The sequence below is a fragment of the Tachypleus tridentatus genome, chromosome 2 (assembly GCF_004210375.1).
Source record: "Tachypleus tridentatus isolate NWPU-2018 chromosome 2, ASM421037v1, whole genome shotgun sequence".
NCBI classification, from domain to species: Eukaryota; Metazoa; Arthropoda; class Merostomata; order Xiphosura; family Limulidae; genus Tachypleus; species Tachypleus tridentatus.
Genome location: NC_134826.1, coordinates 24,586,598 through 24,658,686, shown reverse-complemented (window position 1 = coordinate 24,658,686; position 72,089 = coordinate 24,586,598). Strand labels below are relative to the sequence as shown.

General features: G+C 32.8%; 1 protein-coding gene across 1 annotated transcript; it reads left to right on the top strand.

The window, feature by feature from the left end:
* Positions 1–32,910: 32,910 nt before the first annotated feature.
* On the top strand, positions 32,911–66,225 carry LOC143239664 (glycosylated lysosomal membrane protein B-like). The gene is made up of 7 exons (XM_076481000.1): positions 32,911–33,023; positions 33,236–33,290; positions 42,553–42,828; positions 53,147–53,347; positions 59,188–59,421; positions 59,886–60,154; positions 64,425–66,225. Exons 3-7 carry the CDS (start codon positions 42,559–42,561, stop codon positions 64,597–64,599), a joined length of 1,149 nt encoding a protein of 382 aa, XP_076337115.1. The 5' UTR covers positions 32,911–33,023; positions 33,236–33,290; positions 42,553–42,558; the 3' UTR covers positions 64,600–66,225.
* Positions 66,226–72,089: the final 5,864 nt, after the last annotated feature.

The window sequence follows — 72,089 nt, the reverse complement described above, 5'->3', positions numbered from 1 at the left end:
TCCTCTATAATACTTTACATACCTCTAGAACATTTCCCATGGCCCTTCTAAACCAATAAAATGATATATTCCAGTAGGTGTTTTGTTTTAACTAACAGTAAGAATACCCCATATAATAATTAACGTACCTCTAGACCTTTTCCTATGACCCTTATAAACCCATAAATTGAAAAATTAAAAAAATGTTTTTTTCCTTTAATTAACAGTACAAATATCATGTATAATATTTTACATACCACTACAACGTTTCCCATGGTCTTTATAAACCTATAAAATCATATATTTTCCTTTTTTTTTTTCTTTTTGTTAGCAGTTAAAATATCCGATATAATACTTTACACACCTCTAGAACTTTTCCCATGGTCCTTATAAACCTACAAAAAGATATATTCCAAAATGTTTTTTTTCTTTTGGTTAGCAGTAAAAATATCCGATATAATACTTTACATACCTATAGAACATTTCCCACGGCCGTTATAAACCTATAAAATGAAAAATTTCAAAATGTTTTTTCTTTTAGTTTACAGTATGAATAATCTATGCAATACCTTACATACCTCTAGAACTTTTTTGATGGCCCTATAAAATCATATATTTTCCTTTTTTTTTTCTTTTTGTTCGCAGTAAAAATATCCTATATAATACTTTACACACCTCTAGAACTTTTCCCATGGTCCTTATAAACCTACAAAAAGATATTTTCCAAAATGTTTTTTTTTCTTTTGGTTAGCAGTAAAAATATTCGATATAATACTTTACATACCTATAGAACATTTCCCACGGCCGTTATAAACCTATAAAATGAAAAATTTCAAAATGTTTTTTCTTTTAGTTCACAGTATGAATAATCTATGCAATACCTTACATACCTCTAGAACTTTTTGATGGCCCTTATAAACCAATAAAATGATATATTCCTCCGTGATTTTCTTTTAGTTAATAGCAGGAATATCCTATATAATACTTTACATACCTATAAAACTTCTCCCGTGGCCCTAATAAACCTAGAAAATAATATATTCCAACATGATTTTCTTTTAGTTAACAGTAACAATATCCTATATAATAATTTACATACCTCTAGAACTTTTCTTATGGCACTCATAAACCAATAAAATGATATATTCCAATATGTTTTTTCTTTTAGTTAACAGTAAATAAATGCTATTTGATACTTTCATACCTCTAGCACTTTTCCTATGGTCCTTATAAACCGATAAAAGGACATATTCCAAAATGTTTTTTTTACTTAAAAGTAAGAAGATCCTATATTATAATTTACATACCTCTAGAACTTTTCCAATTGCAGTTATAAACCTATAAAATGATATATTCCAAAAAATGTTTTTCTAGATAATAGTAAGAATATCCCATATAATACATATATATGGCCCTTATAAACCTATAAAATGACATATTCCAACATGATTTTTTTCTTTTAGATAACAGTAAAATAATGCTATATGATACTTTACATACCTCTAGAACTTTTCTTATGGACTTTATAAACCAATAAAGTGATATATTCCAATATCTTTTTTCTTTTAGTTAACAGTAAGAAAATGCTATATGATACTTTACATATCTCTAGAATTTCTCCAATGGCTCTTATAAACCTCTGAAATGATATATTCCAACATGTTTCCCCTTTTAGCTAACAGTAAGAATATCCTATGTAATACTTTACACACCTCTCAAACTTTCCCATGAACCTTATAAACCTATAAAATTATATATTCCAACTTGTTTTTCTCTTTTAGTTAACAGTAAGAATGTTCTATATAATACTTTACATACATCTAGAACATTTCCCATGACCCTTGTAAACCCATAAATAGAAAAATTAAAAAATGTTTTTTTCGTTTAATTAACAGTACGAATATCATGTATAATACTTTACATACCTCTAGAACGTTTCCCATGTTCTTCATAAACCTATAAAATCATATATATTCCACAATGTTTTTTTCTATTTGTCGGCAGTAAAAATATCCGATATAATACTTTACATACCTCTAGCACTTTTCCCATGACCCGCATAAACCCATAAAATGATATATTCCAAAATGTTTTTTTCTTTAATTAAAAGTAGGAATATCCTATATATTACTTTACATACCTGTAAATCTTTCCCAATGGCTCTTATAAACCTATAAAATCATATATTCCAATATGTTTTTTCTTTTAGTAAACAGTAAGAATATCCTATACAATACATATATATGGCCCTTATAAACCTATAAAATGATATATTCCACCATGTTTTTTTTCTTTCAGTTAACAGTAAAAAAAATGCTATATGATACTTTACATACCTCTAGAACTTTTCAAATGGCCCTTATAAACCTCTGAAATGATATATTCCAACATGTTTTCTCTTTTAGCTAACAGTAAGAATATCCTATGTAATACTTTACATACCTCTCAAACTTTCCCATGAACCTTATAAACCTATAAAATTATATATTCCAACTTGTTTTTCTCTTTTAGTTAACAGTAAGAATGTTCTATATAATACTTTACATACATCTAGAACCTTTCACATGACCCTTGTAAACCCATAAATAGAAAAATTAAAAAATGTTTTTTTCGTTTAATTAACAGTAATAATATCATGTATAATACTTTACATATCTCTAGAACGTTTCCCATGTTCTTCATAAACCTATAAAATCATATATATTCCACAATGTTTTTTTTCTTTTTGATAGCAGTAAAAATATCCGATATAATACTTTACATACCTCTAGCACTTTTCCCATGACCCGTATAAACCCATAAAATGATACATTCCAAAACGTTTTTTCTTTAATTAACAGTAAGAATATCCTATATATTACTTTACATACCTGTAAATCTTTCCCAATGGCTCTTATAAACCTATAAAATCATATATTCCAATATGTTTTTTCTTTTAGTAAACAGTGAGAATACCCTATATAATACTTAACATACCTGTAGAACTTTTCTAATGACACTTATAAAAGTATAAAATGAAATATTCAAATGGTTTTTTTTTCTTTTAGCTAACAGTATGAATATCCTAAATAATACTTTTTATACCTCTAGCACTTTTCCCATGGCCCTTATAAACCTATAAAATGATATAATTCAACATATTTTCTTTTAGTTAACAGTAAGAATATCCTATATAATAATTTACATACCTCAAGCACTTTTCCCATTGCCTTTATAAAGCTGTAAAATGATATATTCCACATGATTTTTTTTCTTTTAGTTAACAGTAAGAATATCCTCTATATCTCTATACATTGCTCTAGAATTTTTCCGATAGCCCTTATAAACCTATAAAATGATATATTCCAACATGTTTTTTCTTTTAATTAACAGTAAGAATATTCCATAAAATACTTTAGATACCTCTAGCACTTTTCCTAAGGTCCTTATTAACCGATAAAATGATATATTCCAAAATGTTTTTTTTTATTTAACAGTAAGAAGATCCTATATAATAATTTACATACCTCTAGAACTTTTCCCATTGCAGTTATAAACCTATAAAATGATATATTCCAAAAAATGTTTTTCTAGATAATAGTAAGAATATCCTATATAATACTTTACATACTTCTAGAACCTTTCCCATGGTCCTTATAAACCTATAAATGATATATTCCAACATGTTTTTCTTTTAGTTAACAGTAAGAATATAGTATATAATACTTTTATACCTCTAGAACTTTTCCCACTGCGCTTATAAACCTATAAAATGATATATTCCAAAATGTTATTTCTCTATATTTAAGAGTAAGAATATCCTATATAACTCTATACATACCTCTAGATTTTTTCCGATAGCCCATATAAACCAATGAAATGATATATTCCAACATGTTTTTCTTTTAGTAAACAGTAAGAATATCCTATATAATACTTTTCATACCTCTGGGACTTTTTTGATGACCCTTATAAACCAATAAAATGATATATTCCAAAATGTTTTTTTTCTTTTGGTTAGCAGTAAAAATATCCGATATAATACTTTACATACCTATAGAATATTTCCCACGGCCGTTATAAACCTATAAAATGAAAAATTTCAAAATGTTTTTTCTTTTAGTTTACAGTATGAATAATCTATGCAATACCTTACATACCTCTAGAACTTTTTCGAGGGCTCTTATAAACAAATAAAATGATATATTCCTCCGTGTTTTTCTTTTAGTTAACAGCAGGAATATCCTATGTAATAATTTACATATCTATAGAACATTTCCCATGGCACTTATAAAACTATAAAATGATATATTCCAACATGTTTTTTTCTTTTAATTAACAGTAAGAATATCCAACAAAGTATATTTTATACATCTTGCACTTTTCTCATGGCCCTTATAAACCTGTAAAATGACATATTCCAACATGTTGTTGTTTTAGTTAACAATAAGAATATCCTATATAATACTTTACATACCTATAAAACTTCTCCCATGGCCCTAATAAACCTAGAAAATAATATATTCCAACATGATTTTCTTTTAGTTAACAGTAAGAATATCCTATATAATAATTTACATACCTCTAGAACTTTTCTTATGGCCCTCATAAACCAATAAAACGATATATTCCAATATGTTTTTTTCTTTTAGTTAACAGTAAATAAATGCTATTTGATACTTTACATACCTCTAGCACTTTTCTATGGTCCTTATAAACCGATAAAATGATATATTTCAAAATGTTTTTTTTTCTTAACAGTAAGAATATCCTATATAATACTTTACACACCTCTAGAACCTTTCCCATGGTCCTTATAAACCTATAAATGATATATTCCAACATGTTTTTCTTTTAGTTAACAGAAAGAATATCCTATATAATACTTTACACACCTCTAGAACGTTTCCCGTGGTCCTTATAAACCTACAAAATGATATATTCCAACATGTTTTTCTTTTAGTTAATAGTAAGAATATCCTATATAATAATTTACATACCTCAAGAACTTTTCCCATTGCCTTTATAAAGCTGTAAAATGATATATTCCACATGTTTATTTTTCTTTTAGTTAAGAGTAAGAATATCCTATATAACTCTATAAATACCTCTAGAACTTTTCCGATATCCCTTATAAACCAATAAAATGATATATTCCAACATGTTTTTTTTATCTAAGAGTAAGAATATCTCATATAATAATTAACGTACCTCTAGAACTTTTCCCATGGACCTTATAAACCCATAAATTGATATATTAAAAATGTTTTTGTTCCTTTAATTAACAGTACGAACATCATGTATAATACGTTACATACCTATAGAACTTTTCCCATGGCCCTTATAAACCAATAAAATGATATATTCCAACATGTTTCTTCTTTTATTTGACAGTAAGAATATTCTATATAATACTTTACATAACTCTAGAACTTTTCCAATGGCCCTTATAAACCTATAAAATGATATATTCCAACATGTTTTTTCTTTTAGTTAACAGTAAGAATATCCTATACAATACATATATATGGCCCTTATAAACCTGTAAAATGATATATTACACATTTTTTTCTTTTAATTAACAGTAAGAATATTCCATAAAATACTTTAGATATCTCTTGCACTTTTCCTATGGTCCTTATAAATCGGTAAAATGATATATTCCAAAATGTTTTTTTTACTTAACAGTAAGAAGATCCTATATAATAATTTACATACCTCTAGAACTTTTCCCATTGCAGTTATAAACCTATAAAATGATATATTCCAAAAAATTTTTTTTCTAGATAATAGTAAGAATATCCTATATAATACTTTACACACCTCTAGAACCTTTCCCATGGTCCTTATAAACCTATAAATGATATATTCCAACATGTTTTTCTTTTAGTTAACAGTAAGAATATACTATATAATACTTTCATACCTCTAGAACTTTTCCCATTGCACTTATAAACCTATAAAATGATATATTCCAAAATGTTATTTCTCTATATTTAAGAGTAAGAATATTCTATATAACTCTATACATACCTCTAGAACTTTTCCGATAGCCCTTATAAACCAATAAAATGATATATTCCAACATGTTTTTTCTTTTAATTGACAGTAAGAATATTCTATATGATACTTTACATAGCTCTAGAACTTTTCCAATGGCCCTTGTAAACCTGTAAAATGATATATTCCAACATGTTTTTCTTTTAGTTAACAGTAAGAATATCCTATATAATAATTTACATACATCTAGAACTTTTCCAATTGTACTTATAAACCTATAAAATGATATATTCCAAAATGTTTTTTGTTTTATTTAACATTAAGAATATCCTATGTAATAATATACATACCTCAAGATCTTTTCCAATTGCCTTTATAAAGCTGTAAAATGATATATTCCAACATGATTTTCTTTTGGTCAACAGTAAGAATATCCTATATAATAATTTACATTCCTCTAGAACTTTTCTTATGGCCCTCATAAACAAATAAAATGATATATTCCAATATGTTTTTTCTTTTAGTTAACAGTAAAAAAATGCTATTTGATACTTTACACACCTCTAGAACTTTTCCAATGGCCCTTATAAACCTGTAAAATGATATATTCGAACATGTTTTCTCTTTTAGCTAACAGTAAGAATATCCTATATAATACTTTACACACCTCTAGAACTTTTCCCATGGTCCTTATAAACCTACAAAAAGATATTTTCCAAAATGTTTTTTTTCTTTTAGTTAACAGTAAGAATATCCTCTGTATCTCTATACATTGCTCTAGAATTTTTCCGATAGCCCTTATAAACCTATAAAATGATATATTCCAACATGCTTTTTTTTTAGTTAACAGTAAGAAGTTCCTATATAATACTTTACATACCTCTAGAACATTTCCCATGGCCGTTATAAACTTATAAAATGATATATTCCAAAATTTTTTTTAAATCTAACAGTAAGAATATCCCATATAATAATTAACGTACCTCTAGAACTTTTCCCATGACCCTTATAAACCCACAAATAGGAAAATTAAAAAATGTTTTTTCCTTTAATTAAGAGTACGAATATCATGTATAATACTTTACATACCTCTAGAACGTTTCCCATGGTCCTCATAAACCTATAAAATCATATATATTCCAAAATGTTTTTTTTTTCTTTTTGTTAGCAGTAAAAATATCCGATATAATACTTTACACACCTATAGAACTTTTCCCACGGCCGTTATAAACCTATAAAATGAAAAATTTCAAAATGTTTTTTCCTTTAGTTAACAGTATGAATAACCTATGTAATACCTTACATACCTCTAGAACCTTTTTGATGGCCCTTATAAACCAATAAAATGATATATTCCTCCGTGTTTTTCTTTTAGTTAATAGCAGGAATATCCTATGTAATAATTTACATACCTATAGAACTTTTCCCATGGCACTTATAAAACTATAATATGATATATTCCAACATGTTGTTTTTTTTAATTAAGAGTAGGAATATCCAACAAAGTATATTTTATACATCTAGCACCTTTCTCATGGCCCTTTTAAACCTATAAAATGATATATTCCAAAATGTTTTTTCTTTAATTAACAGTAAGAATATCCTATACTGTATAATACTTTACATACCTCTAGATCTTTTCCCATGGCCCTTAAAAACCTATAAAATGATATATTAAAAAATGTTTATCCTTTAATTAACAGTAAGAATATCTTATATAATACTTTACATACTTATAGAACTTTTCTTTCGGCCCTTATAAACCCATAAAATGAAAAATTTCAAAATGTTTTTTCCTTTAGTTAACAGTATGAATAACCTATATAATACTTTTCATAACTCTATAACTTTTTGATGGTCCTTATAAACCTGTAAAATGATATATTCCAACATGTTTTTTTTCTTTAATTAACAGTAAGTATATCCTATATAATACTTTTCATACCTCTAGAACTTTTGGCCCTTATTAACCTTTTCCAATGATGTTAAGAACATCTCACATGTTAGGCTTGTCAAACTAAACAACTGCATGAGTGCCATTATCATTTTATTATATTGCCCGTATAAATTTATCAATATATGTTTTCCTACACGCTCTTTGAATTACCTAACAATAAAAATTGTTTACGAATGTTTGTATATCTTCAGCAATTTATGCAGTGATCCTTATTAATCCTACCATATCCTTTGGATATCCTTTCAGCACTTTATGTAATGGTCTTCAGAAATGTTCAAAATTATAGTCAGGTTCGTACTCTTTCAATTACCTGAAGTGAGTTAATCATTTAACACTTTGTACGTGCCTTAGGCATTTTATACAATGGTTCAGACACTTCTATCAATTTATATTAGGCTGCGTTTTACATGAGTTACCTGAGATTAGAAATATCCTTTATGAATATTTGTGATCCTTCAGCGTTTGATGATATAGTCCTCCTAAACCTCTTCACTTATATCTTTCTACATGCTCTTTGTGTTACATAACAGTGGGAACATTTTTATGAATATTTATGTGCCTTCACATGTTTATACTATAACACTTAAAAATCTATAAAGTGATGAATTCCTAGATGTTATTTTGTCACTTTACAGTGTGAATATTTTTTTACAAATATTTATGTTCCTCCAGTTTATTCACTGTTGTTTTGAACAGTGCTAAATTGTATTTCAAGTATTGTTAGAGTTTAATACATTGCTTTTTATTTGAAACCCGGTTGTAGCAACGTGCCATTTTAAACCGTTTTCTGCTTACAGTTCTTTATCTTATGGCCCTTATAAACTTATAGAATGATATCTTCCTTCAGGTTCTTTCTGTTACCTAACGGTGGGAATATCCTGTACGAATGTTTGAGTGTTATATCTAAGCAAACTATCTGTAAAATGTACTGGATATAACAACATATAAGTGGACAGAACAGGCACTCTGTTCCAATAGATACAACAGTTGAAAAAGTAAACATTAGTTTAAGTTTTACACATACAACTGTACACGTTTAACTTTTCGCATCACAAGAGTTTGTATGTTGATACGCAATAGTTTCGTAATATGAGGGTCGCGGGTTCGCATCCCCGTCGCGCCAAACATGCTCGCCCTTTCAGCCGTGGGGGCGTTATAATGTACGGTCAATCCCATTAATCGTTGGTAAAAGAGTAGCCCAAGTACTCATTCCACATCTAGTTGCATATGAAGAAAGAGGAACTTTTGTTCGATACGCTAATTTGAATGTGAGGAAAGACCAGCTTCTACTGGAGGCACACTGTAACGTACTTACTGTTATTCATTTATTTTATCACCTACATTCGTTTCAGCTTCATGCATGTAGCTTGTATTGTTAAAAGTGCATTGTGCTAGTCCCGCCTGTTCTATAAATTTGTAAAGATTCTCGAGTGTAAGAATGAACAGTATGTTTTACTTTGTTGCAAAGTGCAATTTCGAGAATTTCGCCTAAAGGTTGTAAAATGTCGCTCTAAGTAAGACACAGTGACAGAATATTGTTTGGTCGTTACAGTCAGTATATTATAATCCTCGGAAGCTATAACTGTGATAAACGCTTGTTAACCGGAAAACTACGAATATTTAACTATAAATGTGTATATAGATTTCGAGCATTATGAACCGTTCATTTTCAAAAAATTAACTTCGGACGTTACTATTTCTTCAAAGCCATCGCGTAACTTCTGCAAGAAAACAACTAATGTGTGAAGAGTAGAGCTAGCTTCAAGTGAAGTGTACCTGGGTATCAACATAAAGTAATTTGTACCTCGTGGATCTGGCCCGTTGATAAAATATTCAGTTCCAGACCAAATAGAAGACTGAATATTGTTTCTAAATTTGTAAAAATTGTGTATATAAATAATTATTTGTAATAACTATTATAATAAACTGAATTGGTTATTTGTTGTTTTTCTATACCAAAATATATTTGTGTTAAGTTTGGTTTGAAAATAGCTACACGAGGGCTATCTGCGCTAGCCGTCTCTAAGTTAGCAATGTAAGACTAGAGGGAAGGCAGCTAGTCATCACCACCCACCAACAACTCTTGGGCTACTCTTTTACCAACGAATAGTGGGATTGAGCGTCACATTTTAACGCCCCTACGGTTGAAAGGGCGGGCATGTTCGGTGCGACCGGGATTCAAACCCGCGACCCGCTGATTACAAGTCGAACGCCTCAACACGCTTGGCCATGCCGGGCCGGGCGGTGAATGACCTCCCTCTGTCAGCAATTCTGGATGAGAATTGGCTATGTCTGAGCTTTCACACATTGTAGAAGTAATTCTTTGAAGACAAGTTGACTGTGGAACAGAAGCCCGTCAAGGATGGTGGTAGACGATCCAAAATACCACTAGAATTGGTAGAATCACGGGGTGGTTTGGAAGAAAGCCTAAATATTTAGAAGGATTAATATGGGAGATGGACTATACAATTTTCATAGAAAGTACTCCAACCTGAAAATTCCTACAAATGTGAAAACACAAAGCATTTTAATTTTGTTTGTTTCTGAATGAGTACAAAGCTACACAATTAGCTGTCCGTGCTCTGCTCACCAAGGGCATCGAAACTTGGTTTCTAGTGTAGTAAGTCTGCAGACATATTGATTTTCCACTTGGTGACGACATTTTAATAGTTTTCAAACATTATGATAAGGAAGGCTAACAATTCACAAAACAAAGACAATCCAGTGGAAATTTCATTGGCATAAACGAGTACATTATATCAATATAAAAGTGTTTGTTTTTGTTTGTTTGTTTCTTGAATTTCGCGCAAAGCTAGCCTAGGGCTATCTGCGCTGGCCGTCCTTAATTTAGCAGTGTAAGACTAAAGGGAAGGCAGCTAGTCATTACCACCCACTGGCAACTTTTGGGCTACTCTTTTACCAACGAATAGTTGGATTGACCGTCACATTATAACGCCCCATGGCTGAAAGGGCGAGCATGTTCGGTGCGACCGGGATTCGAACCCGCGACCCTCGGATTACGAGTCTAACGCCTTAACACACTTGGCCATGCCGAGCCCCAATATACCAGTGAACGTGAAACATATGTTGTAAGTTGCCGTTCAGATTAAAAATGATATTATATCCACTACTGTAAAAAAAAGAAGGAGAATCCTTAAATGACGGTAATCTGCCTTAAAGAAAGACACATACATTACAGATATGATGATGAAATGTATTTTAAAAACACTAGACGAGAAACAAGCCCTTATGATAAGAATATCTTCAAACTGTTTAATGATATGAAATAAAAATAGCCCATGGACTAATAGCTGAACTCCCCATCCCCTTTGGGGAATTTCCCATATTATGTTTTCTATATACTGCAGTATACGTCTAATAAAAATATAGCTGTCAGGAGTTTCATCCTGGGTTAACATAAAACATAGGAAGAGGTTAAATAAACTGAATTGGGTAGAGATTACTGAATGTTCCAAACTACAGTTATGGTAAACATATTTCGATCTACCAACTAAAAGTTCTTCTTAAAAACAGATGAGCATCTACGAAACATCTAATCGATGGAACTCTTACTGAAGTAAACACACACACAAAATGGAAATTCAAAAGGAGGTTTGTCAAGTCTTAGTATCAAAACTACCTCTTACTAAAATAAAAGCTGGAAAGGAGCTTTGTCGAACCTTGGTGACAGATCTGTCTCTTAATAAGGTAACAAAACTGGGAACTACACTGAAAAGGAACTTTGTCAGGTTTTACTAACAAAACTACTACTTATTACTAAGAACCCCTCACCCCCCCCACACACACCAAAAGAAATGGAAATGAGCATTCTCAAATTCTCTTACTAATATCACAAAAACATAACCCGCAAAGGAGCTCTGTTAAATCGTAGTACCAAGACTAACCCTTATTCAGGTCAGCCCCCCCCCAAAAAAAAAAAAACTGAAAGTGACTTTTATCAAGCCTTAATAACAAATTTGATTCCTTATACTCTCACGAAACAGCAAATAAGCTTTGTTAAGTCTTACTAATAAAACTCTCTCTTATTCATTCACACTGCATAAAAAATAAATGAAAGGAATTTTGAAATATCCTAGCAGCAAAACTACCTCCTACTAAAGTCCTCCAAATTAATGGGAAAAGATGTTTGTCAATCTTATTAGCAAAATTAACTCTTCCTAAAGTAAAAAAAAAAAAAAAAAAGTAGAAAGAAGCTTTGTCAAATCATAATAATAAACCTACCTCAAACTAAGGTATTCCCTAAAAAATCTGGAAAAGAGCGTTCACAAGTCATAGTGGCAAAACTGCCTCTTACTAAATCCTCCCCCTCCAAAAAAAACTGGAAAGGAGTTTTGTCAGGTCTTTGTCGGTGGGTGGTGATGACTAGCTGCCTTCCCTCTAGTCTTACACTGCTAAATTAGGGACGACTGGCGCAGATAGCCCTCGAGTAGCTTTGTGCGAAATTCAAAACAAACAAACCACCGGGGAAAATCGAACCCCTGATTTTAGCGTTGTAAATCCGAAGATCTACCACTGTCCCAGCGGGAGAAAAATCTTAAGAAAAAAAACTATTACTAAGGTTCCGAAAAAGAATGGAAAGGAGATTTGTGAAATCCTAGTAGCAAAACTAACTCGTAGTAAATACCCCCCAAAAATCTTGAAACTTATTAGAAAAACTCCTTCTTACTAATGCACGGAAATAAAAATTAAAAGGAGTTTTGTGAAATCTTAGCAAGAAAACTAACCCTTATTCAGGCTGCACTCAAAACACTGACAGGGAACTTTGTTAGCAATAGAATTTCCTTTTACATAGTTTGCACCATACCCAATAAAAATTAAAATGAGCGTTCTCAAATCCTAGTAGAAAAACTACCACTTACCCCAAAGGAAATGAAAAGGAATTTTGACGTTGGTAGTTTGATTTATTTGCTAGCGATGTTTCATGTCCTTTTTATCATCGTACATATTTTCTCCTCCATGTGAATCATTCTATCCTCAATAGCTAGGAGGGTTCCTCCATTTCACACATTTACCTTCCTTCAGTTTCTCCACTGTATCCTATATCTGATCTGTAAATATTTCTATGGTCCTGTATTGGCTCTTCAGTGTTACATCGTTCACATGTTGTCTATCTTTGGTGCTCGTTCCCGCCTCTGTTCTCCTCCCACTTTCACCGCTTTAGGTTTCTCTTTTGGTTTGATTGGCTTATTCCTCCCTTTCGTTGTCCTCCCATTCTTTGGTGTGGATGTCTCCTCTTTAAATTTGACACCTTATCTTTTCTCTGGTATCTCATATTTGTCATCTACTGAAAGAACTTCTTCAATCGAGCATGTGGACTGCTCCTAATACATTCATTTCTCATTAGTTGCATAGTATTGTCATTACTTCATCATTAGACTATCGTTTCCCATGTGTAGCAATTATTTAAATTTCCGTGTGGGTTTGACTAGGTAAATTATTTTTAATCCTCCTTAATTTTTTCAGGGGTCTGGTTTCCCTTTTCATGGCACTTTTTAAGTGAAAACTATGCTTCTGTTTAGTATGTGATTAGCAAAACATATGGGAGAAGATGCGTATATGTTCTAAATTGTATCGTGATACACAAATCTGTTTTTTCAAAAGCTGTGCTGTTCTCCAGCTAATAATGTAAGGAGGCTGCTCAGTTACCACGTTTATTGGTTAACTGTTTATATTGGCAAAGTTTGGAATGTTTCCTTACAACACAGCCTGTAACATCATTCAACGCCACATCAACAATAACAAACTGTAGTTATTAAATTAATCACCTTTATCTTCTCCCCAAATCTCGATAAATCTTTGCATCGACAAATTTAACAAAAGTGAAAATGTTCATTGTATTGTTTGGTGGCTTATTCAGGGAAAAAAGTGTTTCATCACTTCTGGATTTTAGATAAATTTATTTCCATATACAAATAACTGAAAGATCTCCAGACAGTTTTGAGAAATAACTTCAGTTCATTTAGAAAATCATTTAGAAATAAATGTAGAAAAAAAACTATAAAATCGAGGATATTAAAAACACGAAACTGCCATGGCAGTATTTATATAATATTTTAGTAATTTTAATATCTATAATTACAAGTAGATGAAGAGTTGGCGGTGGGTGGTGATGACTAGTTGCCTTCCCTCTAGTCTTACACTGCTAAATTAGAGACGGCTAGCGCAGATAGCCCTCGAGTAGCTTTGCGCGAAATTCAAAACAAACCTTTCGTATTTCAAGTGATTTTTTTTTCCTGATTCAATTATAGTTTTATTATATTTACACTAATGTGTAAATACACTGTACGAGTACTTTCCTCGTAAATAATACTACAATTTTGGAAAGACAGTATTGTTTTATTATAAATGTAATAACTTAAATGTAAACAACGAAAAGGTTTTGTTTGTCTGTTTGTGTATGTGCACATGCACTACACACAATTCAATATTGTGTTAATTTTGAAAAACTTGTAATGTATTTTTAAGCGTGAAGATAAACAATATCTTTGCTCTGTGCAGTACATTTTGAAAGCAAAATTAAAACTTTTTATAATTTGTAATTGTCAATTGAAACCCGTCTTCAAAGAAGTCGCGGACATTGTAAAATTGTGTCTAATAAAATTTAATTATAGAGAAAGCAAGAAAAACTTTTTATAAAAAAATTAAAAATTAAATAAAAATCATTGAAGATGGATGTAGATGATTAACAGAAAACACTATGTTTTAGATGCGCTATTACTGTTTAAAACTTTATCCCCCCCAGTGGCTCAGCGATATGTCTGCGGACTTACAACGCTAAAAACCGGGTTTCGATACCCGTGGTGGGCAGAGCACAGATAGCTCCTTGTGTAGCTTAATTCAAAACAACAACAACATTAAAACTTTCTTAAAATTGTCATACGAGCACTTATCACCATTTCAATGCAGATGAAAATAGCACTCCATTCAGGTTATTCAGTAATGGCAAATAATTATGAGAGTACGAAACGTAGATGTCACTACTAGTCCTGATTCACTTAAAATTCTTTGTATTCACAGTTCACACTATATCAGGGGTTCCTCAAGCTTTTTTAGACCTGCGGAGCTTCACATCAGAAAGAGAAAACATTCCGGAGCCTTAATAAAACAAATATACTAAAAATAGGAACAATCGGTCACTAGCACCAGATGAAGTTTACTTCAAGCTTTTAGAATATAAATTTATTAAAATTATCAATATTTAAAGAAAAAATTATACTTCTACTTACTTGTTACTTATTTCAGAGTATTCCATGGCCATTTGAATCCAAAATTGTGTAAAATTTTCCTGCTAAAATTTTGTTTTTAAGGTGTAATCAGTTGAAATTTCTATAAGTTGTTCTTTCTCTTTCAAAGGTAAACCGTTGGTATTTGCAAAATCAAAGGGATTTTTAATTCACAGTAATTTTTCTAATTGAGGAGAGAAGTACTCCCAAATAGTTGTACACAAATCAGATATGTATTGCAAGACTGAAACTTTTGCCTCTTCACTAAAGGAAATTTCATTCATAAGTAAAAAAAACACTGAGATTTTCGAAGCAATCAAGTTCTTCCATAAGTATACATTAATCCCAAAGTTTTAGTCTGTGCTTTGAAGTACGTTACCCTGGTACTCTGCGTTGTAGCATTCACTTCATTTTGATAGGCAAATACGTCCGAAAAATAAGCCACTTTCTGTATCAAGTATTTATCCCTTAATTTGAATGCAAGTTCAGAATGACATTCAGATAAAAAGAAACCTATCTCCTCATGCAGTTCGTAAAACCGAGCAAGCACTTGTCCCCGGGAATTAATGTTTTTAAGAAATTTATCTCAAATCATGCACTCTACCAAAACTTTTGTATATGGTTTTATCAAATCTGCTTCAATTGTACGAGCCTCACCTGCTTTTGCAATATGGTAACTAACACGGTATGAAGCAATAAGAGCACCTTTGTTATCCTAATGGACAAACAAACGGAAAGTAGCTTTTCTTATATTTAATTGCAAACATTTTCTTTTGAAATACTCGAAAGTTGAATTTTTTAATTCGGAGTGTTTGGTTTCTGGATGCCGTTTTAACTTTTATGGATGCAAATAATTGTTATTCATCACTGTTCCACATTCAACACACAACCCACTAAGTCCATCTTCATTACCTGTCCATGTAAAACAATATTAAATAAAATTTTCATCATATTTTCTTTTCTTTCTTGTTTCAGTACTTCTTGCACCATCTTGCGTTGAAATGTTTGCACTCGACGACAATGTCGGTAAATTTGTATTAGGCCTAGACCTAGGAAGATTTTTACTCGTGTCAGATTTATTACTGATATTCAGCCACTTATCCATTATAAGAGTGACAACTAATTATTGATTTGTCTAAAAACGTATTCTTATATCTTTGGCAATTCAAAAGTATTTTCACGGACACAAAATAGCTTCTTAATGAAAACTCGTTCAAGCACTTGAGTTTTATCATCATACAATGACATGCTGATCTAAGATCAGGATTTGTCAGAAATAAAGATTTGTGGAAAAAATGTTAGGCCGCTAAAATAATATATTTTCTGAAGGAAAGGAATAACCTATTATTTTTGCAAATTTTTAACAGAAATTTTTAAGCTAAATAACCAAATATTAAGCTAGATCTGAAACGCGTCTAAATCTCGAACGAAATGAAACATGGCGTCATAGAGCTCATTGGTACCAAATTTGTCTAATTAAAGTACAATGAATCTAACCTAGCCTAACAATTACCAGTTATAATTGTCATAAATATAATTTTACTTCATATAAATACACTTTGAAATTGAAACAATTGATACTGCATCTAACTGCTTCACAATGTTTCAAATTTGAACAAGTTTCGGCTATGACGTCACGTTTCATTTTGTTTCGTTTCGTTCGAGGTTTAGCCGTTAATCCAGATCTGGCTTTTGTTTGTTTGTTTGTTTTTGGAATTTCGCACAAAGCTACTCGAGGGCTATCTGTGCTAGCCGTCCCTAATTTAGCAGTGTAAGACTAGAGGGAAGGCAGCTAGTCATCACCACCCACCGCCAACTCTTGGGCTACTCTTTCACCAACGAATAGTGGGATTGACCGTCACATTATACACCCCCACGGCTGGGAGGGCGAGCATGTTTAGCGCGACGCGGGCGCGAACCCGCGACCCTCGGATTACGAGTCGCACGCCTTACGCGCTCGGCCATGCCTGGCCCGATCTGGCTTTTAAAAGACAGTTGGCATCACTACCCAGGGTTGACCGATGTTTCATAAAAAAATTACCAGGCTATCTTGCAACTCCAATGACGCATGCGATCTTGAGATGATCACATATCTACTAGCAACCACTGTGGAAGTTAATTGAGATTGTATTAACACTCTGCGAGAACTTCCCCTGAGCTAAATAAAATCGTCCGGTGTTACGCAGAATAAAATATTAAAAGACCCCATACGTGATAAACGTGTTGTATTAAAGATATATATTTTACTTTTTATACAGCGTGTCGTGATTCATTTTTATACTTTTAGGAAAAAATATTAACATTCTAAAAACCCTTCACTACATAACCTCTCTCTCTCTCTATATATATATATATATGTATTTATATGTATGTAAATATGAACCGAAAACAACACAATATAAATGAAGTTCTAGAACGTGTCTCCGCTACCCTTCCAATGGATGATGGTAAGACATGGTTGTAGAGGTATGTTTTTGAATTTCAATTATACTGTGCCGTTTTTAGTTTATATTTAATAAATTACTGTTTTTTAGAGTGCTGATTTTAATTGCTTATGAACTTTTAATGTATTGCATTATTTATGGCCACGGGAGTTAAGGCGTTCGACTTGTAATCTGCGGGTCGCGGGTTCGAATCCCCGTCGTACCAAACATGCTCGCTTTTTCAGTCGTGTGGGGCGTTATAATGTGACGATCAATCCCACTATTCTTTGGTTATAACTATATATATATAGCTTGTTATAACCCAAAACAAACCGAAACAAAAGTACAAAACGCTGCACCAACTTGAAGGATCTCAGCGTACAAGCTATAATATTGGGTACAGAATGTACCCTAGGTTTCGCCATATGTAAATCATAATTTCATTAAAATATTTAAATTTTGTTATAAATTCATTAATAGAACAGTTCTGTGATCTTTTCATAGAGCTGGAAGAAAGAAAATATAGCTCTAAGAATACCAAAGATATATTAAATTTTTGTATTTACAATAATTATATATTATTCAATAACCAGGTTCTTAAACAACTAATAGGAGTTTCAACAGGAGCTAACTATTCTACTTGTATACTAAATTTATATCTTTACTTTTATGAGGGCAGGTTTACTGAAAACTACTAAACTCAGATGTTTTTATTTTAACTTACAGATATATAGATGATATAATTAGTATAAAAATCCTGAAATAAATAATGTTACTAACACTATTTATCCAGTAGACTTAGAAAATGAAGATACTTCAATAGCTAATACAGAAGTACATTATTTAGATTTAGAAATTAAAATAATTGATAAGGACATCATTTATAAATATTTTTGATAAAAGAAGATATTTTGCCTTTCCAGTATATGATTTACTCTCTTTTTATTAGTAATGTACCATACCCTTCTGTATTATAGCTTCATAATTATTCAGATTTTGTAACATTTGTAATAAATTACATTATTTTTAACAGTAATGTTGATTGTTTGTTTGTTTGTTTTTTGGAATTTCGCACAAAGCTACTCGAGGGCTATCTGTGCTAGCCGTCCCTAATTTAGCAGTGTAAGACTAGAGGGAAGGCAACTAGTCATCATCACCCACCGCCAACTCTTGGGCTACTCTTTTACCAACGAATAGTGGGATTGACTGTCACATTATAACGCCCCCACGGCTGGGAGGGCGAGCGTGTTTGGCGCGACGCGGGCACGAACCCGCGACACTCGGATTACGAGTCGCACGCCTTACGCGCTAGGCCATGCCAGGCCAGTAATGTTGAAATAATGATACGAAAATTAATATTTTGTGAATTTAATAAAGAAACTTGAAATGAAATTATTAAAATATTCTGTAATAAAGATAAGAATGTGTTAAATAAATAAAAGAAATAAAAATTAAAGAAATGTAACTAAAAATTTCTGATAACTATTTTTATTTGTGAATAAGGTCATTTAACATCTTGGCACTACTTTATGCGGATGAAAACCTTATCGCACATAAAGACTTGTTTAGAGTATGAAAATTGATAGTTATAGTAGATTTAATGGATAGTGGTTTGGAGTTATACTACAGGGTGTTCGGAAAGTCACTGTGCACTTATATATTTATTAACAAACATGTTTCATTACAGAATACAGGAGGTAAATATGAATGACAGTTATAAACAATGTTGAAAGTGACCCCCATCGGCATCAATACAGGCCTGGATCCTTCTTATTTTGTTTCTAAACACCGCTATCAGTTGCTGGCTTGAAATAGACTGAATAAAATATTATTACAAAACTGCACAAAGACTTTCTGATCACCTTGTAGTTAGTTTAGATAACTGGTTGGGACCTTCCATACTAGTATAATTCGTTAATTGGCCAACAATTGACCTCTCTAACATAATGGGGCTGAAATACTAACTTCAAGAGGTAAGTTTATTTAATTTACTTATCCCCAGTCACCTTTCTACAACTGTCTTTAAGCACTGAAGGCTGATATAGATGTGGTACGTTGTGGGCTTGAGCACCCATATCTCGCTCTCTTATTTCTAATTTCTATTTCTACTATTTTAAGTTTAACTTTTTTTTATGTGAGACTGGCGAATGGAGGTTAAGACTAACAAACAGTGTATCCCCAACACAATGTGGGTCCTACTCCCGCAGTCACATCCAAAACCTAGGGTAGGTTCTACATCCCACATTACAGCCTGTACCCTGGGATCCTTTCAGGTGGTGCAACGGGTGTTCAAACTTGGCCCAGCATGGCCATTGGAGTTAAGGCTTTCGACTTGTAATCTGAGGGTCGCGGGTTCGAATCCCCATGGTACTAAACATGCTCGTTTTTTCAGTCATGGGGGCGTTATAATGTTACGATCAATCCCACTATTCTTTGGTAAAAGAGTTGGCGGTGGGTGGTGATGACTAGCTGTCTTCCCTCTGGTCTTACACTGCTAGATTAGGGACGGCTAACGCAGATAGCCCTTGTGTAGCTTTGCGTGAAATTCAGAAACAAACAAAAAAACTTGTTTATTTTCGTTTCGGCTAATTTTTGGTTATAACAAACTGGCAGTAGTCAGAGGTTTAGATTTGCTGTTTTAACTCATTCCTTCCTTTTGATTTAATTAACGTAAATCTTAATATTAACATTTTTTTTATACACACACTAAACTAAATAACACAGGCTATATCTAACAAATCCATCCATCAGCAACAATATATACAAAATATAAATCAAGTGTTCATTTCCAATAAAAACGAGTGAACAGACTACACGAACTAAAACTGATTTCAGAATACTTCATGTGTATTGCATTTCTGGTGACTTAAAAAAAACACACCAAACAGCATTTTATTGTTTACATACAAATTTGTTAAAACAATTACTTAAGATAAAAGATGAAAACATTCACAAGTTGGATTTTTTTTTTTTTTTTTGTTATCCCTAGTTTTGTGACATACATTTAGGCGGAGCTATTTTTGATAATGTGTGTGTTTTTCTTGTACCAAAGCCACATCGGGCTATCTGCTCAGCCCATCGAGGGGAATCGAACCGCTGATTTTAGTGTTGTAAATCCGGAGACATACCGCTGTACTAGCGGAGGGTACTTTTGGTAATATTTGTTTGTTTGTTTGTTTTTTAATTTCGCACAAAGCTACTCGAAGGCTATTTGTGCTAGCCGTCCCTAGTTTAGTTTATTAAATCGTTGTTCCAAAACCATATCGGTCTGAAATATTAAAGGTTGCCCATGAACTTTCCATAGGAAGCCATTAAGTTGTGAAAAAAACATACGATAAAATTACGAGACATTTCTTCAGTTAAAAATTAGGCATGATGTTTCTCAGTTTTATAAAGCTTGTTATACATGTCTGTTGGATGGAAAACATAATCAGAAAATCCCTGCTACTTCTTTGACACCTTTTTCAGCTTTCGAAGAATACCCCAGTAGTGTGATTATAATTATTGATTGAGTTGGCCTACAAAGATAACATCTGTGCTCAAGAATTTTCACGTGCTATGTATGTTTATGATCATTAAGTTATGTGTTTTGATTGTGTTATGTACTGTCACGATTTTTGAAAATTCTATAATTTTTTGTATCTAAATATTTAATATCTTAGTTAAAAATTGTCTAACGCCAATTTTTAATTCTCTAAGAGAGGTTTCACGGATTTACTGTTCGTTATACGTTTATTTTAATACCTACGTTTGTTTCAGTTTAGTTTCTTTTTTTGCATCTAACGAATATTGTTTAATGTCTATTACGCAAGTTGCGTCTGTTCTCTAAATTTGTAGAAGATTCTTGAGAGTGAGAATCAACAATATTTGTTTTACAAAAATGCTAGCTCGTTTTCGAGTATGTTGAAACTTCGAAAAACTCGCGTAATTCATATAAAAGCAGTTAGCCGAGAGATATAAAAATATTATTATTGTTCAAATACAGTCAATATGCCATAGACATCGGAAGATATAATTGTGATTGGCGCTTAGTAATTGGAAAACTACACAATTTGACTAGGAACGTTTATAGATTTCGAACATTACAAACCGTTCAACTTCAGTGAATTACTTTGGACGCTATTATTTGTACGAGGAAATTAAATGTCTTTCTTGGTAATAAGTGAACAAGCAACCGGCGTGAGGTTAGAAAAGACACCATTAGCTTAGGCGAGGTGTTACAATATCAACTCGGAATTAATTTGCTCGTCGTAGACTTGGATCATCGATAAAAATATTAATTTCCAGGCCTGGTACAAGACTTAGTATTGTTTGTAAGTTTGTAAAGTTCTTGTATATAAACCATCATTTGTAATAACTATTAATAACAACAGTTATTACAAATTGTATTCTTTTTTGTTTGTACATTAATATATACTTGCGTCAAAGAAGAACATTTGTGTATCAATCTTGTTAGCAAACATCATAAATTTGATACATATTAGCATTTAATTGAAATTAAAATTTTTGGCTATTTGAAAATTTAATACCTATAATACATAACATAATAAATCAGAGACTCGTACGGTATAAATTATAATATGTAACACCACAAACTGTGTACTTGTAAACGAAGCTCTGTAAGAAATCATAAAATGCCAACCAAAGTATGCACAAAAACAATGGACTGCCCAAGTGTATATGGACAATGACAATCACAAGACGCCTTATCAATATAAATATAATCTACGTGGACAGAGAAACGCCTGAAACACACAACTAACCGTCAAAAACTCGAGACCAATGTTGCTCAAACAGTTATCGCTTCATTCTGATTACAGTTTATAATCGTAGTATACTACAAGGTCAATGACATGTATGATTGTTTATATGGTGCGTGAAGACGTTAAGGGTACATTGTCAATAGTATTACTTCAGTTGCACCAAACAAAAGTGCAAGACGTGTTCACGTTATAATATTTAGTTGGTTCAATAAATTATTTTATTTAATGTCAATAAGTTTGTTTTGTTCTTCAATTCACCTTAACAAAACAGTCCTTTACAAGTAGAGACAGGACAGCGTTAAGCTTTCTTCTAACGTTAGGTAACTAAAATGTTCAACTTCATATCTTGTGTTTCCCGCTTTCATTTTGCCAACAGTAAAATACTGCACGTCCTTCCACCTTATTACAAGCCTTTCGATGTTGCGATGACCAAGTAACCATTCATTTTCACGATCTTGAAACTTTAAATACAGGAGTTAAATATTTTCTCAATCCCAAAATTTTCCTCAGGTTATACTCTTTTCAAAAAGTGAATATTTATGCGTTCATCACTGTGCGTTAAAATTATATTTTTACTTCTGTTGAACTTACACCTTATTTTATTTTATTTTATTTTATTTAAGTTTAACATAAACTTTCGTATTCTTATTAGTAGCCGGCTCGGCATGGCCAGGTGGGTTAAGGCGTTCGACTCGTAATCCGAGGGTCGCATGTTCGAATCCCGCGTGCACCAAACATGCTTGCCCTTTCAGCCGTGGGAGTGTTATAATGTTACGATCAATCCCACTATTCGCTGGTAAAAGAGTCGCCCAAGAGTTGGTGGTGGGTGATGATGACTAGCTGCCTTCCTTCTAGTCTTACACTGCTAAATTAGGGACGGCTAGCACAGATAGCTCTCGAGTAGCTTTGCGCGAAATTCAAAAGCAACAACAAAACAATAAAATTAAAAGAGTTATAATAACAAATGCAAGTTGTTTTATATTGTTGTACTTTCAATATTATTAGTTAATTGTCCGCTGAAGGGACCTCTAAATCGTGATGATGATGATGCTAGATCTAGATTTGTAGAAGTATTCCGAGAATACCTAGAAAGTTTATTATGATGTAATAATCTAACAATTTCATAGAAAATGGGGAAATTAGCGCACATTTTAAACATAAAAAGCAGTGAAACAATGAGTAAATTGACAAGAAAAAAGAGTTATTGTGCTGTGGTTTGTTTTGGATTTCGCGCAAAGCTACAAAAGGCTACCTGCGCTAGCCGCCCCTAATTTAGCAGTGTAAGACTAGAGAGAATGCAACTAGTCACCACCACCCACCGCCAACTCTTGGGCTACTTTTTTATCAATGAATAGTGGGATTGACCGTAACATTATAATACCTCAACGGCTGAAACGGTGAGAATGTTTGTTGTGATGGAGTTTCGAACCCGTGACACTTAGATTACGAGTCGAGTGCCTTAACCACCTGGCCATGCCGGGCCTATTTTGCTATGAGGTGCAGTTTATGATAGATTTCTCTTGTTAACATGTTTAATTTACTTACCACCTGTAAAAATATTGAAATCGGAAACTTCCTCTTTGTTAATGAACTCACCTCATGATGTAACATTCTTGAAAATTCCGATAAACAATAAATGGCCCGACATGGCCAGGTAGTTTGGGGCGCTTGACTTGTAATCTGAGAGCTGCGGGTTCGAATCCCTGTCACACCAAACATAATTGCCCTTTCAGCCGTTAGCGTGTTATAATGTACGATCAATCCCAATATTCGTTGGTAAAAGAGCAGCTCAAGAGTTGGCGATGGGTGAAAAATGACTAGCTGTCTTCCCTCTAGTCTTACACTGCTAAATAAGGAATGACTAACGCAGAAAGCCCTCGTGAAACTTAACGCGAAAATTTCAAAACTAACAGGTCTAAGATTCAATATAATATATTATCTATTGTGATTTATCCCGGAAAAGTCTACAATTTATTATTATATGTGTTACGATTTCAAATAGTCTGAAACCGAGTTATGTTGTCATTTGAACTTAGAAGCTAATTAAATGTCGACATATACCAAATTTATGATATTTCCTAACAACATTAATTCACACCATTCTCTTTCTTAAAATAGGTGTTGCGGATGGAATGATGAACTGTCAGTCTCTAAGATATTTCGATGCAAAACTACTTACTTACAAAAGCACTGTAGACCAGTATTTTGTTGTCGTCAAACGTTTGACTGTATCTTCTCTCATTGGATTATACTTCATTCAGCAAAACTAAGTAGTCCTTAATTTCTTACCAAATGACCAAATTAAATGTGCCATCTGTTACGCACGGTTTTAAGAATGCACTTCTTCAATCAACATCTTTTTCAATCTTTACCATTAAAGAGTAAATATGTAAACAGTTAAAGCAACTTGTGTTGAAATATGCCGATATTTTTTGACAATAGACCTGGTCTCTCAGATGGTTACTTTAACGTAACCATGACAGAAAAGTCACTGCTAAGCAAAGCTTATTATTATTCTCGCACTAAATTGTAAGTGCAACAGGATCAAGTGGATGAAATGCTTCCTGATGGGATAATCGAACCCTCAACCTCTTCTTCAACTACTCTAGAAGGTATTGTCTAAAAATAAAGCTCATGTTTTTAGGTTTTGTGTGACTGCAAGAAATTAAATGACTTTTCAGAATGTAAGTGATATTCATTGTCTCATATAAATTATATTTCGAATTTTTTTGTCAGAGTGCAACCTGTAATAATACATTATTTATCCAATGGATATTACCAAATACTTGTTAAGATGATGGATCAACATAAAACTACCATCATGATAAATAAATGGCTTTATCACCATCATGATAAATAACTGGCCTTATCAATTGGTGCCTTTTTCTCTTATAAATACACCTGCTACCTCCCAAAGACTTGTGGATGAGAGTTTACCAGGAGAAATTAAATGTTTTAAAGTTTATATGAATAATATCGGTGTTTTCACCCACATTTAAACACTACAGAATACAGAACAGTTATTTGCAAAACGCTGAGACTGACAATTTTACTTGAAATGCATTATCATCCTATGGCTGCTCATCTAGATGTCCAAAAAATACAGTATCCAGATGTGGTTATGGGCTTGGTATGAGAAAGGACATTAAACATTATATATTTCACGCCATGTTTGTCAAATTGCTAAAATAATGGAGCATGTAGAGATAGCAGGAATAGACATCACAGGACCTTATCCTAAGTCTAGCACAGGAAATAATTTATCTCTTGATGAGGAGAAACGCACTTGAAATAAAAATGTATCTCAGAACGGCTGGTATGGGTGCTAATGCTTTCACTAATAAAGAAGAGAACAAGGTTTTGATCTTCCTAGGTCATCTTCAGGTTAAGAAAGAGAGTATACAGACTGTGTATACATTAATAATGTATCAGTTAGTTGTAACAGATTATTTCAACAAATGGGTTGATTTATAACATTTCAGATAAATAACCACGAAGATGTTTGTCAGTAAAGTAATAAGTACTTTTGTAGATACGGTATTCGTAAGACTTGTGATAATGGTCCACAGTGGATGAAACACTCAGTGGATGAAACATTTAAAGATAATGCAATTAAACACATCTTTACAACTCCATGTACTTCTCAATATAACATAAATAGTAGGTAGAAATATTTGTAGAATATCTGGTTATATTTTAAATTATTTGACCTTGAGATAATCATTTATCTTAATTTTCGCTAGCCAATAAAACCTCTGTTCATGAGTCTACAGTTCACACACCCGCCAGACTTCACTTAGGGTATAAAACTTCCTTCCTTGGAATATACTGGTAAAATATCCAACAGTACCTCAAACCACTTGTGAACATACTATAACATGTCATATAAAATGTAAGATCCAACAATGTAAAAACTAGGACGTCGCAGCGATAAGCCTACAACTTTAACAAACTCCTAGACACCTATGAAGTAGGTGTTTTTAGTATTATTAAGTACACATATTTTATCTTCTACTGTAAATAATTTTACTGCAAAGTGTATTCTGAGGTGGAGTAGACCTTTAGAAATTACAAAATATATTGTTCGACTAGTGTATGAATTAAAAGATCCTAGATTAAGTGCACTTATAAAACGATAATTCTTTCAACAGTGAATAAGATGATAATTGCCCTAGGCAATTGAGCAAAACGACCTTGCAGTTGTTCCTCCACATGGCTTCTGGTCCATTCACTTCTTCTTCCTTATAGAATCCTACTGATAACTTACCTCTATCTCTTTCGTGAAGGACATTGTGACCACGTTGCAGAGTTAATTATCTTAGTTAACTTGTATGCAAACTGTTATATGTTTGGTAAGCTTAACCAGAAGCTAGAGAAGATCTAGCCAAAGATGAAACAAAATGTTAATATATTTATTGTATGGTTTCTTTACTTAAACTGTAAAGAATTCATGAAGTTGGTATAAAGAGAGGGTTAAATTTAAGGGTAGGAATAACGGCACATCTTATACGAAGTGGTTAATGTAACCACTAGATTTTAAACGCAAGACAGAGAATGAACTAGTAAATTCTATTTCTTTAGGGTTATGGTTGTGTTTATCGTTTGTTACTATTTCTTTCTATCATTTAGTTTCTCTTTGAATTTTTAGTTGCATTAAAATGCTAACTCGCCTTCTACGTATTCATTTGTATTTTTGAAATATACACGTTTGTGATGAAACTGAAACCAACTTTTCTAGCAACAAAATACAGATACTGTCTATTTACAGAGTATATCACAATAGTATAGCTCCTTGCGGCTTAGCCTGTGAAAAAATACCATACCAAAAGTTTGTCTGCGGGAGAGTCTTGAGATAATTAGTTATTCAATGGTGTAGTTATTGCTGTTTCTCATTGTGATATTGAAAGATATTGCTTGAATATTGTAATTGTTGTTTGTTTTTGGAATTAGGTTTATGATAATTATCAATATTAATGTGTCTCGACGAGGCATTTGTTTATTAACTGTGCTCAGTTTATTTCTAAGTGTTTGTTGTTGAATCTTGACTGTAATAATGTGTTCATTTTAGACTATTACAGAGTATTCAAAACTCTTTCCAATGCAAACAGTTTCTACACTCTCATGATAAAGCTGTGTCGAGGTTGCAGATTTAGAACTTCTGAAATGGGTATGACAAACTTGGGAAAAGTTAGAGGCTTTCGGCAATTTCAACTTTCTGCTTCAAAGTTAAAACTATTTTCACTTTAGGTATGTAATTTCTGTAAAGGATATTGACACAGTAGAAGTTAATTGACAAAATAGTTGTAGAATGAAACATACACCTTGTAGTCTGTGTGCAATGCATTTTCGCATTTTTTTGTCCATATTGGTATATACAACTGATGAAATGGGAAAGTGGGAGAAAATCGCGAAAGAAGGTTTTTTTTTTTTAATTTCGCGCAAAGCTACTCGAGGGTTATCTGCGCTAGCCGACCCTAATTATGTAGTGTAAGACTAGAGGGAAGGCAGCTAGTCACCACCACCCACCGCCAACTCTTGGGCTACTCTTTTACCAACGAATAGTGGGATTGACCGTAACATTATAACGCCCCCACAGCTGAAAGAGCGAGCATGTTTGGTGCGACGGGGACGCGAACCCGCGACCCTCGGATTACGAGTCTCACGCCTTAACCCAACTGGCCATGCCGGGCATCTAAAGAAGGAAGGGCAGATGAATTGTTCTGCTATAGTTAATTGATGCAAGTTCTAAAGGGGAAAACCATTAAAATGTTAATATTGAGAACGCTAGACATTTCTACAAGTATACACACACATCACCACCATAATTCATTTTGCTGGTCACTAGATTTCTGCTACATTAATACAAAAGTCGCTAGAAAAGTGGCTAGATCGATGTTTAAAACATGCTATTACTGTCATTATATCTCCATGTAAAAAACAAGGTACTAAATTTAAATTGCATTGAAAGAATTCTAGGCCTCGAACATGTAAATGCTTGACATGTGCGAAACATTTTCACAGATCAGAAACATCCGGTCCAATATCTAGCTTCAATTACCTTTGTGACTACAGTTTCCATGTTTTTCAGTACCATGGCTATTGTTACGTATTACAATTTTGAATAACCTAAAACTAAATCAAATCGTAATTTAGATTTAGGAATTAGTTAAATGTCAATATGCGTCAAATTTATAACACTTGCTAAAAATATTCATATACACAGTTTCTTTTTTAATCCAAGTATATTGGAATATACAAACGATAATACAATAATGGTTATTACATATAATGATTTATTTACATAAGTTTTACAAACCTACAAAGAGTATTGAGTCTTCTTTCTGGTCTGAAACTTTCTTGATATCTTATGTAGGGTTCACGATGAGCGAATTAATTTCGAGTTGGAATAGATACGATTCATTTAACAGATAACTAACTACCTCTGTATTATTCTTCGTTTTTTACAACCAAAGTTATATAATATTTTTTCAAAATACTAATGTTCGATGTAAATCCACTTAAGTTAATGTAATGTTTGAAATCCTTAAACGTTCCTGGTCAATATATATAAATTTCTGATCAATTAGCGTTAATCACAATTATAGTTTCCGAGATTTATAGTATACCAACTGTAACAAACCAATAATATACACTGTCTCTCAACGCCTCGCGTTGATTAATTTTTATAGACGTGATGCGAGTTTTTAGAAATTTCAGTCTGCACAACAATAATGACGTTTATTTCACAAATACATTGCTAATTCTTACTCTTTATATCCTTACATAACTTGTAACACATTTGCTGTTGCACATCTATTTTAATGCCTTCTTTTTTATAGGTTTTTTGCATGCGATGTATATTGTTAACTATGTATTTCGAAAATCCCGCCTGTTCTTGAAATGTTTAGAACATTGGTATGTGTAAAAATCAACAATGTGTATGTTATTCTAGCGACTGACAGTATTGTCGCGAGCTTTGATGAAGGTTCTAGAGTATCGCGTGATTTGTATAAAAACACCTATTATTGGACAGCTACAGTCAGTATACCTCTGATTGTTATATATAAAAATCCGTTATTATAGCCTAGAAAGTTATTATTGTGATTATCGTCTGTTAATTGTAAAACTACAGAATTTGACCAGAAACGTAACAGATTTCGAACATTACAAATCGTTCAGCTTCAGTGAATTACTTCGAACGTTATTGTTTCTACGAGGACATTAAATCTCTTCTTCTGATAAGAAATGAACTTCTACCTGGTGTGAGACTATCCAAGAAAGATGTTGTTAGCTCAAGTGCAACAATATCAACTAACAATGAATTTGCTTGGTGTGTACTTGGATCGTAAATAAAATATTTAGTTTTAGACCGAAAACTAGATTCAGCGTAGTTTGAAAAACTCTTGTATATAAACAACCATTTGTTACATCTATTAATAATAACCGTTATTATAAATTGTGTTCTTTTTTGTTTGTATATTAAATTATAGTTGTGTTATAAAAAATAAATTCCGCGTAACAATCTTGTTGGCAAATAACATAAAATGTTTAATAGATATATAAATATTTAATTAACTACCAAGCTCAAATTAATTGTTGGTTTCGGAATTTCTTGCAAATCTACACGAGGGCTATCTGCTCTAGCCGTCCCTAATTTAGCATTGTAAGACTAGAGGGAAGGCAACTAGTCATCACCACCCACCGCCCACTCTTGGGCTACTCTTTTACCAACGAATAGTGGGATTGATTGTAACATTATAATGCCCCCACGGCTGAAACGTCAAGCATGTTTGGTGTGATCGGGATTCAAACCCACGACCCTCAAATTACGAGTCGCACGCTTTAACCCACTTGGCCATGCCGGGCCAATGCCCTCAAATTTGTCTTTCCGGTTAATTGAAAGAGTCATACCTAACATACATAACGCAATAAATCGGAGACTCGTCCGAAATAAATAGAATATACTCTTGTTTAGTACTTCTATATTCAGAATATTCCTGATCTCCAAAAGCTGGAAAGCAATATTATCACGATCTTTTGTTTTGCTCTATGGATTTAACAACTATTAATTAATGTGAGATCTCTTAAAGAGATGTGAACCTTTTATATTCCCTCAATTTGTTAAAAAAATTGATCTTACTACACCTGTGATAGACATTATTGAAAACCGTATAAATTTACAATTTATATTTTATCAACCACATTTTTGGGGAAACATTAGTCACTTAACTCTACTGCTAATTATTGTTTCCCAATAGAATGAAGATTACACGTATCTCCGATTTCAGCAATTATCACTTTTTGTTCTAGTTGTACATTCTTACATATTTTCAAACTATGATGTGTATTTCAATTGCATATTAATAACAGTATGCCATATAGCTATATTTAAAAAAGTCCCCCTGAGGCACAGAGTTATGACTACGGACTTATACTGCTAGAAATCGGGTTTCGATACCCGAAATTTAAATACAATTTATGCTTCATGTGTAAAAAAGCCACTCCATCACCATAAGTACCTTATGAAATTATTCGTACGGAAGGTAACAAGGTATCATACATAAATTATTGGTAGTTTGTATCCCCATATAACTAAAAGTTCTAAGGGAGCTACATCTATATTGGTTATATTCATGGCGGGATTAAGGGTTTAATTGGCCCTAGGCTTTTCAACTTATAGAGGCCCTCTCGAGAAAGAACCTCTGTTCTCATAGCTTGAGGTCCCCGAATTAGTGTGAGGCCTTGGGCTTCAGCCCAGTAAGCTCATGCCTTAATCCAGGTTTGGTTGTATTACTGTTCAAGATACACCCATAGGGTGTATGCACAATAGTGTTAGCTATGGTGTTGTGAAAGAGAATCCATAAGTACAACATCAGTTTTCTGACTGATAGGATGTATCCGTTCTCAAATATAAAGTTAAAAATTCTACTTGAGAATCTCTAGGTTTTTTTGGGTTTTTTTGCCTGCTACAGATTTTGGTCTCCTGGCTATTGTTTATAATAAATCGTCATTTTTGGCCAAAAACTTGACTCAACTTGATGAAAATAAAATAGTATATGTATTAAAGTTTGGAGATGGATTAAACGAGAAAAGAAGAAACGTCTGTAATAAACGTGCGATGTTTAGAGAACATCATGTCATCATCAGGTATAAGTAGTTTACAGAGACACCTAAACATATATATAATATGGAACAAAGACGTCACATAACAGGAGATTGTTTTTAACAGTTTAGTAAGGTCACCTTGTTACCTCGGGCTGTTGGTTTAGAGTAGAGCTGTCTTGTTCAGTTAAGCTTCCTTTATTTTACGTTTGTTGGGGTTTGATTCTTTGATTAAAATTACAATGTTTTATAGAGATATACTGTTTTGTTGTTGTTGTTGTCGCAGTGGTGGTAAGCGTAGTTTCTAACTTTCTTTCGGTTTCTCCAATGTAAAATTCCCAACAGTTACTATACGTTATTTTGCAAATGGCATTGGTATTGCGTGTTTCTATGTCATTTAGATTTAGTACTTAGACATTAGCAAGCGGGCAATTAGCGTTAAGCAAGTTCTAGAAATATCTGGAACGAGTATAGATCAGAGACCCCCGCTAGTTGCTTGAAAGATTCGAAGTTCGGACCCATAGGCCCAGGAATGTTTGGTTTTAGTATGGTATCGAAAATTATTTTCAATTCTGATTTTTCAAGACACCAACTGGGAATTCGGGGCATTGTCAAATAGAAAAAGGGCACCTGCCTGTGTGCCGATACCTTTAGTAAAAGGTTATTAATGTGGCATTCCGTGAAGTGTTGAAAGATTAAGGAGAAAAAGTGGGTTGAATATAGTTAAGAGAGTTTTTTTTTCTGTTTATAGCTAAACACAAAGCTACACAATGAATCATCTGTACTCTTCCCCACCACAAGCATCAAAACTCGGTTTCTTACGTTGTAAGTCTATAGACATGCCGCTGTGCCACGGGTGGGAGTGGGATAAACGATAAAGTATTCAATATTAATTTTTTAATTGTAAAATTTGTGTCAAGAATAAAATGATAGATTTTATTATTATTCTTTCCCATCCGGATAAGAGACTTGTAGAAGACTTATTTCAAACTGGCCGAAATACCCGTCCCCTGGACGAAAGTTACATAAATTCGTAACTAGTGAAAAGTTATTTTAGAACAAGGAAAGTTGTTTCCTTGTATGCGCTTGTAAAAACGCCCATAAAAATTGCGAAACACGGAATGTGAAATCCATAATTTTGCATGTATTTCCGCATAGACCCAACAAACCTTCATGCCAAATGTGATGAAAATTCATCAAGAGGGGGCAAAGAAATAATAAAAAAGTAAAAATACCCATAAAAACTCTAGAAAAAACAAAACGTAAATCTGAAATTTTTTATATGTTTTCCCATGCACTCAAAGAACTTCTTTTACAATTTTGGTGAAGATCTATCCTTACCCTGCGAAGTAGTTACATGGACATACAACAGATGGTACTATCATATTTATACAGATCTCATAGGATTTGTGCTTTGGCATTCACAACCAGTATTCATGATAAATTAATAACGTAATCACTGACATAGATACAAGGAAATACACGTGATTGTTCTATTTGTACGCGTCGAGATAAGCAAACAGGAATGGTATTATGGACAGCATAGTAATAGTAACCGTGTTTTAACTCATGTGAAGTAGGAAGAAAACTTAATATTTTATATACAATCACACAAAGCTTAACCGAAGAATAACTAATTATTGTACTTCTTCTCTTGTAAAATATACTAAAGTTAATTTATTTGGCTGTGCTCAAATTTTTAATTAAATTCTATCATTAACAGGTTAGATCATATGTCATTAGAATGCTGTCTGTTTTTCTTTTATTGACTTTCATTTCTCAATATAGTCAAACTGCAGTAGGACTAGGACAAGTAGGAGATAAATCTGGTGTCAGTAGAGAGGTAAGGGTGTAGCTATAAGTGTAAGTATAATATACATACATTTCGATAAAGTAATACGTGCCAAGTATATAATTATTTTTACAAGTACGTAAAACAGTGCAAACGACAATTCATCTCAAGTGTCCTTTACAAAGTTGCATGTTACATCCCCTTGGTAAGTTAGTTAGTTATTAGTGTTTGACAGGGGGCGTGAAAAACAAAATACGAAAACATGGAAATTTCAAACTAGAAACGATCCGTGCATAATAAGTGAATGATTAGCAAAAGGGGAAGCAATTCCGTAATTTCTGCTTCGTTTTAGTGTAATATAACACAAAACATTCATAACTTTTTAAAACTGAATACATATGAAACAGTCAATTAATTTATTAATTTCAAATGCTTAAAGCTTGAATATATGTATATATATATATATATATATATATACAAACACACACACATATATATCTATATATATTCATGCATGTGCTCCCTAGTGGCGCACCGGTATGCCTGTGGACTTACAACGCTAGAAACCAGGTTTCGATACCCGTGGTGAGCAGAGAACATAGTCCTTTGTGTAGCTTTTCGTTTAACTGCAAACGAATACGCATATATGTATGTATGATCATTGTAAATTGCTTTTCCCAAATAAACTTATATTTGATTTTCAACTCAAAATTTTCTGATTTCTTGCACCTTTGATTAGGCCTCAGTTCATAACATGTAGTTGTGTAGATTTGCGTTTAACTACAAACAAATACGCATGTATGTTTGTATTATTAATGTATGCTGTTTTGCCAAAATAAAATTTTACTTGTATTTGATTTTCAACTCAAAATTTGCTGATTTCATGTACCTTTGATTAGGCCTCAGTTCACATGTCGTGCATAATCTTAAAATACATAGAGATGAAATTTATTTTATTATTGTTTTCTGGAGTTTACTAACAGACTTCAATTAATTAACAAACTCCACCATCCTTCTGTGTGAAAGGTTTTATACTGTGTTAAGTAGGCACAGTGATTTTAGAACTGGCACCGATGTATGTACTCATTTTCAAATTGTCATCTGGTAGTGGTGAATACAGTCAGTTCCACCGAAACGTGTGTGTGTGTGTGTTCTTGTAACAAAGCCACATCAGGTTATCTGCTGAGTCTACCTAAGCATAGCTGTCCATTGGGCTTCAATGGAAATATATATATATATCTATAATTTGTATTTATTTAAAATTCCATCTTAGAAGAATTATTCTTAAAAGTATTTTAAACTTGGTTATGTAAGGTAAATTATTAAGTTAAAAAAGGGTTATAAAGAAGTGTATTTAATTACTTTGGGAAGATAGAAAACTGATGAATGTTAGATGCTCATTTGTAATTTCATTCTTTTCGTCCTTAATCTTGCAGGCCCAGTATCAACATAGATAGCCAATATAAATGCAAAATACACTGGCCATGATTCTTATGATATTTGTTAAATACACAAGAGTACAATAAATAAAATGTGTTTTCAGTTATATCTATGAATGAATATCACATTGCTGTTCATGTTTAACTTTAATGTGACAATGATTCTAATACTCTGATAGTCCGATAACATAGCATATAGGAATAATGGATCATTTGTTCCTTCATGGTCTTAGGACAAGGTGGATCCTGGTACCTGCCAGTCAGAGTACAATGGCAACTGAGGAGGAAAAAAAAAATCCTTTATTTTTTTCTGGAAATCACCCATTTCATTCTTAATCTATTGTAAAGCACTTGCTTTCACAAGTGACAAGAGTAACTCTTTCAATAAGTCAACAACTCACTTAGAAAACTAACTGGATACCAGGTTATCTTCTTCAAATATTAAACTTGTGCCCTCTCATCCTATTATCTTAAGAATGTAGTACAATTAAACTAGGTGTCTTTATCCTGTTGATCATTCAGACAATTGTGTAAAATTCAGTAAGATAACCTCTTACCTTTCTTGGATAAATAAATCATTACTGTATATAGCATTCAAAATAAGGCTTCATAGTAATTGGTTTAGAAATATTTGACCTGTACTTGGTATACCTACAAATATATCTTAAAATTCTATTAGCTTTACTCTTTAGTACTAGTATCTGAGCACTGCTTGCATGACTTGAATAATTTATACAACACTTTGTCAAGAAACTTTCTTTCAATCATATTATTGCTTGGATTTATATCTATATTAAACTCACAAGGGTAACAAACTACCCACACATCTTAGCTGTATCACTCAATGATACTAGTAGTTAGTAAATGTGCAGGACTATTCCATACCTCCTGTAGTTTTCAAGGCACAACTATGCCAATGATGCTTTACACATATGTTGCTCTGGAAAAGAGTGTTAAAACATTTGCTTTGCTTGTAGTGTGTTGAGTGACTTGCCGTACATTACTGAGTGGCAAGATTGACAGCTCAGTAGGTATAAAAGGACCGAAAGCAAACATTAGACACTGCTGCTACAGCTCCAGAAAACTAACTTGACCCTAATCAGACATTAGTTACTGGTTTAGGAGGCCTCAATACATGGTGAAAGATTTAGTTGTTAACCCAGATATCTCATGATATATTAGGTCCTACAAGCAAAACTACTACTTAGCTAGTCAACATAAACTTTTCTCTGGAAAATGTAGAAGATTAGACCTGAATGAAGAGGGAAATACCCCACTATGATTAGGGAGAATTACTCACAGAATAAAGGTAGTCATTGCTAGCTTTGATTTTAGCTTTGGCATCTTTGGGATAAATACACTGCAGAAATTATTGGGTAGTTTTGCCTGTGCAACTGATGAAGTTGTTCCATAGCAGAGTTATACAATATTGGCTAGACTATGCCCAAGAATTATATGTCATGACAGTACGAAGGACAGGCAGTCACAGTACTCTCATGTATACAAAATGGTCTTCTGTGGTTTACTAAGGATGAAGTGCACAATAGATCCTATGCACAAAAGGTACTCTTTCCTGCCCAGAAAGCAGGCAACATTAATTTGGTCTGTTATCTGTTCGAAAAGGAAAGAAATCACAGGGTTGTTTTATATTCATAGATGAACAGTCATCCAGTTTACTTTTTGAACAGTCATTGGTATGGTAGATGAAGTGGAACTAAATGTGGTTAACAGTAACACTGGATTGCATCCATATTACATTAAAAAGTGAATATACATTTGCCAACAATTCTGGTGTCACTAACTGATAATTGGGCAAACAATTTGTACTCAACCCAGTAGAAGCATCTTGGATACTTGTTAGCTGACTATGCTTATATATTTGTGTAACCAGATAAACAGGTTGGTTGAGTACAGTAGCCCCAGATTACACTGATATTGGTGATACATGTTGTTTCCACTGGTGATTGGCAGAAAGAAGAAAGGTATGCTCAGTTTCTGTATTGATTTTAGACTGGTAAATGCAGTAACTCATGTTGACATCTCTTCTCTTCCATGAAAATATAAATATCTGGACATGTTGGAAGGTTCTTAATGGATCAACAGATTAGATCTAACATCTGGATACTGCCAACTTAAGCTGTATAACAAGAGAAGATTTAAAACTTATTTTAGGGTGAGAGATGTCTTATATAAGTTTCACATCATATCACTCAGCCTCTTTATAGAGTTATTAAAGCTTACACTAAAAAAATTGCAATAGGAAAAATGCCTGGTCTATTCTGACAATGCCTTAACATATAAACATATGTTTGACTCTATAGCTTAGAACCTGAAAATGGTATTCCAGTGGAAAGGTGAACTCATGCACATAGAAGTAGAATATCATGGGGGCTAATAGTGGCTCAGTGGCACACATACCAGACTGTGGATCTGAAATTTCATTTTCTATGCCCAATTACCGCTAAAAATTGCACTTCACACTTTGAGGTTGCATTACAAGAGTGATAATCAAATCATAAAATTTGATTAAAAAGGTCTCGGAGTTGGTAATGGGTAACGTTGACTAAATGCATTCCTTCTTCTTACCACTTTGAGATTATATACACTAGTGCAGATATTTCTTGAGTTGCTTTGCATGAAATTCAAGAAGTAACAAAAACATGTCGTGAACAGAGATTGAATCTCCATATACTTTGCTAAAACAGCAATGATGTAGGACTGATTTCATATTGTGACCAGATGAGAAGTCATATTACTGATGGTTTGTGACCAGCTTCACCAAGGTTGCTACAACATTATCAGTTCTCACTAAAGTTCAGATGAACTTCTGATAGAGTAAGGAGTGTGAGCAAGCATACTTTAACAGAAGCATGGGATATCCACACTAGGTCTATAAGTTCTTGATTTTTATTAATAGCAGGGATCATGGAATCAGATCAGTGTTATCCAACTTGGAACATGGAATGGAATACATAATTACTGGTGCTGGTTATAAGCTTCTGGTTTCTGAAAGCAGATGCTGTAGGAAGAACTGCTTACAGATGTAGTCTTCATGATACACACTATAAACATTGTTTACATGATAGAAAATTCACTTTTTGGGTAAACCATGCACTGATAAAACTTAGAACTACAGAAAGAATGATTTCATGTTTGACAACAACATTGTAGGAGTATGATCTACTCATAAAGCATCATTCTAGCCTACAACATAGGAACGTCAGTGGATTGTCTCACCACCATGAACACCACTTAAGAGTTGAAATCATTTTTTACAAAGTGATGAGAGACCATAGAGTAGTAGATATTCTACTGATGGATGATATGATTAACACTTTGGAATCTCCAGGAAGAGGACTGAAAAAGAGTTGAGATTGAGGAACAGAGCATTGCATGGATGCACCTAAACAATGGTTACAAGAGCAGAAAGCTGTTCTTTATCATCATTATCAACTGCTGAGCTCTGTTGCACAGTCTGTGTTGCAATTAGTGGTCCCTAGAACTGTGTTTTACAAAATTCTTAAGATTTTGTAAAACACAAAGCACTTTTGCTTACATTTGATAGTGATACCACTTGAATGTTTATGATTAGAGGTACATGACTGTACAGTGTACACCATCCAGAGAAAAAGCCAGTCAAATTAATTTAGGTTCCAGCAGAGGATTGCTGATTTTCTCATATAGAAAATAGCCCTAGATAGCCCTGGTCTATTGAAGACCTCATTATTTCATTATATAATTTCTTAAGTTTTCAGTTATTCAACTACATATTCAGTTTTCACATAACATACAATGAAGAAAGTTGTTAAATTACTTTTGCTCTAGCTACTTGTTCTAATATGTTCCACATAGATAATACTTGATATGCCCATGATGGAAATAGCTGTAAGTTGTATCTTGTATATATAATTGAACAGCAATTTTCTCCAGTAGTAGGTCAGATGATGTCTCAAAGCTACAACCTTCCTTTTTTAGAAATGAAAATGGCCAGTCAGATAAATAATGCTATTAGCCCTGGGAAGATATAACATTTTACATTTTAACTATAGAATGTTAAGCTTTCACAGACTGTAAATGCTAATATTTGTAGAAGGTATGTAGTCAAATGGCTTAAAGTTGTAGAACTAACAGATATACAATTCTACAGTAAAGGTGATTGTCCTTTGTACCAAAACAATACATATTATTTGTGTTTCATAAAGATTGTTTTTTGCATTTCTGTATATGTGTGTCCAGTCTTTTTGTTCATTATGAAATCAGACTCAGAGAATTCAGGATTAACCTGTAATAAATATCTTTTCATATCTCCATCTCCTTCTGTTCTATGGAATTACCTTATTACTTAAAGGAAACTAATTTGATGTGAAAATATCATAAAGTGGACAGGAAGGACAAGATGTTTTATCCAAGTTATTCTCTAACAATCTCAGTATTGCTAGAAAAACCGTATATTTAATGATCAGCAAACTTTAGTGATTTATTCGTCATGACATATTAATATAATTATTGCAAATAATGAAAAACGAAAGCCCAAGCACTAACCATTGAGGTATTTGACTGGACTCCATTAATAACAACCTTTAGCTTTCTTCTGCCATACCAACAGCATTCCAATTGACAAGTCCTTCTTCAATCCCTGCTGATATAATTTCCTTAATTAATATTTTGTGTGGCCCTTACAAAAGTGTTTTTCAAAAAGTAAGTACACCACGTTCATGCCTTTTTAGTCACCTAGATTTCAAGTAACATCCTAAAAAGTAACAGGCTAGTAAGACCAGATTTCTCTTTAGTAAATCCATGTTGCTTTTCATTTGTGATTCCATATTTCACTAACAAAATAAGCTTTTTTTTATCAGATTCTATTGGATTTCTCTCACTAAAGAAATAAGACTTACTAGCCTACAATTTCCATGGCAACTCATATCATCCTCTTTAAAAGTAAGAATAACTTAAGCAGTTCTCTACTACTTATACACTTTTCTACTGTATATCTCATTACCACAAATAAAAGAGGCTTGCATATTAAATATTTGGCCTCTTTTTACAACCTTGGAGAAAAATTATATGTGGCAATTTTGCTTCTGTCTATTTTTAATCTCTCATTCTTACTAATATCCACAAATTCAGATTAATTCCAGTATTTTCCACATTTGATGTGCATTTAGCTGGTATCTTCTAGAAATTCTTAGACATGGGGATATTCCCTCTAATTGGAAGGTCCAAAAAGTTCCTATTGATTTCTAGAAATCATTAGACATGGGGATATTCCCTCTAATTGGAAGGTCAAAAAGTTCCTATTGATTTCTAGAAATCATTAGACATGGGGATATTCCCTCTAATTGGAAGGTCAAAAGTTCTATTGATTTCTAGAAATCATTAGACATGGGGATATTCCCTCTAATTGGAAGGTCAAAAAGTTCCTATTGATTTCTAGAAATCATTAGACATGGGGATATTCCCTCTAATTGGAAGGTCCAAAAGTTCCTATTGATTTCTAGAAATCATTAGACATGGGGATATTCCCTCTAATTGGAAGGTCCAAAAGTTCCTATTGATTTCTAGAAATCATTAGACATGGGGATATTCCCTCTAATTGGAAGGTCAAAAGTTCCTATTGATTTCTAGAAATCATTAGACATGGGGATATTCCCTCTAATTGGAAGGTCAAAAGTTCCTATTGATTTCTAGAAATCATTAGACATGGGGATATTCCCTCTAATTGGAAGGTCAAAAAGTTCCTATTGATTTCTAGAAATCATTAGACATGGGGATATTCCCTCTAATTGGAAGGTCCAAAGTTCTATTGATTTCTAGAAATCATTAGACATGGGATATTCCCTCTAATTGGAAGGTCAAAGTTCTATTGATTTCTAGAAATCATTAGACATGGGGATATTCCTCTAATTGGAAGGTCAAAAAGTTCCTATTGATTTCTAGAAATCATTAGACATGGGGATATTCCCTCTAATTGGAAGGTCAAAAAGTTCCTATTGATTTCTAGAAATCCTTAGACATGGGGATATTCCCTCTAATTGGAAGGTCAAAAAGTTCCTATTGATTTCTAGAAATCCTTAGACATGGGGATATTCCCTCTAATTGGAAGGTCCGAAAAGTTCCTATTAATTGAAACGTAGCTAAAGTGGAATCATTTTCTTTTTTATTTTATTAAAAGTGGTCTAGGAAAGGCATAGTGAATTACTGGCCAAATAACATGACTTCTGTTGTTAAGAACCTATTAGACCATATTTAGGGATCACTTAGAAAAACACCTTGAAAGTTGGAATGTAATTAACAATTCTCAGAATGAAAAAGTTTTTTTACACTAATTTGTTAAACTTTTCAAGTGCTTTATTTGTATGGACTTGAAAATGTGATAATGAGATTCTTTAAAGATGTGTCTTGTGACAGTTTGTTGTTTATTATCTCTTCAGTGATGTGGAATGTGCATGGGTGAAGGGGGGATTGTGCCTCCTAAATTGTATACACATTTGTATATAACATATTTAAAAGGTATGAAAACAACCATGAAAATTCCCCATTTTATTGAATATTACATGCAACCAGAATCCCCAGTTTGGGTTTTTCATTCTTTTCTTTTTTTTTCCTCAAAAAGTTTCATTACTCATTCAGACATTTCTACGTATATTTCTACATAGATTACTATATATGTTGTAAAATTTTGTAACTTGCTTATATCTGTTTTATTAAACTGATGGGTAAAGCTTATGCAGAATAATTTAAATAGTTTTAATGAATAAGCTGTCTGTTGAAAAGGACTTTCAACACTGGAAAATGTAAAGTAATGTTAGCTATTAAACAAAATGTTTTTCTTGTTAGAATTGCTAACTTGTGTAATTGTTTGTCAGGTGATGTGTGCTGGTAGTTTTAACTCCAAGGTTTTGTTGAACCATGTTCTGAATTTCATAATCTAAAAAATATATATGTGGATTAGGATGGTTTTTGGTATGATAAATTTCTGTCATGTAGTCCTTTTTGATTTCTTATGTTCATTCACTGTGTCTAAAACATCTATCTGTTGTTTCTAGTAATATAAAGGTGTCATATATAAACACACACACACACACATATATATATATATATGCAATAAAAATAACATCAATTTTGTTTAAAAAATTATACATTTGTATTAGTTCGAGTACTTAAAAAAATATCTTACTAGCATGTGTTTCAGGGCTAGGCCTTTAACTCAGTTGTTAGAGCATATAATTGGACTTAGGATCAAATCCAAAATAAGAAAATATATATATTGAAAAAATTACCATACACACTGACTTCAGCTACAGATAAATTACTGGATATGAAAAGAAATAATATAGTAATTTAATATCGCTTGTCTCACATACTTACCTTGCTTATTAAAATGTTAATCAAAAGATGTTCATACCTTGAATGCCATAGAAATGATTGGTAGTCTGTCATTTTCATATTTTTATACAGATAAGTATTCATCTGGAGAAGTATCATCGAGTTAAATAGAAAACAAATGCATTTTTTAAAAATATATTTCAATATAATCTGTTTGATTAATGGTATTTATACTGTGGTCTGAAAAGATGTTGATTGATGATTTTTGTTTTGCAGTCTGTGATACAGCTGTTAAATATAAATGTGTGTAACACTAGAAGTTGTGGTAAGTATATGAAGATTTACTGAATGAGGCTCATTCTACGTTTAAAGTTTCTTCGTTGGTGTTCTTGTTTTTCCCAAATAGTTGGGATAATATAAAACTGTTCTGTCTGAAGCAGTATTTCTTTTTATAGAGATATTAAAATATAACAGTAATCTAAAATGCAGTCTAAGTGTATGAGTAAACAAACAGTGCAGAAAAAAAAGTCTTTTATCTTCATTTACAGCTGAATATGGCACTAAATCCTGATTGTGATTTGCCAGAATGCAAGGGAGAAGGTAGCCATTTTATTAACCTAGTTCACGTTTCAGCAAAAGGTGACTCAGATGTAATACATTACCTATGGAGCACTCTTGGGACACCATCTGTGTTAATTGTGCAGACATCTCTTAATGCTTCCTTACAAATAGATTGGGAGAACCTACTAAATAAATCTGTAGCTGAAGGAATTATTCAGTTCTCAGAAAAGCCATACTATTCTTTTGGCCTCATCCTATCACAAGTAAGTTGATTTTTTTTAGTTTTCATTAATAGTGATGTATTCAGGGTCCTCTATGCGAATTAGGTCAAGTGCTTAACACAAGTCCAAAAGGCCAGGAGCTTCAATTCAAGCCATCATCAGGGGTGTGATGTGTTGAATAAATAAATAAATTATGGTATATCAGTGATGCCTTGAATCTAAACCTCCTTCATTAAACAGAAGACTAATTATTAAATCACTATCTAATAATTATCAGTCCTTTTCTTAACTCCTGTAATGTTGCAGTCATCAGCAGTTTAAATGCATGTTATTCCACAGATTTACCACCTTATTGGAGAAATAAAACTTGTAAGCTGGAAATGTGTCTGTCGTTTTTAAATCTTCAGTGTAAAATCACTTGTCTTCTACCCTCATAATGTAACATAACATTGCAAAAAATATAAAACTTAAATCTCATGAATTTACTTAATAATTTTTAATACTTCAGTTATGTTGTCCCAGACTCTTCTTTCTTTAATTTATAGCAAATAACAATGTGGAAAAAAATGGGACCGTTTGTTCCTTCAAGGACATTCCTGTTCACATGTGGTATATCTAGATAAAACTGAATTAATGTTAGAGCTACTTGTATAGATTCATTAGATAATAGATTTTTTTTCAGGATATCAACTACAGAGTAATACTAAAACTTACATGATCAATGTTAAATGAATTAAAGAAACTAAACACAAATATAAAACAAAATGCACAGTTTTTATTATGGCAAAAAACACAAATAGTGTGTATATACTTAGTTATAATTACCTTGGATGACAACTGTTTTATACTGATTAGATGGAGGTGACATTTCAGGCTGACTGAAAAAAACACAAATAGTGTGTATATATACTTATAGTTATAATTACCTTGGATAACAACTGTTTTATACTAACTAGATGGAGGTGACATTTAAGGCTGACTGATAGAAGTGTGTCTTAGTTCTCAAGAAACCTTGCATTTACTGAGGGAGATGTGCTATTTCTGAGACTAATAATTCTCATACAACATAAAATAAATAAGCCCACAATCTCTATATATTATATGAACAACTATTAAAGGATACTGCTGTTGACACCATTACAATATCCATCTTTGAGAATAACAAAGGTACAAAGTTAAACTGAACAAGTTTCAGTCTAACAGCTTTTGCAACATCATATTATGTGAAACCTGTATGTATTCTGAACAAAGAATTAGTTTTTAATAAATATTATAATATCACAAGGAATTTATTGCTTAATATATTCACCTACTATTCATCCAATACCTGAGAAAAAGCAAAAATTTAAGTTTGTACTTTATTTGTCAGGAAACCATCTATTTAGGGTTAAACAATTGAAAAATGTAAGGTTCTGCCACTCCTGAGAGCACCTCTTTTTTTTTTTTAAAGTGAACCATTCCTTTAAGAAAATAAAACTGAACTGCAACTTTGCCTCTCTTTTCAAATATTTTAAATTCTGTTGTGTAATTGTTTGTGGGTTTTTTTTCTAAACCAGTTGCAATATAAAGAACTCTCCACTTTAAAACATTATTTGTTTTTATAAGCATATTACAATATAGCATTAATATAAAATGCAGCACAAGTATATTCAAAAGCAAATTATATCACATAAACAAAAATGTGAACATATTTCTTTCATCAGTATATTACTTTCCGTTATATGCTGATAGTTTTACTTTTTATGTCTTAATTAATATATTATTCTTGGAAAAAGTATTTGCATTGTCTTTAGCATATAGCAAAAAGAATCAGGTTTTTTTTATCCTATCATTCCCTTGTATAATTTTGTAAACAATTTTAAAATCACTTCTTGCCCATCTTTTCTCAGAAGAAATAAGTTATGAGATCTCAGTCTATCTTCATGTAACAACTCATTTATCCTTAAAATAATCCAACTAATCTTCTTATAAACCTTCTCCAATAACCAACTCAATGACCCTTTTAAAGTAATGAGACAAGAGGTGCTCAGGGTTAGTAGTGAAAGTAAAATTTTCAAATAGTTAAAGGTAGATAACTTTTAAGTCCAATTTTTTAAATTCAGTTCTCAAAAACACAGTTCCAAAACCTATGAAACAAACAAAACTAGAAACTCCAAAATTAGTACTTTGTTTCCTGTGTAAAATTATCAGGTACAAAAACAGTTATATAAATTGTATACAACTATTTTTATGACTAAATAAGGACATGAATAGAGTTACTATTAGGTTGTTTTGGTGACAACCATTCATTGTTATTTTTTAAATAATATGACTAAATGACTTATATTGGAATATTCCTCACAGGAGCCAGCTTTTGCCTAGTGGTAATGTTTAGACTACAGGTCAAAGATGCAGTGTTTGAGCTGTGATTTACCATTGAACCCACCACTCTTTCTGAGTTTTTCCTGGTAGGGCCAGTGTGTCCTTTGGGTAACAACTGAGTACAGTGTCTATACCATTGCTCTCTCTTTATATTAATGTGACCAGAAAAAAAAACAACTTCTGCACATTAGTGATAGATTGTGACACTCTGAGATGTCCCCTAGTTTTTGCTATAGAACTCCAGATACCACTAGATGCATCACAGGTTGGTTACCAATGTCTTGAAGATCTATACTCTGTACTTGTAAACAGACTGTATAAATTCAGGTCTTGCATACATTAGAAAAATAAATATAGTTTCACACTCTGATACTGCAGTAGTTTTAGTCAATGTATGGTGTCCAAAATATAAATACAATAAATAGACATGATCACATGGATTAATGAAATAAACTTTCAGTGTTTCATTCTACTGAACCAGTTAATGTTGTATGAAAAAAGTTATTTTGCAGCATGATCATCAAATTTGCATGGATATCTACTGAAGCTTATTAGTCATTTTACTGATGTATCAACAACTCAAATGATGAATTCCCTCCCTTATAAACAGTAATAGTAATTTTTAACAAATACTACAACTATAAGCAGTTATTTCTTCATTGTGTGGTATAAAATTGAGGAGCATTCATGATATGACTCGAATAAGCAGTCACATCCAACACGTTGTTCTGTATCTGTGACAAAACTGTAGCAATTGTGCAATCACTAAGATTTGTATTCAATATGAAGGCACAACCTTGAAGAGAATAAGCCAATATTGTGCTTCAACTAAATTACATTTCAAGGCCTGGATTACATTTTCACATACATATGATGTGTTTATTAACCTGCTAATGCAGACAGTGGAGCACTTAACTGTTGTGATCTCAAATTAAAAACTTACAATAATCTTTGTACTCCCTAAAAATAAGAAGTATATAAATACACTATGTTTCACCAGGTGGACATGTCATCTTCAATTGTTATCTCAAGTTACCTCACTATCTCAATCAACCTTATAACTAGGAACCTGCTCTTCTACAAGGATAAGTTTGCACTTTCCTGATTTTAATTTCAAGCCTGTATTCTTGTTGCATTTGAAAAAGTTTCTTGAGTTCTTAGCTGCAACTTGAAATGTGAAACCAAAGACAAGTATAACACCCTCATAAATGGGATGCCTCTCTCGTCCTTTCAGTACATGTTACTTCAACTATTTGTAATTTGTTTTGGGAGCATTATCCAGTGCCACAAACAGTAAATGATATTTGTGCATTTCTAGGGTTTGTAGGATTTTATACAAGGTAAATATATATATACACATATATCACATTTTGCATTATTAGTAAAACTTTTAACTGAGCTAAGAAAGAAACACAATTTATTTGGACAGGTAAAAGACAAGAAACATTGAAGAAATTAAGAAATACTTTATTAAATGCACCCATTCTAAGTTACCCAGACATTACTAAAGAGTTTATCCTAAGTACAGATGCCTCAGACTATACTATAGGTGCAGTATTATCACAATTAAATAAAAAACGGAAAAGAACACCTCATAGCTTATCACAGCAGACAGTTAGGAAAAGCTGAAGCAAACTATTAAGTCATAGAACAAGAATATTTAGCTGTATTGAATTAAAACTTTTTGTTGTTATCTGCATGGTAAGAAATTTACTCTCATTACAGATCGTGCACCACTAGGATGGTTAACTACATTAAAAGATCTCCTCCTCTAGGTTAGCCAGGTGGCCATTATTGCTCCAAAACTATGATTTTGAAGTAATACATAGACCAGGCAGAAAATATTCTAAAGTAGATGCTTTAAGCAGAATTAGAGTAGACAACACTGAAACTGTGGAAACTCAGGAAAAATGGGTTATCAATAAATCTGGGATTTAGATAATGTAATTAGTGAACAAAAGAAAGATGAATTAATAAGTAACTTATGAAATAAAGTATTACTAGGAATAGATACATAATACTCAATAGAATCAGATATCTAATGTAAAATAACTGATAATGACAAATCATTACAGATTGTTGTACCACAAAATTTAAAGATCAAAGTTATGAAAACTTATCATGACAAACCTTTTGCAGCATTTAGCTTTTGCAAAAACATATAGAAAAAAAATAAACGATTCTTTTGGATAAATATGTGCAACGATATTAAAGATTATTGTGATTCATGTATAGAATGTCAAAAACATAAGACAAGTCCACATTTTAAAAATATGCTCCCTTACAACGAATGCCAAGTTTAACCACACCATTTCAGTTAGTGGCTATGGATATTTTAGGTCTGTTACCCACTTCATATGGGAAACAAATATGTGTTAGTAGTTGCAGACTACTTAAATAGATATTCAGAAGCAATATGCTTGCCTGATCAAAAAGCAGAAATGGTAGCTAAAGGATTTGTAAATAGCATAGTAGGTAGACACGGTGTACCCCAATACATACTAATGGTTAGAGGTAGTAATTTTGCTTCTAAATTAATGAAAGACATTTTTAAATTGTTAAGTATCAAAAAAAAATTGAAACAACTGCTTTTCATCCAGCTGCTAACAGATTAGTAGAAAGATTTAATAGAACTTTGCTGGACGTGATCTCTCAATACTATGAGAAAGATTAGAAAACTTGGGATGAGCAAGTTCCTTTATTATTGTTAGCATATAGAAGTGCTGAAAATGAATCTACACAGGAAAATCCATTCTTTCTATTGCATGGTAGAGATGTAATACTACCTATGCAAGAGATAATGACCTCTTAAAGATTTAATCACACAGTAGATTATGATTACGAGGCAGAGCTATTACAGCGAATACAGTTAGTATTCAAGTTAGCTAATAAAGATATAACCAAAGCTACTGAACACAGAGAGAAACAAGGACATAAAAAGGCAAAAACTAACGATATAAAATTAGGTGATAAAGTGTTGTTATATACCCTAATTGTTAAGAAAGGAAATACTAAGGAAACTGGTAAAACTGTGGAAAGGTCCTTTCAGAGTCCTTAAACAAACAATTCCCTTTAATTTTGAGATTCAAGAAATTTATGGAAAAAAAATACAGTTAGTACATGTTAATAGGTTAAAGAAACTGAAGGAAAGTAAACTCTATCAGTACGACTATATGACTGATGAAAATCAGATGGCTGACAAAAAAGAAAATATTGAAGAGCAATCTAATGATTCAAATAAACTTGATTTACCTTATGATTATGAAGAGATAAGTGAAGCTGAGATGCAAAATTCAGAGTTAGAGAATGCTAATACCATATTAGATGATGAAAGAGTTGACACATGACTTTATGTGTTATTGATTTTTATTGAAGAAAGAAACTTTATATTATCTGGAAATAAATGGATAATTGTTGAAAATATACCATTTCCTTAGTGCATTTGGTTATTAGTTCGATTGCAAGAACATTTATAGTGTTCAAGAAGTCGTTTGATGTAAGTACTTGTGTTAGTTTGGATATTAGTGATATGGAAAATACAGCGTAATTTCATGTGACAAATCAAGAAACAGCTGTTATATGTTTAGTAAGAATTTTACAGGAAGGGTTAATTAAGAGCTATAAGACCTTAATGAAACAATATCTTGTTGAGGTAGAAGATTTGTTATTAGGATTAAAGGATATTAAAGATAACATTTCGATTTCGGACTGAACTCCATAAAAACGTGGTTTAATAGATGCAGGTGGAAATGTCTTAAAATTTTTGTTTGGAACTACAACCACAGATGACTTACATGAATTAAATAAGAAAGTAGAAGACCAGAGACAAGTATCTAAAGAAATGATTCATTTACTAGGTGAACAAGCAACAATAATGAATTCATTAAATCAAACACTTGAATTACATGACCAGGAAATTAGAAAAGTTTCTAAAGCACCAGTAAGTATTACCTTCATACCAGAGTAAGACAGACTGAGCTTCATAAGGTAGGAACTGAAACGTTAGTTTTTAATTCTAGAATTGAAAATAACGTACAACAATTATCATTTACAGTTGGAAACAGTAGGACTGTGTTAGCTAAGTTAGTACAAGTATTGTGTATAGTTGCAGACAGAAAATTAAGTCCATACTTTATACCTCCAAGTAAATTAGAAAACGTATTAGATGAAATTGAAAGGAAATTATCTCTGAAATTACAATTTTTAATTCCTACACATAGTAAAGAGATTTACACATATTATACATGGGCTGATGTAAAGACAGCTGCAGTAAAGAATGTTTATAGAAATACCTTTGAAAACAATAGATAAAATGTTGAAGTTATATAGGATTGCACCTTTAACATTAATGTTAAGCCATTCATTAGCTCTAACTATAGAAAATACTAATTCTCACATTGGTGTTTCAAGTGACCAGCATATTTACTTAGAAATTACTGAGGAAGATATGCTAAAATGTATAGATGGACCCATAAAAGTATGTGACCCTAATTCAGTAATTTATTCAGTACCTGTTATAACTTGTAGTTATGCAATATTTGCAGGAATTAAAGATAAGATAGTTGAACTATGTAAAAAGTTAATAATTATCCCTAAACCATTTTACTTTTATAAAACTAAGATCCCAGGAACTTGGTTATTCAATGTAAAAGATGAACTTACCTTATCAGTAGTATGTATATTACAGGAACTCCGAAATTTGCCCCACATGAGAACAGGGTTAAGTACCAAGAAATTTCAACAGAGTGTAGACCACTTGAGAGCTACAGCAGAAGAAATTAGGTTAGAAAAGTGGAAGTTGACTAATTCAGTAGTGATAACAATACCAATTTTACCAAAATTGTATTTTGGTAAATATTGCATGTTAATAGGTTAAAGAAACTAAAGGAAAGTAAACCCTATCGGTATGACTATATGGGTGATGAAAACCAGACCAAAAACAGGATTTGTTTAAAGATGTGTGTAACCTTTGAACACATGAAAAAGTTAATAAAATAAATTTTACTAAAATCTTCATTTTAAACTTCTTTATTTTAACTGTAAAACCTTGAGTTAATGTCCATCTGCTACATTCACCCACTGTATCCTCACCTGAATAAATGAATCTTGTAACAACAAGTAGTATCAGTCAAAGCTCCAACAGCTAAGCTGAACTAACCTCTCGGCCTACCTAAGCCACCCTTATATGGTTCCATTACAATTCTTTCTATATTAAGGGGGCCAAAAGTGTTCACAACAGACACCAGTTTTGTACAAGATTACATCACCCTTAAAAGGTTTTGTGCAAGTCTGAATAAAATTATTTTTTTTGTTTGAGGTGCTTTGCATTCAGATTGAATATTTAAAATTCTATATTGTTTAGAAAAACACCACCACCATAAATTTCAGAAACTATTTTGTCTGAATCTTTTCTTAGTAGTAAAGCATACTGTTCAAATGTTTATTACAGCACTACTATACACTTAGTTCTTGAAGCATCTGTAAACCAGAATGTTGAGCTTTAATAAACGTTTTTATTTTTCTGAAGCTTCTGAATAATAATAAAAAATATTTTTCTCTGAGATATTTTGGGAAGTGTCCTAAGATGCTTCTTGCAGTTTCATTCATTATTGTGATTAAGATCACTAACCACAAGATAGAGTAATTTCAAGTGATAAAAACCTGGGAATAAAGAGTAGTGAAAAGATTTTGTTCACTTAAAAAAGATTTCCCTCATTACTGTAGATTTAAAAACATTCCAATAAGTAGAACTGTTAAACTTCTCTTTGTGCCTTTTACCAATAGCTGAACATTCAGTTAACAAAGAAGTTCGGTACTGTATTAACAATCAAACTTAAAGTGCTTTCTTTCTCTACAAGTGCATAATTTTACATTTTTGATATTAAATCTCATTTTCCTCATTTTGGTTTATTCTTAAGGCAACTTTCAATAAGGAAAGCATTATCAAAGGAATAATTTCTTCTCAGCATTTTATCATAATTAATGAACATAAAATTATTGCTGTTTGTTTTGTTTGCTATTAAACACAAACCTACACCATGAAATATCTGTGTGTGCCCAACATTGGTATCAAAACCCAGTTTTTAGCATTATAAGCACACAGACTTACTGTTCAGCTACTGAAGGCTGTTGTTGTCTGAAAAGCTGTCCCAGTTTTAGACATAAATAATGAGCAACGAATTTGATATGAATGATAAATGTGCATCATTTGCATCAATATCTAGTCATTTTTAACAGTGCTTCCACTATAAAACATCTAGGATTTGAGCTGTATGACAGACTTTAATAGGTAACATCATTACAGAATGAGCTAAAATTGTATTTTTAACGTTTTCAGGTTGAATTAAAATTTCCTACAAAGTTTTACAAGAAAAGTATCCAACTTAATAACATTATCACAAGTTTTTCACTCCCATAGTTCACAGTAGTAAACTTATAAGATATATGTGCAGTGTTGTGCTGTTGACTTACCCACTTGGCCTCTTGGCTAAGACCAAGCATAATTTGCTGTGTTTTTGACTATTTATTCCCCTTCTGTTTTATTTTCTGAGCAGATATGAAGGCCTTGCTCTTAGCCCTACCGGGATAATTCTCATCACCTTTATTAATGGTACTCTATTGCATTCAGTGCAGCTCATTTCAGTAACTTTGGACAGATTGTACTGCAAGTTCTAACTGAAACCCAGACTGCAATCAACAAAAGTGCCATATAGCTGTTTCAAAAGCTTGTTCTCCAATATGTAATCTCTTTTTCACTTCTTTTAATGTCATTGACTAATATAGCAGTGCAAGTGTATTTTTTCTCTGACAGAGCATGTTGCATGTTGTTGGCAAATGAGAATAGTTTTGGATCATCGGATTTCTTATGAATGTCATCTCCAGTCACATTCGTAAGACTATCTGGATATCCTGGAAGTAATATGGTGCATAGAATCCTTAATACAGTGATGCAGAATGCAAGCAATTGGTTGTTCTTGTCAAGTGCTGTACTGAAACTTGATGTCTTCCATCCAGCTTCTTCCTTTGGAAAGTTTGGTTTCTCTGTATATTTGATACCAAAGAACGTCTGAATTGAATAGCCACCATTCCTGTGTTCTGTTGGAGCATTACAACACAGTCTTGAATGCTTTACTTTCACACTTGATTTTTGATGATCTGCACCATGTCTTCAGTGTCACAAAATCCAAGGGATCCTCAGAAGTATCACAAGACATTTCATCTTCATCACTCTCAAATAGAATAGAATAATCAACCCCAATTTTTTTCCTATCTTTCTTCGTGATCTCTTGGTCTAAATTATTGCATCCACACTGCTTTTGAAGGCATTTTCCACAAGTACCTCACACATACACTTTGTACTTACAAGCCATTTTCTTCTTTTCCTATATTAGCATTGCTTTATCAATACTTGATTAATACATTTATTTATTGAGTGTCGATATTATGTAAGTATCTGTTTGTGACTTGCTGTGGATCATGTTTTGGAAAAAGTGTTAATCAGTAAACAGACAATCCAGAATGACTTGCAAAATTAGGTTTTGCAAAACCATGGGTGCATGGACTGTGTAAACAGTTAACAAAGTATTAACTTTGGGCTCATAAACTTAACAACATCACTGATCATCAACTATATTATGAGTGAGCCATGTTTTGCTACAGTAATTGTATAATAATAATTTATACAGTTTTCTTCAAAATAATAAATTTTATATTGAGTGGAAATGATTTCTGACTTTCTGAAGACTTAAGTACACAATAAGAAAATATATTTTAATGTTTTTATGTCATGACAAGCTTTTTTTTTATAATAACAGGATAAAATGTCTGTTGTTTAGAATTATCAAATGGTGTCATTTTTATAAAAGCTTAACACAGAGAATTCTTTAAGGTAATATGTTGTTTCAATAAATTATTATCTCTTTTATAATGCTATTTTAAGTTATAACATTGTATAGTGTACCACACATTTATTTTTTATCGCTTTATTTCAATGTTTTAGCTGTGGCAATTCAATGATACAAAAGACACTGGAAAACTTGACATAAGTACAAATGAAACATTCCCAATATCCTTTATGGAAATGAGTTGGCAGAACATCAATGAGACCATGACTTGCAGTAGAGATCAGTGTTCAGTGTCATTTGAGACTCTTTCTCTTGATCCAAATTACTTCCTACCAAATGGTTCTTTTTCATTTGAGGTGAGCTAAATTTTGTCTGTCAATCTCTTTTTTTTTTTTTTTTGTATTACTGGTTAAAAATAAAACTTTGTGAAGTTCCTGAAACAAGGAAGTAAAATTGTGGAGCTTAAACTTACTGTTTTAACACTTCTACGAAAAGACGTTTCTAGTCCTGATTTCTCCAAGCCCATTCCCCTGGCTGTGGTTTCGCTAGATAGTAGATAGGGACAGTGGGAATCTCGTTAATCCATTCATTAATGGATTTAAATGGCAATTTCATTTAAATAGAAAATTATTAGCCTATATTAATAACCTTTCAAGTTGCTCTGGGGCCTATTAGGCCCCACTTTTCGTAGGAGTGTTAAACTATTGTCACTTATTTTTAAGAATGTTATCTGTTAAAATTTTAAGATTGTTTTTCTTTATACAGAATGTGAAAGGGTTTGTTTTCACTTATTTTTGTCAGTTTTCAAAAAAATCATATTTTCTACAGTTAAAGCTTTGATATAGTAATATTCTAAAGATATTACATAATATTACATATATTTTAAGTTGGTTGTTGCAGAAAAAATTCATTATCTACAAAATCCTATAATTTTGGAGTAATTAAGTTAGTCACTTTAAAGGTGGTAGTTGTAAGAAACTTCGTTATGTAGCTCGGTAATAATTGTATTTGAAGTTCAATTGTTGTAGTACTATTGAAGTCATCTTTCTTGAAACTTCTAAGTTTTGTTTTCACTATGTAAGTATTGTTGCATTACAAAGTCTTGCACTTTGTAAAATGTTCCAGGCTCCAGTTAGGCAAGGTATATAAATAGGTAACCAAACAAGTGCAACTGAGAAAAGTTGAGTCAGAGAAAAGAAAGAGAATATAAAGTTAGCTGTTCTCCAAGTGACTAGCCCTATTGGGTGACTTCTGTAGTGTGATTCACAGCTGTATTATAACAACACAGACAGGAAAATTAATATATCTTGTTAATTGGGTTTCAAAGTAACCAAAAAAATTTATGTAGGTTTTTTACTTAAAAATATACAATTACTTAAAGCTCTAGATACAACTATGGTAACTGACAGAAATAGTTAAGTTTCTGAAGTCAGACTGTGTGACTGTTAGATTAACCATAATGGGTGATATATTAAAATGAGTTTGAAAGTTTACCAAAGATAAGGAAAATAATTTGTCTTGTTAAAGAGTGTTTTAGCAGGCCACTGATGGTTTTCTAGTCAGAAAGTTGTACAAATAGTGTTTATACTTATTAAGAATGGCCTTAATCCAGCTGATTTGATAAGATGTAGAGTGAGTAAGGGTGATTTTAGAAGATACATATTGCACAGTAAAGTATAGTTATAATGATGTCAGACATTTGTGACTGAACTGTCTTAACAAGAATTTAATTAGATTCATGAGCACTGAAGAACTAAATATAGTTATCATTAATAAAATTATGAATATGTAGTTTTATGTAAGTATGTAGTTTTAATATAAAATAATGATGTTAAAACTGTTCCCAGTAGTTTGAAGAAAAGCCGTTTAAGGTTAATAGTAAGACATAAAAAAATTTGTGTTATTTTCAAAAATTACATGACAGAACAGTAGTAATAGTGATGGAAGGGAAGAGTATCTCTATACATATAGCAATAAAACTGTGCAAAGTAAATCAAGATTATATGAAAAAAATAGAACATATCTGGAACTATGAGAACATTTATTGCCATGAGTGAGTTTAGTTTTTATATTACATAACATGCCATAATTCAAGAAAATGTCATGTATTATATACTCCAGTCAGTGGCTTTACCATCTGTCCAGTTCATACTATGATTATAGATGGAACAATGACTTCCTAAAGCAGAATTTAATATAATATTATGTTTATAGTTCTTTTTATGTTTTTAAAGTCTAACTACCAGCCAGTGGTTTCTTTGACCAATATATATTACTAGACAGTGGAAACTTGGGATATGATATACAATCAGCTTCTACTATGGTGTTAAAAGTATCTTTAGGGGATGGTCTGTGGATAGTAGCATGTGCTTGGCTACCAACAATCTCCATTCTAAAGAATATATGATTTTTTTTCTTCTGATATGCTCTCAAGGTTTGAGGTGAAATATAAGTCTTGACGTAAAAAAATTCAATTTATAACTGTGGTAAATAATTTCTTCATTCCTGAAGCTTTGTTTTCAAGTTTCCACCATCAATGGACAACTGGCCTGTCAACTTCTAGGTTCTTCACAGGTTGACTTTGCTCTTCATACTCAGTTTCTCTTCAGATAAGTGACTTTGGTTGGTTGGTTTGTGAAGGTGGAGAAGTCTTTCTTCATCCCCATGCAATATTTAGTACATCTTGGGGATTTAGTTAATTCCTCACTCATTTGAGCCCAACCCTCACCCCTTCAGTTAAAGGTGATGAAGCTTCTATTTTGCAGCCTGTCCTCTTTTTCTTTTCCCACTGTGTAAAAGGTTTTGTTCTCTTTCTTTTGGAAACATGGGCTTCTATGGAAGATCTCATCCTTTTTCATCATGCACAAATACTTCACTTTCAGTGGGTTTTGTTAGACCAGTAGAGCCTTTTTCAGGATTATTTAGATGCCCTTGTTTTTTTTTCAAACTGACTTCAACTGGTGTTGGATCAACATAAACCACTATTGATGTTCTTCTTCCGTCTTTTCAACTGGAACGTTACCTTTTTATGAATGCTTCTCTTTATAATTGAGGTGCTTATCTGGACTCTCAAAAGGTTTTGGGCAGGTGGACTACCTTAGAGCCCTCTCTCCATATCAGTCTCTTAGAGCTCCTTGCAGTTTATTAGGCTTTGGTTAATTTCCTTTTGGTCCTTTAAGGTTGGTGATAGTGCATTCTGGGAATGTGATAGTGGTCTCATATCATACAGGCAAGGGGACACTAGCTTGAAAGACTTCTGGTTTTTGGACATTGTAGCTCCTGTATTGGGCACAAAGCCATCAAATGCTTTCATTGGCTTCTCATATTCCAGGCACCCTGATTCTTGTCTCAAATTGTTTATCACATCTTGACAGAATTCTCCCTACAGAGTGGTCACTGAATCCATAGGTGTTTTGGGAGCTCTGTGCCAAGTAGGTGTTTCAGAGCTGGATATCTTTGTTGCTCATTTCAATTCTCATCTTCCACAGTTTTTGTCTCCTGTTCCACATCATTTACGTGTATGCCTATCCTCCCATTCATATGATTTCTTGAATTATTTCCATTATCCAGACCACTATATTTCAGGTTCTATTTGTGGCTCCATATTAGCTAGCTCAATCATGGTTTCCACTTCGGCACAGACTACTGATGTCACTTCTTTTTCCTACCCCTCCCTCCTTTGTAAACTGTCCAGTTCAGTGTGCATTAGCTGTCTGTTCCCACACTCAAGCTTCACACATGGCTTTTGTCTGGCCCCTGGCTTGATGGGTTAAGCTTTTGCGGGAGTTGACATCCATAATTTCCTGTTCAGCAGATCCTTCCTTTATGGCAGTGTACCAAGAAAGTTGTACAAGTAACATTCTCGCTACATATGTTATGGTTGTCCTCAATCTGTCCTACTCTCTTCCACATCACTTCCTTTCTAATATGGCTTTTTGACAGGTTTTTTTTTCAGTATCCTCCATTGTGGATTATTACTTGGTTTGTTTTAGCCACATTTTGTTTCATTATGTCCACTTCTTCAGTTCACCAGTCCTGTCCCTTTTGTTCCATTCTCTATGCCTTTCTCCCAAATTGTAACTTCAATGTCATCTTACATTCCCTTACCCTTTCTCCTTCCTTTAAGACCCTCTTAACAGTTCCTTTGTGGCCCTTTTCCCCAATAATTCTTTTCTGCCAAAAAGGTAAGTAATTCTACCTTCAAACTTATCTCTCCTTCTTCCATATGAAACCTTTATGACCATTCTGATTCTGATTACCTCCTCTGTCTGGTCAGGGCTCTTTGCTGTTATATGGTGCACATTGATTCTTTTTGGTTCTGATTTCCAATTATTTATTCCTTAAAATATTTCACCATTCTGTGACCTTTCAGCCATTACTGTTATGTATTAGATTTGCCAGCTGATTCTCCTAGCTTAATTTTTTCTTTTATTTTAATGTTTTTGTCTTTTCTGTGTATCTTTCTATAAATTTTGGAACCTTACCATATCCCTGGCTGCTCATTTCTATAATGTTGTGGACATCATTATGACCACTCCAAATCCTTTACTGCTCATTACCTTCATCACCTAGTTGTTTCTTCTATAGGATTTTGTCTTCCTCCCATCACCATTTTGGACCCCATGATGTCTTTTTGAGTGGATAAGTGCTTCTTACTTCTGCTTTATCTTTGCAGGAGCATTTTTCATGCCTCAGGATTCCACTTTATTGAGAGTGTTGCCTAAGTAAACTTATTTTTAAATCTGCACTGTAACATCTGTGGGTTATATATATATATCCAGCATTGAAATTGGGTGATTTGCAAGCCAGCATGTAGGCGTGCCTCATTGTACTTCGCTTCATAAAGATGTTTTTTACAAACTGTATGCTCATAGATTAACAATAGTACAGCCAAAAGATGACCTGTGCATTGCAAGCCACTGAGTTGGCTTGTTTTTCAAAATAAGGTATTGCAGTCACCAAGTGCATTGCCTCCAATGCTGTGTTCTTCTAGTTTCTCCAACATGGTTTTCCTCCCTTCTAGTGGAGTATGGGAATCCTTGCCACTTACCAGCTCCTAGATGCTGAGGTGGTGGATCATAGAGGCTTCATTCTGAGTGTGTTAAATTCAATTCACATGAGAGTGGGGAGGTGATGATATTTGCATTCCCTACGGTCTTTCTGTGGACACTTTCTAAAGGGTGAATATCTTCTTACTGGACCCTCCACTAATGGAAAGTGGGATTCTAACTATTTCTGAGAAGAGATAAGATAATGTATCAAAATTTAGCATTTTTCTAAACTGATAATCTATTTCTGACAGATACATAACTCTAGTCACATTTTCCACTCATCCTTTTCTACTTCTGATGTTGGTACTGACCAATCTTGATTTGAGTTTGGGCTATGCAGAAGAGGGGATTTAATGACAGCAGGAATTGTGTTGCATTCCTATTGGTGGAGGGTTGGTGTATGATCAGTTGCATGATAACATGCAAATATTTTATGTGAGAGTAGGTGAGAGCATCAAGGATAGTGTCATGCAGAAATTTATGCATTTAGAGGGCAGTATAAGTTGGGACAAGCTATTTGTGAGAAGAGGTGTGTAGGCACTGGGAATACAATTTCAGTTTGGGAAAACGTTAACATTAAGATTAGGCTTTTTTTCACAATTTTTTCACTGTCTTTCATTCATTTTTTTCATGTTTAACAAAACTTGTGGTTCACACTCCCTTAACTGTGAAGATTTCAAAACAATACTGCCCTTGCTTTTTGATGATTGCTGGCTAAACATTAGAACACACTATTTTTTTTACTAACTAGTTGTTAATTTTCAGCCCTGTATCACTAATTACTTTAGAAATAATTTTTTTTCCCAAAAAGTTTGTAAGAAAAGTATGACATTTTGATTTTTCTTTTGTATATCAATATTTTGCTGCAAAGAATAACATCTGTTTGTTATTTTTGTGAAACGATCAAAATATTTTAATTTATAATCATGATACCAATTTATCCTGTCAAGAAACAGCTATTATTTAAGGACATATCATATATTAATCATGTTATTTGTTCTTAACCATCACAAAACTTTCTAGATGTAGAAAGGAATTTGAAAGTTAAGATGATGTAGATTTCTAACCTTGACTTATTCTATTACACATAAGTGACTAATACCAGATCTTGTACAATCTGTCTCTTTTCTTTTTTGCATATTTAGTTAACAACCTATTCAAAGGATGGAAGAAATAATATTTTGCCTCATTTGGAGTACACAGCTAGTAGTTCTCAACTTAATATAGTGTTGAATGAAATAAAATCACATTTTACGAGAAGCCGCTTTGCTTTAGAGTTTATGTTTTTCTCCTCTGACATGTCACGGGAAGATATCGATCCCATAACAATAGAGAGCAGAAACTCTATTGATGATGAGTACACACCTGGTGTTTTTAAAGTAAGTTTTGAAAATAATAAATAAATAGTTGAAAAATTACATGTTTCAGTGACTTTTGAAAATTGATAGAAGTAGATGGTAAGTCAGTTTTACCCTCTATTTATGACAAACACGTATTACCCATATAAATCTGCAGTTAGGACTTACGTGGTATATTGTTAATGATTCATAGTGTTATGCTACTCTAAATGGAGAAATTATGTCTTGTTAAATTTATTATAAAAGAATCAACATTTTACTAGCATTTTATTGTAAAATGTAACATCATACTATACATTTATTTACTTAGTATTTTGTTCTGATATGCTTGTGGCTTGTAAATATATTGAAAGAGAATTTTTTATCATTAGCTTCTTTTACTTTGGGTGCTTTTAGATTAAAGGAAATTTTACTCATAACTTTCATTATATTACAGTGCTTGAGTGTTGGTCATTTCATATTTACTAGAAATAATATACTTTCAGAGATACGTCTTGACAACTCCATCTAGCCGTACTAATGGTTCTGGCGGTTATTTACATTGGAAGCCTGTTTGCTACACTAATCACGAAAGAACAATAGCTCATTCATCTGATTCTAGTACCTATGGGATAGAGTACACTAATACCTCACAACCCTTTAGCATTGTAAAAGCATTTTTTGGATCTTCTGATGATAATTCTATGTCAGCATTTAATGTTTCTTTTGGCTCTGCTGGAGATGGATTTTACTTAAAAACTAACTACACTTCATGGTGAGTTATAATATCTAGTGGAAACTTTTGTTTAGATTTACTATTATTTTAAGTGACTTTATATTATGTCTGTTGGAAACAGTTTTACATACAGTCCTAATTAACTTAAAATTTGTGGAAATAAATGATTTTTACTTGGGCATTTAGTGATCTAAGACACAGAGCAAAAATAAAGATACCTATTATATCAAAAAGCAAATTCATGGCTTTAAAATGTTAATTATTAATATGCATTATTTGTATAAATATATTTCATTAAAAGAAATTTGAAGTTTTATTTGTAGTACCAAGTGAATATCAGATTGAGTGTGTGTGGCATCCTTAACAGTATCCAGTCCTTCCTTCCCAACTCTTTCCTGTCCCCACTTCTCAAGGTGCTATAGCTAGCCATTTTGCTCGACAACGTACATCACATCATCAGTAGTACCAGTGACTACCTGGTAGGCTCTGGTCAGAGGGGAGCTCGACTTTTTGCCTTTCTCCATGAATGGCACCTATTTATAAAAAATGTTTGGGTTGTTCAAGTTCTGTTGGAAGGATTTGAGATCCCATTTCTTGCCATATCTCCCTTGTCTCCTGTACCGATTTCCTGCTCTCCATCTCAGGAACCTGTTGTTTGTCAGGATCTGTCAGAAGCAATTCAGGACCTTCTTGTTCAACAGGCTATCAAGCCTGTTCCCCATCAATCACCAGATTTTTTACTCCAAACAATTTGTTGTTCACTAGAAAACTGGTGACTGGAGGCCTGTCACAGATTTGTCCCACTTAAATTGCTTCATTCACCTCCTCTGTTTAACCATGGAGTACTATCTCACCCACCTCCTCTGTTTAACCATGGAGTATTATCTCACCCACCTCCTCTGTTTAACCGTGGAGTATTATCTCACCCACCTCCTCTGTTTAACCGTGGAGTATTATCTCACCCACCTCCTCTGTTTAACCGTGGAGTATTATCTCACCCACCTCCTCTGTTTAACCGTGGAGTATTATCTCACCCTTTGGTGGGCTTTTCTCATGGACGAATGTTGCCAGTGCCTGCCAGTATATTACCATTTAAGCATGGTATCATCCATATCCATAAATTATATATATTTACCCTGAAGAGGCTCCAAAGACAAATTATTGGTTTAAATAAAAATATATTCTTTTGTATTTATCTGGAGTGTAATGGTAGTTTTTTTTATGAACTTTTATGAAAATGTGTAACTCCCTCCAGTATGCACTACAAATTTTGAAAGACAACAAAGAATAATCTGCAATATTTTTAAACTTCTGACATATTCTTTAGCAGCTCATCCACTTGTAGTAGTAGTTGCCCAGTGAATGTTAACAAAAGTTATGAGCAAATTTTTTTGCAAATTTCTATAGCATATTTAAACTTTTCTGCAGTTGTATTTTTTGTAGCATTGGTCGTTCATGTTTTAGTTGTCAAAGAATGAGCTGAGAGACTGCATGAATAATACAGAATTTTTGTGAAATGTAGGATTTTTAATAGGTACATTTTTTTTCCTTATATACTCTTCAAAACAAGAAACGCAAACGGGATATTTTTGTTATTTTAAAGAGAAATATATGTAATAACGTTACAAGCTCAGAGTATGTGATGTTACACGTGTTAAGGCACTGATTGTCAGACCAAAATGACAATAAAAGTTGTGCACTTTGAAAACGGAGGAAAACATCGGATTTTTCGCCAAAACGCATGCATGTCCAATGAATTTGTTTGAGAGATCTGCATGTTCTGCAAGTGCAACATGTGCAAAATCCCTATAAAAGTGACGGGTTCTCGGTTTCCATAGCTCAGTGTTAAGCCACCGACACGCAATACAGTTACGCCAAGACTGACTGAAGCACAACGCAACAACCCCATTGGTCGCTTGGAAGCAGGCGAATCTCGATCAGATGTTGCCAGAGCTGTGAATGTCCACCCAAGCACCATCACAAGGCTATGGAATCGTCACCAACAACATGGTTCAACTTGTGATTGTCCACGATCTGGCAGACCTCATGTGACCAAGCTCACACAACATCGCAACATCCGGTTATGTCATCTTCGGGATAGGACCACCACTGCGACGTCTACTGCCTCAACCATACCAGGGCTGCGTAGGATTTCCGATCAGAAGTACGCAACCGTCTACGAGATGCAGGAATCCGACCTAGACATCCAGTCAGAGGCGATATCCTCACCCAGCAACATCGTCAAGCACGGCTGCAGTGGACTCAGGCACATCGGGTATGGTCTCATCGACGATGGAGGCGTATTTGGTTCAGTGATGAATCACGTTTTATGCTTCGTAGGAAGAATGGAAGGACCCGTGTTTACCGTCGCCGAGGTGAACGTTTTGCAGCAAACTGTGTGCAGGATGTTGACAGATTTGGTGGTGGCAGCGTCATGATGTGGGCTGGCATCGCCTACAATGCCAGAACAGACCTTTTGCACATTCGAGGGAATCTTACAGCTCAACGATACGTCGACGAGATTCTTAGGCCCCATGTGCAACCCATCAAGGTGAACGTCAACGACGTTTTTCAACATGACAACGCCCGTCCTCACACAGCCTGACTCACCACTGTCTTCTTAAGACACCACAACATCAATGTTCTTCCCTGGCCCTCCAGATCACCAGATTTAAATCCCATCGAACATCTTTGGGACGAGTTGGACCGACGTCTGCGACGGCTACAACCTCAACCGCAGACTCTACCTCAGCTTGCAGCAGCTTTGCAGGCTGAGTGGACAGCCATTCCACAGGATGTGATTCGTCATCTCATCGCTTCCATGGGCAGGAGATGCCAAGCAGTTATTGATGCTCACGGTGGGCATACTCATTATTGACGTTGAGTGACATTAAACTTCAACTAGTGAGCGTGGACTTCGCCTTTGCAGACTTTGGATGTTCAGCAGTGAATGTGCAAAGTTTCACACATGTCATACAGAACTACTCGGAATAAACTTGTTAACAATTTGTCTCATATTTTGCCTTTTGCGTTTCTTTTTTTGAAGAGTATACCTGACAAACTTCTTTGGACCTAAAACTGTAACTGTAAATGTTGGTTTTCTGGATGAGTATAACATATTTGTCTCATTTGTGAATACACACAGCAATAACTGAACACTGCATTTTTCACAGACTTGAGATAATTCCTCTTCCTTGGATTAACTGTCCAACTCTTCAGAATAAGGCTCATTACTAGTAGGAAACTGCTATTTGTGATTTGACTAAAAAGGAATTTCATCTACACTTAAGAGTTCATGCTACCTGACATTAACAGTAAATATCGATTGCTTCTCAGTTGGACAAATAATAATAATGTTTATTTTTATGGCAGTAGTTGTAACTGATACATTTTTGGAAAAGTTGTTCCTCAAAAATATCTGAATAATATATGATAGAAGTTTTTTCAAGGGCAGAAAATTAACCACAAGTTGTATTAGATTTAGAAATGAATAAGAGAAAAGTGAAAATGTTTTTACCTAAAACTGTGTGAAAAAAATTACAAAACATTAAGAATGATAAATAGAACATAGATGTAGAAGTAAAGAAACTAAAATAATTATTTTGGAATTTATTTAGCTGTAGAGAAGAAAAACTAATATGAAAAGAAACTTTCATCATATGTGTATTTTTTATGTTTTCATAGATTTTCAAGTGAATGTTTTTTTGAAATTCATAGTTTGTCAAAAAAAACATTCACTTAGTTTATCAGTATTTTTATGTTTTAACAATATTTTAGTTTCTTGTCTAAATATTTATGTATATTTTCTAAAAAGTATAAGTTATAACATGTACCAACATAAAATTTTTCTTCAAATTATGAAAATTATTTAAAGATATGTATTTAACTATATCCAAATAGTTTTCATTTATTGAAATGTAGTCATAATCCTGTTGTGTGTAGTCTCCTTTGGTGCAAGTACAGAATGTTAACCTTAACAAATAGTAAACCTTTTTTTGTTTTTTACAAAGATACTTTATAGACAAGTTTATAAATTGATTAGCTGCAAACTTCCTGTAGTTTGTAATTTTCATAACTTAGGTATATATTATATAGCAATTCTTTTTATCTCAGTATGCTCTTTTGAGTCATAAGATGGGCTCACAGCAGATTTTACTGAGCTTACTCTAATGCTAGGCTAGTTATAAATTGATTAGGCTATATTATATAAAAGGATTACTAACTTAAAATACATAATGATTTTTTCTCTTGATTATTAGTAACTTTATTTTTTTTGTAAGATTTTAATTAAAATTTCTAACCATTAAAGGTCAGTGGCAATAGGATATGGGACAGCCCCTCCTGAAAGACTGTCACTAATGGTAATCCTAGTAATATCCATTGGAGTAGGAGCTTCACTGTTACTTATGGCTGGAGGAGGATTATATTTCATTGTTCAAAAATCTGCCCATAAAAAAAAAGATTTGCTTTTAAGCAGCAATTAATCCAAACCTGAGTTTTAAAGAAGCAGAAATGAAGTAGAATTACTGAAACAATCATGCTGAAAAAAAATACAGAGAAATTGTAAAATTAATTTAATGTAATTTAATACTACAATATTCAAAGATGAAATCTGGATAATCTCTTAAGTGGATAACTATGTATGTACAGTAATTATAAATTTATATGATAAACAACAGAGCTTAGGTAAAAGTATTGAAATAATTATGTTAGAAAAAGAGAAGGCAGAGAAACTGTAGTTTTAAAAGTTGGTGTAATTCAGTAGTCATATATTGAAGATAAAACATTGATAACCTAAATTAAATAACAGTATATGTATAAAAATGATAATTTTTATAGAGGCGTAGCTAGGGGTTTCAGCGCCTGGGAACAAAGTCATTTTTCGCACCCCCTCGTGACAAAATGTAAACCATAATTCCTAATTATGTAACATCAATTTGGCACCCTCCCTGATGCTGTGACTGGGAACAGATGTACCCCCTTGCTCACCCTAGCTACGCCACTGAACTCAGGGAATGTGTGACTTTGTTCACTTTATTATATGCCTTAGCTGTATAGAACTTATAAAAACATTGTTAGTTCAAACAACTGTGAAGTAATTATATTCTGCCATAATTTCTCATGTCATAACTTGGGCTGGTAACGACAGTGTTTTTCTTTTTCCAAATATGCGTGAGTATACATATTCAAAAGTATACTGATAATGTTAAAATATTTTAAAGAGAATTCAGTGTAGATGATTTATGTATAATATTTTCTATTTTGTAAAGTAAAATTATAAACTACTATATAAATGTATATTGGTGTTTATATACTCACTCATTCATGAACATTTAATTGATAGAACTCATGTAATATTGTACTATCTAAACCATATAATATCTTAAACTTATTAAAGTACAAATACATTTGATAATCCATTTTTCATTTTAGTAGAAGTCTTACAAAAGCTGTTTAACTTGTACTTTTATTTAAACTGGTACAAACTAAAAACCTATTGTGGCTCTTTCAAATAATTTTTCCCAGTTTTAATATTTCTGAGTTAATTTCACAAGTTTTTCTGTATGCAATTTATATTATTTTACTTCAGAGAAAGTTACACGAACCTTAAAAAAATCTTTATATAGTACTTACCAAAAAACTGTTTTCAGCTTCTGTTGAGAAAAACTAAAGTTTAAATATAAGTACATTTGAGTGTGTTTCTGTTATCTATTACTTATTACAAATAACAAAATATTGTCAAAAGTGAATTACACAACTAAACATTTTATGGAAATCTAATGTTGTTGAAAATTATAACATCAGGCTAATGTTGCACCTGACCAATTTTTTGTGGAAGTAATACTATATTGATATGTTATTTCAAGGTTTATGCTGACACCTTTTTCATACCATTTACCCAGAACTATTCCTTTAAAACTGGAGACGTTTTGAATCAAAGAAATCAAAATTCGGTGCTGGAAGTCAGTCACTAAAAGATAACTTTAATGAAGAAATACTTGTAATTTCAATTTTATTTATACAATATGAACTAGAACTTGCAACTGTTAAAAGTAAATTAAAAGCATACACACTTGACATCAATATTTATGGCTCTAGAGCAGCTCAGTTTGAGATACTTGTAATTTCAATTTTATTTATACAATATGAACTAGAACTTGCAACTGTTAAAAGTAAATTAAAAGCATACACACTTGACATCAATATTTATGGCTCTAAAGCAGCTCAGTTTGAGAATGAAATTTGTGAAAGATGATTATAACTTCTTTATTTAATGAATAGTGTGAAATCACATTTAATTCTGTTCAAGAAGGCGAGTTGGATATGACATATGCAGTATTACTAGTTATATTTAAGACAAAATAATAAGAATTTTAATTCAATATTTAATTTTACATTATATTAATATGAGCTGATGTGTCCCCCCACCCGCGAGTACAGCGGTAAATCTATGGATTTACAACGCTAAAATCAGGGTTTCAATTCCCCTCAGTAGGCTCAGCAGAAGCCTGATGTGGCTTTGCTATAAGAAATACACGCACACACGAGCCGATGTATCCGTTCATTGTCCAGGTTATGAACTTAAAACAATATGGAGGTGGGTGCTATGATAAATAACAAATATATCCTAACTTTCACACAGTTTATTTATAACATACTATTACTGTATTCATTATTACCTGACTTTTTCAAAAGTTTTGTATAAGGTATTAGAACTCAATATGTTTATATTTAAAACATGGTTTACTTTATGCATTGATCAGGAAACTTTGTGGGAAGAGAAAGTGACAAAGTAGTGGCGATATCCTGTGAAATCATATCCCATGCCCAAATCTAATCTGGGGGATGACATTTCACAGCTTAAGTCCCTGTCTCAGTTCCACCCTATCTGTTTTTGCTAACTTTATTCATTTCACTTTTTATAATTAACAAACATATTTTGTAAATGTTACTTCATGTGCTGTAAATGGCCTACTTCTCTGTATTATCTATTACGTTTGTTCACATCAGAATCTTGAGTCTTCATACTTTTGTTGTAATTCAAAATTTAACTAATCTTAGCGAAATACAAAATTGTTATTACTAGAAAATTATATTTGAAGTACACTAAATAGTTAATTGACAACTATGCATTGTTTTGTTATATATACTTGTGTATCTATGAGTTTATTTTAATTACCTCTTTTTTATTTTGTTTTGTTTTGTTATTATTATTGTTTAATTCCAAATTTGATATGTTCCTAATAAAATGGAACTAGTGGCATGTACATACCACAACATACTTGTTGTTTTGCTGTGGATTTTAATGATGGGATTAAGATTAGAAGGTTTAACATGCTTACAAATTCTAGAAAATGTAAGGGTGTGACTTGAAGTTTCTAGTATATTTATAAATACATTAAACATGTGAAATTGTTATGAAGAAAGGCCGATTTTCAAGATTGTGAGTAAATCAATTTGGAGCATGAGCTATCACGTCTACCTTGAAGAAATGGATTTTACTTAACGTTCTCTGTATTTGTAATGGATGTTTACAACCAATTTATAGTTATAAAAGAATATAATAAACTCATTCATTATACTTAAGATGGTCTGTATTTTAATTATTTTCACTATAATCTAAAACTAGTTTGTTTGTTTTTGGATTTCGTGCAAAGCTACACAAGGGCTATCTGCGCTAGCCGTCTCTAATTTAGCAATGTAAGACAAGAGGGAAGACAGCTAGTCATCACCACTCACCGTCAAGTTTGGGCTACTCCTTTTACCAATAAATAGTGGGATTGACTGTACATTATAACGCCCCCACGGCTGAAAGGGCGAGTATGTTTGGTGTGACACCGATTCGAACCCACGACCGTCAGGGTGCGAGTCGAATGCTTTAACTCGCTGGTCATGCCGGGCCTTTTGTGTAAATTATGCCCCACATACGTTACGTATGATGAAAAATTTTTCAGGCTTAAAACGTTTGAAAGCACAAGATTTAAAAACAGTGAGTTGAACTAAGAGACAACGTGATTTGACCATATACTTCCCTGCATTATTTTAATACACTTTCTGTGAATAGTAGGAGCCCTTGAGGAACAAGAAACTGCAAATATATATGCGATAAGAAAAAAAATAAATGAAGATGTTCAAGCGAGGAAATCAATATAAAACGAATACATATTTTAGAAAGTTATGAAAGATCACTGTATTATGGCGTGTAGTTTATATATAGTTAAACCAAAAGCAAATGTTTTCAGTTTGTGATTTCTCATTTAATTTTTGTTTGGTGTCTTCACACTTTACCCCATCAAAACTCAATTTCCTTTCAAGGTTTCGTTTTTAAATGAGATTCTCCTCTGTAATTAGAAAAATTTCTGAATATGGAATTTAAAGCACTGCTATTTCACACATACGTGTCAGAATACCTTGAAGAATCATCAAAATCTGTTTTGATTAGATTTACGAGGAAATACGAATATTATAGTGTTTGTAGGAGTACTAAAAACACGCAAACATCTAAAATTCAACATAAACGAATTTGGAACGTGACATCAATATTTCTTGCTTCTTTAACTTTATCTGAGATAGTCATGGGTGTAACAGTAAAGTAAGAAACACATACAATTGTAATAAATTTTGTTTGTTTTCAATTTCGTGCAAAGCTACACGAGCGCTAGCCGTCCCTAATTTAGCAGTGTAAGACTATAGGGAAGGCTATTAGTCATCACCACTCACCGCCAACTCTTGGGTTACTCTTTTACCGACAAATAGTGGGATTGAACCTAACATTATAACGCCCCCACGGCTGAAAGGGCAAGCATATCTGGTATATCGAGGATTCGAACCCGCGACTCTTGGATTACGAATCGAATGCCTTAACCAACTGGCCATGCCGGGCCCTAAAGCCAATGAGAAAACCCACTTTCACAAGACAGGGATCTCCGCTCCCTATTACACTTTTATAACGTTGCATTTTTAATATTCTAGTTTGTTTTCTTTATATCCATGCTCGAGTTAAACAGTTTTATATGTGTGTATAATAAGACACAACTCCCATTAAGCACCTATAAAATTTTACCAGTAGAAAAGCAGCTTTTTCACGTAAAACATCGCTTTAAATAAAGATTCCTGTCTTTTAAAGAATTATTCTATGAATGTGTAATAAAATATAATATTATGTGTATTGATTTTTTTACTCCTTCATACATAATATAGGGGTTGGCTCCCTAAGGACACTGGCTGTATAGTGTACAAAGCATTGTGTATATAGATATTACAATCATCTAATGTTTATCTGTTATTGGCTGGTAATTTCTGCTTCATCCTGTATTTAAACTAACTTTAATGTATAATTATAACGTCATTTACGCTAGAATTATGATGGTTTTAGTTTATGTACAATACAAAGGAACGAATCGACATTTTAATTTTCCAAGACCTTATTCATACTTTGCAGTTTACCAAGCTGTAGGTTGGTAAAGGAAATTATAATAATATTAATAGGTGAGCACTTTTTGGTTGGTTTTATACTAATTTAAAGTATTTATTAATTTAATTTTTATCGAATTGTTTTAACCTGTACGCCACTGCTAAAATAGGGCAGTTAGCCCTCGTGCAGCTTTGTGCGAAATTCAAAACAAACAAACTTCCCACTCACACAATACTCTATTAGTTCACAAATTACCGCTGTTCAAAATTGTGTTTTTCTTATGGCAAAGTCACATAGGATTATTTACTATGTCCGCTACGGGGAATTGAATTCCTAATTTAGTATGATAAATTTAAAGACTTATCGCTGTCCAAGTGAATTTTAAAAAGAATTTATTTTATTTTATTTAGTTTCGCTCACTGATAGGGCTACATGATTGTATTTGAAAACAGAGACACCAAATATGGTAGGATATCTAAATTCAGAAATTGGGATAACTGATTGTTAAAATAGCCTCCACTTTCACCTTTCAGTCATCTTATCCTTCCAAAATGACTTTTACTGATTGAGAGAAAAATAAGGAACTAAAAATTGTACAAAAAATGATCAAATTAAAATGTTATATGTTTTAAACAGGCATCTCATGATACTTAACTATACTAAACAAATATTGTTTGTTTATTTTTATATAGACCTTATGTGCAGGGCCGCACTTATGAGGAGGACCAACTGGACCATGACCCAAGGCACCGCGCCACGTAGTATCATAGATCTAATGAAAATAAATATTCATAAGAAAAAAAAAATTAGAAACAAAAATAATTTATCTATTTAGAATAAAGCAGGATAGTTTAACATTAACCGCCATTTGTATTGACGCTAACAAAATAATACGTTGACTCAGCAACAAAAGATAGTAAGCCAACAAATTGCATAGACACAGTAACAAATATATAGCGCAAAAAACCCACAAAAAACGCATCACAACAAAGTTGAATTCAATGCTACCAGTATATCATTTGTTGTAGATATGAGGCATTGAAATATTCTTAAAAGTTGTTTTTTATTATTATTATAAATTATACTTTTACTTTTCAGCAATCTGATGTGGATAGAACAAGCTGTGACCGTGATAAAAGAAGGAAATATAAATCAGTTAATGCAGAAGAAGCAGAGAAAGGTAAGAAAACTGCCTAAAATCACACAACGGTTACAATTTCAAAGTGTTTTTGTGCTTGTGGATTCTTATTCTTATCCTGGTCCTGGAAAGAAAAGTATCGGTACTGATATGAATCAGCACCACACTAACACTGGTGCATCAGATGAAGCCACTGAAGTCCAAGCTGAAGAATCAGAAATTGGAATTGGATTACAGGAGTTATACAGTGATCCAGGTTTATGGCCCAATTAGTTAAATGAAAATATGTGCAGCTATTAGTTGAAAAGGAGGAGTTCAGAATGTCGTCACTGTGACAGATATTTCAGAGTCATCTGTGAAGGAATTGGGCAGAACACATCATTGAACAAAATATTAAGCGTAAAAACATGAATTATTTAGAGAAAAGATTGAATTTATTGAAGAGAGATGCTGAAAAGTGTTTGTAAGCGAAAATTGCACCACGATGAACTAGGCACAGAGGAGGAGGCTCAGTTGTCATTTACAGATAAATACAACGCGTTAAAGCATATGACGTTCTTTAAGGAAGGTTTGGATTTCTATCAGACATGCTGAATCCACCAACAAATGAGTTCAGAGGATCTGCAGCCAACCTTACCAAATTCTATCCATATGACCTGGAGAAAAGCCTTGAGTCAGAAATTGTGCAATTTACAGCTACACTAAACTTAGTTCTAACAGCAGCAGTTAAGTAATGTGCTGAAATCAAGATATTCTTGACCATTCATGCTAATGGCGAGATCGAAACTTTTCAAATGTCGAGATGACTCTAGATTTGTATTTTTGCGTGCTTGTCACAAACTTTCCTGGAAGATTCTTTTTTTACAAATGAAAGCCAATAAAAAACTACCTTCGAAGTACGCTGGGACAGGACTGGTTCTGCTTTTTAACACTTCTTAGTGTGAAACATGACACTTTCTTAAAAATTGACGTTGGTGGCCTCATTAAGGAATTTTCAATACAAGAAGTTCGCAAACACCCAGTTAAAAATCTGTAACGCTACAGGTTTATGTACATTCTATATGATACAGATAAATTATGATATTTTTGTTAGTTAAAAGATGTGAAACGTGATTTTTATGTAAAAATCGAATAAAATTACATCTTGTTTGGGTAAAAAAATTGTCAGATTTTAGAATTATGTTCATCTTTTACTGTTGGACTGCGAAGACTTGTTAGGAGATGCAACTCCAAAAATCACACAACACATTACGCAGTGTGTGTTTTCTTACAGCAAAGCAACATCGAGCTATCTGCTGAGTCCACAGAGGGGAATCGAACCCCTGATTTTAACGTTACATTACGTAATATAGGGTTAGAGCCCCTCCCAAATCCCATTAGGCCAAGGGTCCCTCATACCTTAAATGCTCTCCTGCCTGACA

Bases quoted from the DNA above. Each gene is read 5' to 3' on its own strand.
- LOC143239664 (XM_076481000.1), top strand. From the start codon at position 42,559: ATGGCACTAAATCCTGATTGTGATTTGCCAGAATGCAAGGGAGAAGGT. The intron at 42,829-53,146 runs GTAAGTTGATTT...TCAATGTTTTAG, and splicing joins TTGGCCTCATCCTATCACAA to CTGTGGCAATTCAATGATAC. The intron at 60,155-64,424 runs GTGAGTTATAAT...TAACCATTAAAG, and splicing joins AAAACTAACTACACTTCATG to GTCAGTGGCAATAGGATATG.